The sequence below is a fragment of the Canis lupus genome, chromosome 3, assembly GCF_048164855.1.
Source record: "Canis lupus baileyi chromosome 3, mCanLup2.hap1, whole genome shotgun sequence".
NCBI classification, from domain to species: domain Eukaryota; kingdom Metazoa; phylum Chordata; class Mammalia; order Carnivora; family Canidae; genus Canis; species Canis lupus.
Window position 1 is genome coordinate 29,639,786 of NC_132840.1, and position 72,089 is coordinate 29,711,874.

Consider the following 72,089-nt stretch of genomic DNA (forward strand, 5'->3'; position numbering starts at 1 on the left):
GCTACCTTACAACCCAGGAATTGCACTACTGAATATTTACCTCAAAGATACAGATGCAGTGAAACGACGGGACACCTGCACCCCAATGTTCATGGCAGCGATGTCCACAATAGCCCAAACTGTGGAAGAAGCCATGATGTCCTTCGACAGATGAATGGATAAAGAAGATGTGGTGTATATATACACATATATAGTGGAATATTACTCAGCCATTAGAACCATTCTGGTGAGTGTGAAGTTCTATCACACTGTGACTTTGGTTTCATTGATAGGATATGATTACTAATGATGTTGGGCCTTTTTTCCTATGCTTATTGACAATCCATACTTCATTTGTGAAATGTTTATTCAAAGGTTTGTTTCATTTGAATTGAATTATTTTATTTTTTTCCTTTTGCTTTTGAATAGGAGTTCTTACTATATTCTATAATGCAGTTTTTCCTTTCCATGGCTTGACATTTATTTTATTCATTGAATCTTTTTATTTTTTGTTTTTTTAAAAAATGTTTTATTTATTTATTCATGAGAGACACAGAGAGAAAGGCAGAGACATAGGCAGAGGGAGAGGCAGGCTCCCTGCAGGAAGCCCAATGTGGGACTCTATCCCGGGACTCTGGGATCACGACCTGAGTCAAAGGCAGACGCTCAACCACTGATCCACCGAGCCTTCTCTATTGAGTCCTTTTATAATAAAGAATTTTAAGTATTGATGAAGTGTAATTGGTCTGTTTTTCTTTTATGGTTATTGCTATCTATATATCTCTAAGAAAATGTTACCCCCAAGTAACATAATTTTCTCCTACAAGTTTTTCTTCTGGCAACTTTATAGTTTTAAGTTTTATGTTTTGGTCTATTATGAAGCTCAGATGAAATTTTGCATAGGGTATAAGATAAATATCAAGATTCACATTTTACAGAGTTGATATCTCATTGTTTCAGAACCATTTGTCAAAAGCGGTATAGTTTCCCCATTGAATTACCTTGATGTTTTGCATAGATACCAGTTGACCAAAAACATATAAGTATAGACTAGACTTTATATTCTGCTTCATTGATCTAATGTCTATTCTTATGCCAATATCACATGACCTTGAAATTAGGTATTCTAACTCCTCTAACTTTGTTGTGTGTTTTTTTTTTTTCCCTGAGATTCTTTTGGCTTTTCTATGTCCTTTGCATTTTCATATAAATTTCAGATTCAGCTCAAGAAATCTTACATAAATGCCCGCTGGAATTTAGATTGTGATTAAATTGAGTCTTACAGATCGATTCTGAGAGAATTAAGATCTTAACAATATTAGGTCATCCAGTCTGTGGCCATCTCTATTTACTTAGATCTTCCTTCATTACTTTTAGTAATGTTTTGTAGTTTTCTGTGTGGAGTTCTTGCACATCTTTTATTAAATTTATGCTGTACTATTTTATAATTTCTCAATCTATTAAAAATTGAATTGATTTTAAATTAAGTTTTCAATTGTTCATTTCATTTTCAATTGTTCATTTCTAGTTTATAAAAGTATAATTGGTTGGTGTGTGTTGAGCTTTCCTCCTGTGACATTGATATATTTACTTATTGATTATGGAAGTTGCTTGAAATTTCTTAGTATCTTCTATTTAAAAAGTCATGCCACCTATGAGCAGAGATAGTTGTTCTCCTTCCTTCCTAACATTTGTGCCTTTGTTTTCTTGACTCATTGCCATATGTAGGATCCTACAAATATGGAATACAGAAGACAAGAGTGAACACCCTGCCCTGTTCTCATCTTGGGAGGGAAGCAGTGAATAATATAGCATTGAGTATGGAATTGACTTTAGGTTTTTTCATTTTGTTTGGTTTGTATATTATCCTTTTCAGATTTAGAAATCTTCAAATTCTAATTTGGTGAGTTTTAGCATTAATTGGTGTTAAATTTTGTCAGGCATTTTTGTGAATTTATTTAAATGGACATCTGATTTAATTGTATTAATAGGGAATATTAAATCAACTTCAAGTCTTATTATAACCTAATGCATTTTTATATATATTTATATATATATGTTGCTGACTTACATTTACTAAAAAGTGCTTTTTCTTTCTTTTTTTTCTTTCTTTTTTTTTAAATAGTTTTTTAGTATTTCAGTATCTTAGCTATGATGCCATCATAAAACAAATTGGGGTATATTTCTTACTTCCATATGTTCTGGATGGGTTAATGGAGGATTGGCATGGTTTTTACCTTGAATGCTTGATGTAATTCACCAATGTCACCATCTGGCCTTAAGTTTTACCTGTCAGAAGATTATTGAAAATGAAATACACTTATTAATAGATAACTGCAGTATTTGGGCTTTCTGTTTCATCTTATATCAGTTTTGATAAGTTGTATGCTTCAAGAAATGTGTTCATTTAACCTAAGTTGTTAAATTTATCAGCAAAAGTTCTTAGTACTCTTTTGCCATTTCTCTAATGTCTGTAAGGTTTGTAATATTCTGCCCTCTTGTGATCCTAATATTAATTTGTATTATATATCTTTTTTCTTGATTAGCTAGCTTCAGATTTTCTTGATTTTTTCAAAACCTTCATTGTTTTTTCTGTTTTATTGTTTTCTATTTTAATGGTTTCTGCTCATATTTTTTCTTTTCATTTACTTTCTTCTTCTTTTACTGGTATTTTTAGGTTGAACTTTATACCATTGATTTTGGGCCTTTTCCCTTTCTAACATAAGTATTTAAAGCTATGCATTTCCTTATGCTTCCTTTAGCAGCATCCCACAAATCCTGTCACATTACATTTTCATTATCACTCAATTTCTTTTTCCTTGTGGTGAACTATAGGTTAAATCTCTGCTCAATCTTAGCTGAACTTAGCTGGCTGCTTGGAGATGCACACCACACAGCTCAGAGTCATCCAAAGATTTTGGCAGTATTTATATGCAGAATATTTTGCTAATTTTTGTTGCTTTCTTCATTCAGGTGTCCCCTCTTCCACCTAAGTGATGATATTGCTTTGAACTCTTCCTCTGGCTTTTCAAGGCTACTGGGTGTTGGTTCCTTTCTGGGTTTTACCCACCTGGTATCTCTGATGAGGTCCTGATGTCAGGGAAAAGAAAACCTCCCCAGTACAATTCCCTTCTTTCTAGTAATGACTCCCTTCCAGGCTCTTCCAGTTTGTGGCCACTCTCTAGTGTCTTCCAAAATCTATGGCTGTTGTTGATGGAAGGGTCTGTCTGATAGAAGCTGCTCTGCAACTACTGGAAGAAGAATATTGCTGGATTTATTTTTAGTGGCTTTGAAAAGAGCAAGTTTAGGAAAACAGAGGGGGAGTCTGATTGTAGGAAGTCAGAGAGTAAAAGCTTGGTGAAGATATGGAGAGTGCCAGTGTAAGAGTGTTTTAAACAAAAGACAGATGATACTTCAAGGTTATGTATCCTATGCAGATGAGGAGAAGGCTTATCTTGTTCACCAGGGTATTTCTGTACACCCCATGGCTACCACCACATCTAACCCATGTTAGATAATATTTGTTGTATAACTTTTTGTTTATTTGTTCTTATTGTTGTATAGCTTTAAATGCTCTGTGCATCTTTTATATTCCAAATTCTATATTTTATGTATAAGAACTGCTATAATTAGAATTTAAGATTGGCTACATGTAACAGGGACACAAAATAACAACTTCAACAAAATAAAAGTCTGTTTTGCCCTCATGTAGATTTCCAAGGGGATATGATCCTTATCTTCTGAAAAGCTATGCAGGGCCTCAGGATTTTTATATATTGATAATCTTCCATGCCTTCAGTATTGTCCTATATTTTAAGGAAAGAACACAGATGTTGCACACTTATCACTTCTGTTCATATTATATTGGCAATGATTTAGTCAGATAGTCATATAAAACTGCAAAAGAGACTGTAGCCTTTTCTCTGGGCAGCTACTTGACAAATAGAGAACCTGTTATAGTGGAGGACAGATATTGAGGGACAAATTCAGTCTCAATAGCAAAAAAATCAGGATAATAATATATTAGGACTTTTATATTCAATTTCATTTCTTCTTTTGGAGTTTCATTTTTACTATTTGTAGAAGTTGTTCTAAGACTGCAATGTGCATCCTTAACTTACTATAGGCATACTTCATTTTATTGCTCTTTATTTCACTTTGCATATTTGATTTCTAACAAACTGAAGTTTTGTGGCAACCTTGCATCAAGCAAGTTTATTGGTGCTGTTTACCCAACATTTGTAAAGTGAGCATTTGTTGCTTCATGTCTCTGTGACACATTTTGGTAATTATCACAGTGTTTTAAACTTTTCCATTATTTTTATGTTATATTATAGTGATCCGTGGTCAGTGATTATGACTCCTTGGAAGTCCAGGTGATGGTTAGCATTTTTCATAATAAGGTATTTTTAATCAAGGTATGTAAATTATTGTTTTAGACATACTGCTAGTGTACACTTAGTAGATTACAGTATAGTGTACACAGAACTTTTATGTGCACTGGGAAACAAAAGATTCATTTGACTTGCTTTATTCTTATATTCACTTTATTGTGGTGATAAGAATCTGAACCCATAGCATCTCTGAGGTGCGCTTGTACTTTCTTTCCACTTAGATACTTCACCATTTCACTCTTGAAAAATATAAGAACTTTACAAAAATATAATTTATTTTCCCATCTTTTTCTTTGTCCTATTGTTATAATAAATTCTACTTCTCTGTCATAGTAACACCGTTTTCCTTTAAACAATAATTTGCCTTTTAAGGAAACTAATAGAAGAAAGAAGCTATATGTTTTAAATATGTAGTCACATGCTTACCTTCTTCTGTGTTCTGTATTCCTTTCTGTGGATACATGTTTCTATCTGGCACCATCTCCCTTGAGCTTAAAACAGTTTATTTAGTATTTCTTATAGTGCAGTTCAGATGGTGACATATTTTCTCACCTTTTTCAAAAAAAAAAAAATTCACCCTCATTTTTGAAAGATATTTTCTCTAGATATAGAATGCTGCATTGACAATTGTTTTCCTTTAGTCCTTCAAAATTGCAATGCCATTGTTTTCTGGCCCTCATTCTTTCTGATAAGTCAGCCATCATTCATATCGTTTAATATGCTGTGTGTAATATGCTGCTTAGTTGGCCACTTTTAAGATTTTTTTCCTCTAATTTTGGTTTTGAGCAGTTTGATCATGATGTATCTAGGCACGGTTGTCTTTGTATTTATCCTACTTGGGGGTTGCTGTGCTTATTGAATTTGTCAGTTAATTGTTGTTGCTGTTCTTGTTGCCAAATATGTGAACATTTTGATCCTTATGTTCTAAAATATTTTCTCTGTCCCATTTTCTCTTTCTCCTTTCCTTTTAGGACCTATGTGAGATCACCTGAAATTATCCCACAGGTTGTTGCGGCTTCCTTCAAAAATTTTAAACTCATTTTTATCTTCCTATCCTCAACTTGAATAAATTCCATTTCTTTTAAAATTCTCTGACACCTTCTTTTTCTGTCTTCAATCTCTGTTAGGCTCATTCAGTATTTTCTTAAAATTTTAGATATTATAGTTTTTAGTTCCAGAATTTCTATTTGGTTCTTTTTAATTATTTCATTTTCTTTGATATTTATCATAGCTACTTTCAATCTTTGCCAATTCCAACATCCTTGTCATCAAGGGAGTGTTTCCACTGAATATTTTCTTCTTGATTATGAATAAAATTTTCCTGGTTTTGCAAATGACTAGTAATGTTTACGGTGCTGTAGATTTTGTGTGATATATTATAAAGAGTTTGTATTACATTGTCTTCCTTTAAAGAGTGCTGAGCCTTGTTTAGTCTGATGGTAAATTTATAGGCTGCTCTCCTTAGTTCTGTTTCATTGTAGGGTTTATTTTTTCTATGTGGGGGTGGGGAGGGATATCTAGGGTAGCTCCTACTCTGGGTCATGGTTCTGACTCTTAATGTGTACCTTTTCAGGGGTCCAAACTGATACTCCAGTGGATTAATGAGGACTCTTCCATGAACTGTGAGATTTCTAGTATTGCTATGTTCTCAACCTTATAGAAGCTATTATAGGGTATCATCCCATGTGGTTATACCCAGCCATTGGCCAATGAACCATGGGAATCCCTTCTTTACCTCCATTATAGCTCCCTCCTCTCCACTATTCTGCCTTATAAATTCCAGGTGCTTCAGTGGCACCAAACTCTAATCTCTTCCTCTTCACCTTAGTGGGGCCATTGTGCTCTGCCTTGCTCCCAAAAAGAGAGCTAGGATGAATGTCAGGTACACCTCATGTTTTCCTTTCTCAGAGATTTCATTCCTTTACTATTTTCCAGTCCTGGAAACATTTGCCTTATATATTTTATCCAGGATTGTCAATGTTTATAGAAGAGAACACTGAAGACTACTTCTTCATCCCAGAAGTAGAAGTTTTACACTTTCTACTTCATCTCATGAAGAACATCCTTAAAGCAAGCACAGCCAGGCTTTCTTCCTTTTCATGGTCCAGTATTCAGTATGGTCCAAGTAGGCACTAGTCATGGAGTTAGGATTCATTGTGTAGGATCGTGGGTTATAGCCCTGGAAATCACTGTCATTCCCCCACTTTCCCTCTCCCATTTTCCTCACAATACTATTTGCCATTTAGAGGGGGGATTTCTTAGAACAAAATGTCCTTCTGACTGAGAAGTCCATCATACTCTATCTTCCATCTTATTTTCCAGCCTTATTTTCACTATCTCCTCTTGAGGAACAGATACTAAACTTATCCACTCACTATCCTTGTCTTGTCTCCACATTCCTAACTGTAGGATGATACAACCTCCCTTGATTACCCTAGACTGAAGCAATCATTCTCCACTCTGGCCTCTTGTCTTTACTGTCTGAACAATTCACTTAGCAATTAATCATGTCTTGTCTTAAGTTATCTCTCCTCTCATTGTCTGGAACTGACATTTGATTCTCTTATTATATAATTTTTCACAAAAGCATCTTGCCTCCCCACTACAATGTAAGCTTCTTGATGATGGGACCCATGACTATGGCCTTTACCCCACCTAGTATGGCATGTTGCATATTTGATCATGGTCGTATGCTTGATAAAGAGAATGTTGGCTCATTCTGGGACATAGGAAATTATACTTGCAGAAGAGTCAAATTGGATGCTAATGCATTGATTTCCTTAGGCTTAGTTCATGCTTAGTCCCAAATTACCTGTTCTTTTGGATCAAGAAAGGAGGCTGTCTATTGCCCCTACTCTTGAGCCTTATGTTCAGACAGAGGAATTCTTATGAATTCTGGACTTTATCCTAGCACAATAGACAGTACCAACAACCAGCTGTAGTGGTCCTGGTTTCCTTCTCTACTTTCCTCATTAGATAGTTGGGTTTGGCTCATGCTTAAGGCACAAAAAGCAGTAAAGAGCTGATTCTCTGCCTCCTCTTTGTCTCTTAGCCTTTCAGATGCCTCATAATGGAGGCCCCAGTTAATGGCACCAGTGCAAGAGACAATGTAGGGAGGGACGAGTGGAGGAGGGAGCATGTTTTCCTAGGCACAGAAGTTAGATAGTGGTTAGCTGGAAGTTTTGTCAGCTGATAGGAAAATTCTTTGACTCAAATCATATTCCTTTATTTTTAGACATTGATTCTAATATAACCATATCAGGGAAGTTAGTGGCAAGTGTATGTAAGTCCCAGAAATGTTCTCCAGATTCCTGAAGGCTTTGCTCAGCTGATTAAGAAATATTTTCTTTGAAACCTTAAAGACATTATGAAAATGTAAGAGAGGTTTCCAGAATATAAGAACTAACCTAAGGTGGCCCTGTCTTATTTTGTCCAGCTCCAAAACCCGTACCTGTTGAGCTGTAGGCATATTGGTCTTTGTGATGGAAGGATAAATGTATTTCCTCACATCCTAGCAAGTATTTGGATTTCCTATAGCATTTTTACAATGAATTCTTATATATCTCTCCTTCTCTCTCTCTCTCACCCCTCTCTTTCTCTTTATCTCTCTTTTCCTTCTTCCCTTCCCTCTCATATTTTATCACTTGAAACTTCCTGCGGCTGTGTCAACTGTGCTTAGGCCATGTGCACACTGGTCCCAGCTAACAAGAAGTCTGGCAGAAGTCAATGTCAGGGTCATATCAGTGCTTGGTGAGGTCAGGGCTCTGGGCCAATGGTTTTTTCTTTTAATTTTTGAACTTTGCTATAATTTTAAGATGGCAGCCCAGTTACAAGCATTGAAACCTCATGCAATTGTGTTCATCAAGGAGCAGGGAGTAGGAAGAAAAAGAACAAAGGAAATTTTCCCTCTCTCCTTTGTCAGGAGGGACACCTTTCCAAATAGCCCCAAATAGACCTTCTCTTAAGTCGCCAGACCCAGTGGGCAAGGAGGAGCTGGAGTCCCATGGTTGGCTTAGAGCAAGCATGATACATCCTTAGGCCTGGGGAGAGGGCTTACCGTTCATAAGTATAAATATCTGCCCTAAGCTGAACAAATTTGGAGTTATCACAGCAAAAGTAGGTGAAAAGTAGCGGTGGGGGAAGAGTTCAATGCTATATGTCTTTCTGTCTTCACCTGAGGAGGGCAGAAAATGAGGCTAACACACAGACAATTATCCTGTCTGGTTTTCAGTGGGCCCCTTAGGCAGGTTATTGCATGAGAGAAAACATGCAATTTGGAATGAGAAGGCTTAGGTTCAAATCCTGGCTTTGCTACCTGTTAGCTCTAAGATTTGAGCAGTTTACTTAACACATCAAACCTCAGTTTCCTAATATGTATATAGCAGAGTTAATGGTGTTGTTGAAGACATGGGCAAGCATAGTGACCTTAGTGACCATAGTCTGAGGTTTTGTGTGTGTGCCTGGCACTCTTCTTAGATACCCTCTGTGAGAATGACACCCTGTATGGTCCCTACCTGGAACTATGGGTTGGACCTGTGAATATGATGGATGTCATTTCTAGGTGTTGTTGTATGGCAAAGGAGAGAAGATTTGATTAAGGCCCTAATCAGTTGACTTTGAGTTAAACAAAAGGGATATGATTCTGGGTGGACCTGACCCAAGTGGATGAGCCCTTTAAAATATAGCCTAGGCATTCCTTGAAGTCAGAGGTTCCAAAAAACAGAGACTCTTTTTTTCTCTTGTTGGCTTCAAAAAGCAAGCTGCCATGGGCTCTGCAACCTCCAGGAAATGCATTCTGCCAACAAGCCAAGGGAGCTTGAAAGTCCACCCTTTCTCAGTGAAGCCTCTGGATGAGAAAACAGTCTGCCAACACCTTGATTACAGCCTGGTTAGAAACCCTGAGAAGAGAACCCAGCCACACTGTGTCAAATTTCCTGCCTGCAGAAACCATAACACAATAAATGAGTGTGGTTTTTAAGGCCCTATGTTGGTGGCAAATTGTTATAGAGAAATAGAAATTTAATACAGGTGATATGCTAGACCCTTTATAGACTTCACCAGTCCAATGCTTACCATATCTCAATAGAATTGAGACAATCATCTCTTGGCTCTGTTGAGGGACAAAATATGAGGTATGTGATGTCATTTGTGCAGTGTATAGTTTATTCAGGCACATATACTCTCTTTTCCTCTTGTTATCTACTTTCAGGTATGTCTCTACTTCCTAGTTTCCTTAACTTAGAGAAGGCAGTTGGAGGGAAGTAGATGAAACCTCAAGCTCATTGCATTTCTTGCTGACTGCATTGGCGAATAGTGTGGCAGGTTACAAATACACTGGTCTGTCCCTTTACATTGCAAACTTCTTCAAGACTGAGCCTGAAAATTCATCCTGGCACACAGTAGGTGTTTAGTCTTTATGGACTAAATTGCATTGAAGAAAGTGGACTGCAAAAGCTGTTGAAATAAAACTTTTAAATTGTTTGAAGTTTTCTCCTTGTTCATGTTATGTTGAGCTTCAATTGCAGCATGTAATTGGGTTTAGATGGTGCCCTACTCAGCATGAGTGTTTAGATTTGTAGTTCCCTCTCTGGGATGGTAAGGACAGAATTTTCATGTGCAGTGAGTTTCTCATCGACCTGAGCAGTGTGGAATCTCATCTTATGCCATTGTAGTTCAGGGTCACTGGGGTTATTAGCACATAAACAAGGCGATGCTTGTGGTTGGCAAGTTCTGGAATACTGGATGCTTGCTCCTTGTTTTGCACATTCACAGTTGGGGGAATCTGAAGTGGACTCAGGGGCACATGCATCTGGCTCTGACATCTTGTAATGGAAGAGCATGTTGCCCGATGACCTTATCATTGAAGACTGAGAGTATCTGATTTGGAATTGAGTAAACAGCAAAGTTCTTTTGAGGGAGAAACAAATAAAATTAAGACAAGCCAGGGAGGCTGGATCCAGATGAACTGTGCCCATGGAGCTCAGGAAATTAACTCAGCATGGAGGTGACATCTTCCCAAGTGGTGTGTGCACAGAGCTTAGAGCCATGTGACCCAGGGGAAGTCTGTCTCTTGCTGACTTTGAAATAGAGAGAATTCACTCTTGTGTGGATATTTGTTTGCACTGTAAACTGCGACCTCTTCTCTGTGATCCAAACCAGCAGATTTAAAGGGTATTCATCAGATCACCTCATTTCATTGTCCTAGCAGTTTCTCTGCCTTTCAGCTCAGTGGGTCTGGTTAACTGGTCTCAGCTAAATAGGTGGGGCCAATGCTTTTGCAGAGATGTCATTTGTAGTTTTGTCTATTCTGTCGGTAAGTACCTAGGGGAGCTCTGGACCTCCTTTGAGATATGGCTTTAATTTCTCTCATCAAAATCCTTTCTGGTGTGACATCCTTGCATTGGTGTCACCCTTGTTAATGAGGAGCACCTTCCACTAATCAGCATACTTTCTTCTCCAGGAGAACTGTTCAGTTTCATGCAGAATTTCCCCCCCACACTTATTTTTAGTTTAGATCCATTTTTAAAGAAATATTTCCCCTAATTCTTTGATTTTCATTACACATTTAAAAAATACTTAAATATGAACTTGCTAGGAATATTCTTTCTTGAGAATCAAATTGTTATTTACGACATTTCTGGAAACAAGAGTGGCGTTAGATTGGGTTGTGAGTTAAGTAATGACATTTGAAGGTGATGTGTTTGATTCCCAACCAAAGGCTCCCCATGGGCGCTGGCCTGCAGCAGCCAGGAACACAGCAATATTACCCAATTTCCATATAACCAGCCTATTAACATGCCAGCGGCCTCCGAGAGCCATGACTTGCAATGCTGGGAGAAAATAATGCTGAAATCAGTGGATAGAAAATGAGAGCTCTTCTGAGAATTGAACAGAGCCCGTGAGTGTGATCAGGAAGGACATCTGCCACCTGGGCTTGGGGGGATCAGCGCTTTTCTGCGGATGAAGGTGGTGCAGCATCAGTGTGTGGCTCTTCCTTGCTCTCTCAGGTCCAGGCCCCTGAGCTTCCAAGTGTGACTTACATGGTGGAGTGTGGGCTCTGGTTGGGTCACAGTGGAATCTGCCCCCATCAGGAAGGCAGCGGCGGGCCCATCAGGGGCTCCCTTGCTCTGCCATGGGTCGTGGGGTGGAGATGATGATAGGAACTAAGATCAAGTAACACAAAAGGAAGCAGTGCTTCTCACAGCAGGTGAGAAGCTCCATGAAACTTTTCATTCCAAAGGCTGCAAGGTTGACTAGCTCTTTGAACAGTTAGCAAAGGCAGAAGCACAGATAAAACAGCTTCAGTAAGATTGTAAAGGGACATGCGATGTTAGTTGGTGAGTTTTTATGAAGCTTTGAGATCTTCTGGTTCCCCCATAAACTCAGCACCCTAGACTGGCTTGGAGCATGCGTCTAACTTGGAATAGTTCTTCTTGTGTGGATTCATCCGTTTTTCTCATTTAAAGCTGCTCTTCAAAAAGATATCTTACAGACATTGTGGTTCTAGGACTCTGGACTTACTTAGCAATGACGCCCTCCCTGCCCTGCCAGAGGAAAAACCGCTTCAGCCCATAAATATGCATCAGGTGCCGGCGGTTGGCACTCCAGCGTATGGCACATGAACAGGGATGAGGGAGCTGATGTATGTGCAGGAGGTAGGAGGGGGTGAGACCCAGCCCTTCTGGGAGATGGTGATGGTACGAATTCTCCCTAAGGAAACTAGAAATAAGAAGTCAAGTGACTGAATCTGAGGCATGAGCACTGACCTGATGATGCTGTGATGGATTTCCAAACACATTCCCCAGACAGGTGAATGGCATTAGAGGCAGTGAAGCTACGGCAGAGTGGACTCTGCAGGGTGGGGGAGTTCCAGACCAGGTTTATGGACGAGATGGGGCTTCAGGCTTTGAAGAAAGGGTGGAATCCAGTGGAAGAAGGACAACATGGGCAAAGGCATAGAGTAAACCAGCCTTGACTCAGTGGAAAATAACTCAAGATTTACCTTCCGTGATGCAGGCATGGCATTTCATTCTTGTGGGGGATTCAGTCTAGGCTCAAAATCCCCAGATGCAGTGAGGACTCTCTCAAACTTGCTATTTTTCTGAACAAGGGTGCACTACTCTGGTTTCCTTCCCTCTGGGTTTGGCCAGTGGGAGGTACTTGCAGGAAGACAAAGATGAAAGATCAGATATATTTCCCACCTCTCGCTCCTGCTTCATCATCACTGTAGTTCTGGAAATGGGTGTGAATTCCACCAGGTAACCCCTTTCCCAGAGCAACTCTTCCCATGGGGGTCTGGTCAACACAAACCTGTGGTTGGTACACTCTTGTTGGCCTCCCTTTACTAGTCCTTGGGCAGTTTGCAGTTTCTCATTGGTTCCTTTACCTTAATCTATCCCTTGACATTTGTTTCCTGCTAGGACCTGACTGGTACATCCTCCTTTCCCATCTTCTTGAACACTTGTTTTAGGCAAGATTTTTCCATGACAGTGACATAAACCCATTTTGAAATGTCTTAATTGAGGTGAATTTATTGACACACAAACCTGAAAAGGTAGGGTATCTAGATTCAGGCACAGCTCGATCCAGGTGGTCTGCATCTCTTTGCTCCTCTTTTCACTGTGCTGGCATCTTTCTTAGCCAAGCTTTTCACTTGTGGTAGAAAGATAAGGAACAATAGTTTCAGGCTGACCATTTTGTCAGCTGAGCCACCATAATGAAAAGATGACTGCTTTTTCTTTCTTTCTTTCTTTCTTTCTTTCTTTCTTTCTTTCTTTCTTTCCTTCCTTCCTTCCTTCCTTCCTTCCTTCCTTCCTTCCTTCCTCCTCCTCCTCCTCCTCCTCCTTTTCTTTCTTTCTTTCTTTCTTTCTTTCCTTTCTTTCTTTCTTTCTTTCTTTCTTTCTTTCTTTCTTTCTTTCTTCTTTTTCTTTCTTTCTTTCTTCTTTCTCTCTTTCCTTTTTTTCCAGTTCAGTTCCAGGAGAAGTTTTGACATTCACTCTAACCAGGAAGCCTAGGTCACATGTCTACTCCTATAGTGAGGCTAAGAGATGTGGAGGTGGGAGGAAGGTGCACCATGGACGACCCCTACCCCACTGCATAGACTAAGAATGGGGGAAGCATATTTCTCCAGTGGAAAACCAGGGGGCAGAGAATGCTAGGCAGGCAAGAACAAAAGATGCTTGCCATGAACCTGAACTTGGTTTATTGAGCTGTCTCAACTTTACAGGGATTTTTTCCCCCCGATTTCCTTCATTAACCATGCTATGTCAAACCCTCCTTCCCTGTTACTTAATGATGTCTTGGCAGATTTAATTGCTCTTTAGTTACTGTCAGTTATTAAAATCAATCCAGTCCCATTTAAAATTATTATTTTTTTGTAAATGTTTCAAAACTCTTCCTGACTGCATGGGGGCCAGATGCTCACCTGAGGAATTCAACAGATGGCTATGCCTGTGAGGATGGGGGTTGGGTGGGTACGGAGGTTGCTCCTACCTCTTGCACTTCTCTAAGCTCTAATACATATGGAGTCAGGGATCTAAATGAGGAGGGCACTTGATGGGATGAGCACTGGGTGTTATACTATATGACAAATTGAATTTAAACTAAAAAATGTAAAAAAATAAATAAATAAAGTAAAATAGAAAAACTGTGACCACCTAACGCAAAGAGCCACGGGTGAGCTGGGTGATCTGTCTCTGGTCCTGAAATGCTTCTGTCAGAGTTCGTGGCAGCTGATTGTCTCCAGGCAGAGGCTGAGTGTGGTTTTCTTGGAGTGTAGTGTTCATTCTTACTGTAAAGACCGCCATTACTGAGGATGACTCAAAAGGGAGGGTCCACTTTCCATATCTCTCCCTTCTGCACATGCAGCATCTCCATAACTCCGGCCCCCTCCTTGAACCTTCATAATCCTTCACATAAAAACACAAGAAGTCCAGAAGTTTTTTTTTCTGTGCATTCTGAGGGCTGTGGGAGATCAGGATAAAGTGGGGGCTGTTCCTGCTACCTTCACAGGCCCATTGCACACCACTTCCATTTTGTCTGGCTGGAGTTATTTATTTATTTATTTATTTATTTATTTATTTATTATTTATTTGCAAGCTTTCCACCTTCAGGTACAATATGGGCATGAATCTATGTCCACATGAGCTTCCTCTCCAAAATGCCAAGGACTTTTGCCATATTCCCACAAGGGTCTTCTTATGATGATGTGCCCTAGTACTACAGTGGGACTGCAGGTCTTACAGCTCAGGAGGATTCAATCAGGGAAGAAGCAAGTGTTTGGTAAATAAGTGACTACAAAATCAATTGTGCAAACCTGCATACTTAGGAGATTCAGTGGGATGCTACTAGTAATAACTCTGGGGCAGCAAGGGGATCTGCTCCAAGCCAACCAAGGCACATGGACCTCCTATTGTCTGTAAGTGATTCTTCTAAAACCACCTCCCCATGTGGTTTTAGGGAGAAGAGGTTAAAGCTCCCATCCCCATGGAAAGGGGAGGATATGACCTCTTAGCTTAGTCTCATGTTCCCACTCCCTGATCCTCACCTGATAATCTGATGGTGTGGCATCTGATCTGAGAAGCACTGCTGCTTATGCCTGAGTAATCTCAGGCAATGCTTCTTTATGGCTTCTCGGCTCTCTTTAGGTGTGTTGGAGTGTCCTTTATTCACCTTTGAGGTCTTAGCAGCAATTCTAGGAAAACAGGAGCTGTCCCACATGGCATGTACCAGCCATGTTTCGCAATCTCAAGCAACAGAAAAAAAGCCTTTGGCCAATTTAGTAGAAAATGAGTTTATCCAAAGACATTGCCTACCCCAAAGGCCTTTGGGACAGCCAGAGAACCAGTTTGTTAGCTACACAGTGAAATCACATCCCATAACTGTTCTTGTACGATTGACACACCAATCCTGCTCCATGGCTGTTCTGTTAGAACCCCTGCCAAAGGCCACTTAAAATGCACTGTAGCTGCTGCCCAATTCCCTTGTGCAGTAATCAATTCCCCCATGTCCCTGCTTCTTTGTATGATCAGCTGTCAGACTTAAACCTGAGTGTGCATTTGTCTGCTTAAGCCTGAGTTCTATGCTAAAGTCCTAGAACCAAAGGACAGGAAAGCAAGGACTGTGACACCGAAATTTTTATTCTCTAGGGTGGAAGGCTGGCTCTGTGTCTCTAGGTGAGTGTTTCCACAAACCTAGTGAGAAGTTTCAGATGCTGTGTGATTGAAAGGTATGCAGTGTCTACCTGCTTAGGGTGATTGGCTAAAAGATGGCCCCCAGAGGTATCAGGTCCCAATCTCTAAAACGTATAAGTATGTTACCTGACATGACAGAGAAACTTTGCAGATGGGATTAAACTTAGATGGGGACTTATCATGATGAGGACTGAGTAATGTATGGAATTGCACTCCCGAAACTAATGGAACACGGTATGTTAATTATACTTCAATAAAAAATTGAGATTATCCTGGCTTAGGTGGGTGGGTCCTCATGTAATCCCAAGGATTCTTGTGAGAAGTGGGCAGAGGGATATGTGAAAAGCAATGTAAGAGGTGGGAAATTTATGAGGATGGGGCTATAAGCCAAGGAAAGCAGGTGACCTGCAGAAGCAAGAAGCAGCAAGGAAAAGGATTCTTTCCTAGAGCCTCCAGAAAGACTCTGATTTTAGTCCTACAAGTGGACTGAAATTATTATTGTGGACTTCTGGCCTCCAGAACTATGAGGGAATAAATGTGTGTTGTTTTAAGCCACCATGTCTGTGCTAATTTGTCACAGCAGCCACTGGAAACTAATATACCCAGTGAATATTTGCATGTTGAAAAAAAAGGAAGAGAGTATTTTCCACTCATTTACAGGCACACTGTGGCTTAAAACAGTGGGGTCTGGGGAGAAGGAAGAGTTGCACCTGCTATGCAGCCGTCAAGGGACTTCCAGCTGCTCTTCCTGGGGAGAGAATAATCTGAAAAGTACTCTTCTTTTGGCCTATGTGGCCTTGGAGTTTAAACAATAAAAGAGAAAGATCTTTCCAAACCTCTCTTACAGCAGCCAAAAACAGAAGTGTTCAGAGGCAAGAAGCTACTTGCAGGCCCATGATTGAAAAACAACTCATGCTTAGGGGCTTAAGGTATCTGGAGGAAACAACAATGTTTAGAGAAGAATTATTGAGGAAATAGCTCTTACATCAGCTGGAAAATTCATCACACACTGTTCCTGTTCCATTGGCAGTGATTTGTTCTCTCTACGAAACTCTTCTGGGGAGAAAAGTCCCCTGCAGCTGGAGGAGGTATCTCACTGGGAGCTCTGTGGTGTGCAAGTTCCCTGAGCCACATATATGCTCAGCTATGCTCTCCATCCCATCCCCTCTCAAGGTGCTGTGGGAAGAATAGTGGGATTAATGGCTTGCTGTAAATTATAGGGTGTGTGAGTGAGGTGGGGGCCTGGTGGGAGCAGCAGAAATAGCTCTATGTTCAGCTTCACGTGGATGGGCTTAGAAAATCAAAAAGGTATTAACATCTTTCTCCTGATGTTTATAGAATTTCCTCTTTAAAAAGCATCTTTTAAAATGGTGGTTCCATTTTTGGTGAACTGTGTATTTGAAGAAAGTGATCAAGTCCTAGGTATAGAAGAGAGGGGTCCTCTAGAGCTCCCCAGTCCTGGAGACTGTCTCTGACTTCAGTCCACTGTCCCTCATCCTATTAAAGTCTTGATTAAAACCATGCATTTTTACATTATACTACTTATCTTAGTTATAATGATGCAGTAAGCTATAAAATCATTTGCTTAGTGTCTATCTGCTCCATTGGAATGAAGGCTGGGCAGGCAGTCCCATAGCTGCCTTGTCCACATTGATACTCCCTCCCCATGCCCACCCTACTCCTACAGTATATCACATTGCCCTGTTCTACCTCCTTATTGCAATCATTCCTTTCTGAAACATCCAAGTTCATTTATTTGCTTGTTTGTTGGCACCCCTCGGCTGTTAGAATTCCCTGCACACTGTCAATGCCCCTGGGTTGTTTTGTTCACTGTATATAGATAAGGGGTGAGGAAATCTCCTTGCTCTGTCTTTATTTTTCAATGTGAAAGGAAATCCAACAGGATGGCATTCTGGCCTCTCACTTACTTGGTGGGTGACTTCTCTAGTTAGTGAGTTTGGGGAGGGGACTAGTCTTGCAAATTTTCTCATTTGGGGGTCTGCCTTCTTGTATAGGCTCAACTGCAAGGTTTCTGCCCTGCAGGGGGCTGTGTGCTTGCATTTCATACATACCTGATGCTGGATGCTTGATTCTGCCTCATTCTGGGTTCAGTATTGTAAAGCTCATTAAAGAAGCACTTCTCCAAACCAACCTCAATCGACAAGGATGATGACATTTTTATCTTCATCTGCCTAATCCTGTGTCTATATCTTTGCACTTCCAAACTTGGTCAGAGGACAAAGGGGTCATTTGTTGGGCCCCTTTATTCACTTACACAGAGCCCTAGAGACCCCATCCTCAGGGCTGAGAAAGTACTCAGTACATAGTAGGTAATCTAGTTATTTTCAGTTTTTAGTTTTAGTTTTTTTAAAGATTTATTTATTTATGAGAGAGAAAGAGAGAGGCAGAGACACAGGTAGAGGGAGAAGCAGGCTCCATGCAGGGAGCCCAACTTGGAACTCAATCCTGGGACTCCAGGACCATGCCCCAGGCTGAAGGTAGGCGCCAAACTGCTGAGGTACCCAGGGATCCCCTATTTTCAGTTTTTAAATGATGTATAGATGAATGAATTTGATGCATATTATAATATTTTGCAAAAAGCAGCCCTCCTTGATATCTATTGAAATAGTTCATTAAGTTGACTGGGCATCTATGGAATCCCTACCAAGTGTGCAGCACTTTTCTGGTCTGGGTTGTCTAGCCATGTAGCTAACATAGACCTTGGGACAAAGTGCCAGGTCTGAAGGGACTGAATTCGTTTGGAGTCACTTGTGTTTGTGACTTCAGCAAATGTCATTACCAACTGGATGTTTGATCCTACAAGCTGATGAGCCAATGGGATCCCTAAATCTACTCAGAACTCATATCAGTCAGAACCTTCAGCTAACATTAACTTATGAAAGGAAAAGGAAATGAATCTTGGTTTTTCCTTTTCCTGCAACTTTTCATCCTCCATCTGGGTTTGCCACTGCCAGAAACAAGAAGTTTGACTCTGAAAAGGATTTTTCTGTACTGATTTTGAATGGCATCACCATGCTTGACTTTAATTGTCTTGATGACCCAAGATCAACAGGGATTTAGAATCAATTATGTTGGTAGATAAATCAGTCTGAATTAGATTATTTAAATAGCAACAAGCGTGTATGCACGTATATGTGTGTGTGTGTGTGTGTGTGTGTGTCTCCAAAGTTCTCTTGATTTAGAGGTTTGGATTTCTGAATGAGCCCAGGACAGAATAACACTGAGGATGACTCCCTCTATGTGACCCCTGTCTCAGTAAGTACATTTGTTAATTGATGGATGGGTCTTAGTAGTGCTATTTGCAAGGACAGGTTGTTTTATTGGAAAGGATACAGATGTGCACTAATAGGAAATTATGGATCATTTCCTTGAAGAACTCTCTTTAGAATTTCAGGAAATGAGTATTTGGGGAAATGGAATTTAGGATGTTAAAGCAGGTTTTCTGTGTAATTGGCGACTTCCCAAACTACGTGTGAGGCTTGTCCAACATGCCTGTGCCCTCTAAATGAAACATAGATGCAATTCCCATTTTCATCAAGAAAATGTAAACAAAAAAATTTTTACTTGTCTGTTTGCCTTTTAGAGTTTGTTAGGGGCTGAATATTTATGTACTCCCTCCAAGTCCCCCAAATTGAGATTCTAACCCCCAGTGTGATGGTTTTACAAGGTAGGGCCTTTGGGGTGCAATTAGGTTGTAAAGACGGAGACCTCATGAATGGAGGTAGTGCTCTTATCAGAGACCCCTGAGACCTCCCTCACCCCTTCACGTGAGGGCATAATGAGAAGATGCCGTCTATGAAACAGAATGAGGGCCCGGAATCCGCCTTTCACCTTGACTTGGACTCCCAGCCTCCAGACTGTGAGAAATAAGTGTTTGTTAAGACACCGGGTTTATGGTATTTTTGTTACAGCAGCCCAAACTGACTAACACAGTGTGTGGTGTATGTACCAAGAAAGTACATTGGTTAAACTAATTTCCTGATATTTGGGCATATAGAGACCCAAATCCAGCTTCATGTTTAAAGCATTGTGCTAAGTCTGTCAATATTTCAGTTAATAAATAGCATCTAGAAAATGGTCCTTTTAGATTGACCACACCTGAGAAAGCATCAGTGGTAGACCATCCAGAGGTCCCTCCACTTAGAGTTGGGGCCTGAGATTATATACTGTGTCTCCCTTCTTTACCCAACAGGTCAATATTTGGAAGGAATTTCAACTGCCAAGCTTGGTTTTATGTCTTGCTCCACTGACAAAAGTAGAGGAAAGGCAGGCATGTAGGAGGTGGTGCTTTGAGGGGACTGATGATATTTGGGGATGGTGTCTGTGTCACTGAGCAAGTATTCCTGGAAACCCCCTCATAGAAGACTTAGGGATCTAATTGACTTAATTACAGGATGGAAGGAAGGGAATTACCATGCACATGCCGAGAGGGGCCCAGATGTCACTTTGAATCATTTTGCCTCCTGGTAACTGTTTTCAAACAGGAGAAAGGAAGGCTTGAAGCTTAAACAAAAGCAGCTCAGCTGGAAACAGATGTGCTCACTGACACTATGGCAACGTGAATGCACCAGCCACAAATGACCACAGCCAGCTTTTTGTGTCTCTGGCTGGTTTGCATTCAAGGTCAAGTTAACAATGCACAGCAACTTCTATTGGTGTATTGACACCAAGTAACAGCTAGCTAGACTAGTAGGGCACTCAAAGATGTGGATCCTATGAGCAATCAAAAGGGATTAATGAGTTTCTGCAGTTCTGGATTTCTCTTCTGTTGAAAATAAATATTTGTAAACACCTGGGTGTATATTCCAGAATAAAGGATATAGATACTTACATCCATACAGACATACATATGTACATACAGATTATTTTACAAAATAGATTAAATCTTACTTTTTTTCTAAGCAGAACAATGGCTTTGCAGAGCATTGAAATAACAGGAAATGGGCCAACATTTATTTGGAAAAATACAAGTGGAAATATCTAATCTTTCTGGTGATTTGAGGGCTCAACTCCTCTCACCTTGACCTATTTTGATAGGACATTGTGCCCTTATTTTACTTTGGGAGTGTCAAAACTAGGTCACAATAGGGAGAAAATGTTTCCCACAGGACTACCCTAGAGGTGATGAGATTATAACCCAGAATACTTGAGGGTTAGTCTTTAATTCAGTCTTCATGACCTCACCATTCTCCAGAGATTGCCTTTTGAACAGGAATTGCCTGATTTGTTGGTTAAAAAAATACATATTCCTACCATTTAATCTAACACAGCTACTAAAGAACAGAAAGTGAAATATCCCTGGTACTGCTGTCACTCTGTCTGCCCACAGCATCTCTGGAGGTATAGGAATTGATGTACCTGAGAGTAGATGGGTCTTCCTCAAACTGGAGAACACCTGCCTGAAGTTCTGGATTCTTACTTTGCTACTTTGCCAGATTAAGCCCTTCAGGATTAGGGGTTGTGTCTTGCACATCTTTTTCCAGTCCAGTGGGCTGGCTTATTGACAGGATAAATGAGTCAGGGAAAGGGTCTATGTAACAATCAATAAGTGACTTCTAAGACTGTAACTTTTGTGCCCATTTTGTCTGCCCTTGGGACCTTTGTAAATGCTGAAGAACATGAACAATACAAGATAAGATACAGACCAGGTTTCTGACCCACCAAAACCCAATATTAATTTATGTTGAAGTAGATAAGATGAAGTATTTATCTGGGAGACCATGGAGGTTATCTTATTTGAAATATTTTCTGTTCTGTCGTGTTCTACTAAAAAGAAAGAGAGACAGGAATAGGAATTTCTCTCAACAGACCTTTGAGTAATTAATAGAGCCAAGGAACTCTGAAGTGCAGAAGAATACGTGACCTGGTCTCTGTCTGCAGGAGCCTTGGTCCCTCAGAGGAGGCGGCCGCCCACTTGCCTTGGCTCACAATGTGCTGTAGGTGACCCAGCACAAGGGAAGTCCAATTAGAGAGCTTAGTTAGGAGAGTACAGAGAAACTGGGTAATGTGGCTGTGGGAATCTAAGAACACCTCTTGGAAGAGATGGCCTTTTGACTGAGCCTTAAATAGGTGTCTTTTGGGCATCTGGGGAAATTCAGGAAAGGCATTCTTGGAGGGAGTGGTGGGATCCAAGCTGTGGAGTCAGGGAATTACCAAACAAAGCATAGAAATAGTTAGATGAGAGCATAACCTGGGTGGATGGAAGATACAGGAGATTGACTTATTCGTCCAACATTCCTGAACCATGCCCTCGGTGCTGGCCCTGTGCTGAGGGCTGGAGAAGCAAAGACCAATAAGCAGACATGATCTCTTCCCTTAGGATGCTTACTGTAGAGTCGGAGAGTCAGAAAATAAACAAAAGCACATAATCTAAGTACAATTACATTTTCTGTAGGACTCTGGAGGAACATGAAAACAAGTTGAAATGATAAAAAACATACCAGAAGAGGGACCCTTAGTCAGGAGCCCTGAGAAGGTGATTAACAAAGGCCAAGCAGAGAAGTGGTGCAAGAAACCAGCCATCTGCTGAGTGTAGGAAGATGCCAGGTGGAGGGGCTCCTAGAGGTGAGAGCCAGGTGACATTTATGGAGTTCACAAATCTGGTGTCATAGAATCACAGTGAGCATGAGGAAGTGTGGCCTAGGATGGAGCTGAACAGGGGACATGAGCCAACAATGACCTTGTAGGTCAGGGAGAAGTTTGGATTTTGTTTGAAATGTAATGAGTGTCACTGCAGGATTAAAGCAGAGGAATAAAGGTTTTTTTTTTGTGTGTTTGTGCATGTTAAAATGTTCACTTGGGATTTTAGGCAGAATGTAGGTTGGAAAGGCAAATGTGGAGGCAGATGTTTCTATAAAAGTTTCTATAAAAACTTTTATAGAAGCCTGGTGAGTCATGGAGGTGATTTGGACCAAGGTGATGGTCATGGGGGAAGAACATATCAGAGACGTGGAACTCATAAGTCTTATTAGAGAGTTGAATTAGGGGTGCACCAGGAGGGCAAGGGTAGCTCTGGGTTTCTAGCTCCAGAATTTGACTTATGATTACATCACTTACTAAGATGGAGAAGATGGGGTGTGGGTAGAACAGGTGAAAAGATTGCTGGGGTTCAGGACCTCAGCCTTGAGTGTGATATGCCCACAAGACAGTAAGGCTGAAGTATGCCTCTGGAGATTTCCAGAACAGAGAGCTTTTCCGGGGGTGGGCTGGAAGGGGGAGGAATGGGAGTTGTATTGTAGGTATATTACTTAGGCTATGGGGTGAGATCACTGATGTAGGATGTATGGATAAAGAAGAAGAGAGTAGACCTCGAGAAAGGCCCACGCTTAGAAATCATAGTTAGAAGGAGCCTGCGGAGATGACTGATAAAGAAAAATCAGAATAATGAGGAAAACTGAGGCAGCAGTATTTGCACGTTGAGACACAGTGCATAGAGGAGGAAGAAATAAGCAACAGGTTTGCTCTCTGCTGAGAGACAGGCAAGGAGAAAGGAAAATTTTTCCTTTGCTTTTGGTAACTTTAATACAAGTTTTTGGAGAGAGAGCCTGTGGCAGAAGCCAGGTGAGAAGCTCTTGGGAGGCACCATATGGTGAGAGGTAGGGGAGAGCACGTAGATGCCACACTGGTCTTTGGGTATGAAGGGTGCCCAGAGGGATGTGGACAAATGTTCTTTATTATTTAAGAAGGATTTTAACTAGAACACGTTTTATGCTAATGGGGCAATGATCAAATAGAGAGATTATTGATGCAGCATACAGAGAATACCCTAAGGAGTGAAGTCTTTAAAAGGTGGAGGACATATTTCACTTTGGAAGAAGAGGGAAGGGGGCTCAAGGGGATTTAAATTCTGCCTAGACAGATGCAGGAGTACCTGTCTGGAGTCTTCTGGGAGGCAAGGACATCAGAGCTGCAAGATTATGGTTGAAGAACAGAAGTGAAGAGAGGAGATTGTTGTGTCAGAGGTTAGGAGAGCAAGTGAACTTACCTGAGAACCAATACAAGACTCTATCTAGCTGGAGTTTCCAATTATGGGTTTAAAGTAAGCCAGTCAGCCAGTCTTTTATTTATTTATTTTTTACCCCCAGCAAGTTTCTGCCTCTTGGGCACAGTCAATAAGAAGATTGATGGTTGAATTAATCATCCAGAGTAGGATTTTGTTTTGAGTATCAAGGAAGGAAGTTAAGGGAAGTTGAAGTTATTTGCCAGGGAGTGCTTATTTTTTTAATAATAAATTTATTTTTTATTGGTGTTCAACTTGCCAACATACAGAATAACACCCAGTGCTCATCCCGTCAAGTGCCCCCCTCAGTGCCCGTCACCCATTCACCCCCCCCTCCTCCCCTTCCACCACCCCTAGTTCGTTTCCTAGAGTTAGGAGTCTTTATGTTCTGTCTCCCTTTCTGATATTTCCTACCCATTTCTTCTCTCTTCCCTTCTATTCCCTTTCACTATTATTTATATTCCCCAAATGAATGAGAACATACAATGTTTGTCCTTCTCCGATTGACTTAGTTCACTCAGCATAATACCCTCCAGTTCCATCCACGTCGAAGCAAATGGTGGGTATTTGTCATTTCTACTGCCTGAGTAATATTCCATTGTATACATAAACCACATCTTCTTTATCCATTCATCTTTCGATGGACACTGAGGCTCCTTCCACAGTTTGGCTATTGTGGACATTGCTGCTATAAACATCGGGGTTCAGGTGTCCCCGCGTTTCATTGCATCAGGGAGTGCTTATAATGATGGACCATGGAATCCCAGCTGAAATAGAATGAGAGAAGGAGGGGACCAATTAATTCAGTGATGGCCTCTCAGGACTAAAGGAATATTTTGGTGGGAAACCTTTAACAAAAGAGTAGAGATCTAGGTTGGAGAATGGCCTTGATGGTATGGTAGTTGGTCAGCCCCTCTGCAATCCTCACCAGCACCTTAAGGACATCCCAAATAAACATGCACTCAGTCAAAAGAGTGTGCTTACCATGCAAGTGCAGCTGCAGGGTGAGTCCTCAATCTCATTATACCTCTAAGGGAATAGCTGCTTCTAAGCCCCTCCTCTGCATTTCCATTGAGTGGGGACCTCCGAGACATAGAACACTTCTATTGTTGACCTTCATCACAACCATCACAGTTTTCCAGTTGGATGACACTACAGGCTCCAATATTATACAATTCCTCCCAACACCTGGGAAATCGACAGCACCTGAGTTGCATTCTCTTTCTTAGCCAACTCCTGTGGTCTCCATCCAATGTTATTTAACCAGCACAGCAGTTAAAATCTCAAATCATCTTTACTGCTGTTGCAGATTGTACCAGCTGCTTGAGAATGATCTTACCTCCACATGATTAGTAAATGATGAATGGTTCTCTCTGCTTCCAACATTTTCTCTGGAGGCTATTGAAGCCTCAGAGAGGAGAAAATTCTAGAAAATATGGTATCCTTAGCCACATTGGAGTAGCCCTGTAAGGATCAATCTATAATAGTAAAAACATGATCTATGGAGGCAATAGGCAATGGGAGAGAGAATGGTAAAAGTCACTGGAGAAAGATAAAATTGACATTACCATGGGAACAGGAGGTACCATAAATGCTCTTATAACTGTCTAGAATCCTGCAAGTATTGCTGGCCACTTCTTTGCCAAGTCAATGTGTTGGCTGTTTATCTTTATCCCATATCAGAATGATCTAGACCAGGTTATTTTGGTTGAAGTGTTTTTCCTTGCCAGTGGTGGGCAGTTGGCACTGTGGCCACACTGTGTAGTCAGAGAAGAATGTACTATTTGTCGAATTGAATTTTGGCTGAATAAGTGCCAATAGTTTCCTTCTGAATTAAAGAGAAAGTAGATTTGTTAGCGACAGATCTTCTACCATAGGGTTTAATAGCTATTTAAGCCAAATTCCCCCAAAGTCAGATATGATAAGTAGTTGTTTATATCTAGTGAGCATTAGGTGAGATTATGGTTATGCAGTATTGGTCCATTTGTTCGACTATCAAGTTCTGTTCTTAACCTTTAATTCTAGAGAGAAAATCTGTTTTGTAAAATTAGTTGATTTCTCTAAATGAACTGTGATGGCTAATTTTATGTGCCAACTTGACTGGATCAAAGGGTGTCTAGATATGTGGCTAAACATTATTTCTGGTTGTGTCTGTGAGGATGTTTCCAGATAAAATTAGCATTTGAATCAATGGACTCAGTAGAGCAGTTTGCCCTCCCCAGTGCAGGTGGCTGTTATCAAACCTGCTGAGGGCAGGAAAAGAACAAAAAGGCAGAGGAAAAAAGAATTTGTCTTTTCCTGCCTGATTGCTTGAGTTAGGACACTGATCTTCTATCCTTGACACTTGTGGTTTTCAGCCCTTTTGATTTGGTCTGGAAACACACCATGAGTGTTCTTGAGTCTCTAGCTTGCAGATGGCAGATCCTGAGACTTCTCAGCGTGCATAATTGCATAAACCAATTCCTTATAATAAATCTCTTCCTATAGATATATCCTATTGACTCTGTTTCTATAGGAAACCTTGACTAATACATGAACTAATTGCTCTGCTATCAATAGGCATGTTCAGGAGGAGCAAACACTCATGACTGGATCACCTTGGCTGGGTCACATTCATCAAGACGTGGTGGTTTTTCTTTGCTTAAGGAGACCATGGACTACTTTGAGATGTCCCCGCCTTTTAATCTGGATTTCTTTCCACCTCTTCCTGCACATACCCAGGCTCCAAGTACTGCACATCTTCCTTTTCCTCAAATCCAATCTTGGCTATTCCAACCCCATGCCTTTCCTCTTGAAAACACCTCTACTCATAACAAATGCCTTCTCTAAATGAAAGTCTCTTCTGATCCCAGATGTATTCACTCATTCATTCATATAGCAAATATTTATTGTGCACCTTCCACATGACAGGCCCTTTGCTTGGACAGACTCTTCAGAATTCCCATAGCACTTCACAGAATGCTTAAAATATTTAACAAATATTTTATGAGTGAATGAATAATTGTGTAATGTGGTTTCAGTTTGTTAACCCTTTTCACTTGGTTTATAAGCTTACAGGTTCAATGCATGTTATCATTCCTACTTCCTGCGAACATAGTAGGCAACTGCTTCATTGTTAAAAATTAGGCAGAGAGAACCCCAAGGTCCATTAAGTCAGTAAAAATCCATCTGCTGAATTAGCCGTCACCATGTCCAGAAGTAAGAACAATCAGGCCACATTCACAATTGGTGGTTAGTGCATAGTTCCCATTCTAGCTTGGTAATTCACTGTTTGTAACAAGCAGCCAACTATTCTAATATTTTCAATTCTCTTCATTCATTACCTGACTTGATTAGGAGAAACCATTCCAATGTCTATAGACATTTAATATTCTGGTCCAGCCTCTTCTGTGAGAGACTGTAAATGGGGTAAATTGGAATATTTCACACAAAGCTGAATAGGACTCTGTTCTGCCATTTTCATTTTGTGGCTGCTGTCTTCATGTGGTGCTAGCTGTCAGTGCTGTGTCTGTGCACCCATTTCAGTAAGAAATATTTGTCATATTAGCTCAATGAGATGCATTGTGAGGATAGCAAACCCAAGAACTGAAAAGGATTGCCGACTTTTGAGAGGGACAGAACACACTGGAATCACAGGAATGAAGGTGAAGGAATGACTGGAAGCCATCTCCATGGGCAGAACCAGCACTTGTCATGAAACATACATTCAGTAGATTTGTGTGGAATTAATAGATGACCCTACATATATCCTTTCAGCCTGCATCCAAGGTTTTCCTTAAGTCCTTCCTAATATAAGGATGTCCCTTAGAGAAAAAAGGGATTATCTGAAAAGCAAATACTGTGTTTTTATTTTAACTCTAGACCAGAAAATTATCTACAACACTAAGGGTGCTTGATAAATTTTTGTTGAATAAAGAAAGCAATGAATATATCCTCCAAGAAGGTGACCAGAAAATTGTCCACCAATAAGATTCCAAGAAATAAATGTTCTGATGCTAAAGTACCAACGTCCTCTATATTTCCATTAGCCAAATGAAATCACCTCGAGAATCTTGAGAGAATAGGGCAGTATGTATTTAAAGTTTATTCTAATATAAAGGTGCTTCTGATTCCATAAAGCGTCTGGGGTGGCAGGGGGTGGGTAGCGTGTATCAGGTATCCTGAGGCATTGCTCAGATATCATGTAATTCACTATTACATTTCATTCCCCTTTAAGTCAGGTATCAACTCTGCTTTGCATATTGGGGACGATTTGTCTATGGAACTCTCAAGCTGCTGCCCTATAGGAACACAGAAAAGTCCTGGTTTTCTCCAGGATGGATAACATAAGCATACTTTTCTCTAAGAATGTCCATTCTATTCAGAGAGCTTGTTTTCTGCATCATGAAAGTGAGACAATTGGAAAAACAATCATTTCACACAACAGATAGTCTGCCTCTTTGCTTTCATTTGACTCAAATAGTTGCTCAAACTTAAAACAAGACCTAAGAGTGTTCAGTCAAGCTACAAAAGATTATAGCTCATGGTGTAGAGGCTGAGAACCTTTGGGAAAGGCAACCTCCCTACACACTGGAAGTGAATACCCAATGGAAAATCTCATTTACTATCAATTAGGCCACCCTAGCTATGCTTGAGAAACACTTAGGGAAATTTTAAAGAAAGAAAAGAGTGCTCAAACTGGGCCAGGAGTACCTCCTGCCACCAGCAAGACTGGAAAACGTCACTATTCAAAAGAAAATGGGTAAACCACTCAGAAGGGCCTTTATGAAGTAGTGGTAGTTAATTAGTCCTAGATCAAATGCTGTTCTGATCTAACCTAACAAATCTTACAAGCAAGACTATAAAGGGTTGAACTGTTTCTGTGTAAATATCCATCACCCAAAAGGGTAAAATTTACAAGGTTTAAAATCCAATCATAAATTACCAGCCAAGAAAAAAGTGGAAAAATATGACACATGAGGAAGAAAAAACAAACAAACAAACAAACAAAACAATTGAAATTGACCCAGAACTAATATAGATTATAGACTTAGCAGACAAAGAAAATTAAAACAACGATTAGAATTCCATTCTTTGGGGACACCTAGGTGGCTCAGAGGTTAAGCGTCTGCCTTCTGATCCTGGAGTTCCCAGATTAAGTCCCCCATCAGTCTCCCTGCATGGAGCCTGCTTCTCCCTCTGCCTGTGTCTCTGCCTCTCTCTCTCTCTCTCTCTCATGAATAAATAAATAAAATCTTAAAAAAAAAAAGAACTCCATTCTATGCTCCTGAAGCAAAGTAAAGACATAGAGGGTATAAAAAACGTATTCAAATCAAATTTCTAGAGAATAAAAGAACAATGACTGAGATGAAAAATCCGTTGGATGGGATAAATAGCCAACTAGACATTGCAAAAGAAAAAAAATAGTGAATGTGAAGACATTAATAGAAACTTTCTAAAAAGAAATAGAAACATTCTAAAATGAAACACATACAGTGAAAAAATAATTAAAGAAAGAGCATCATGGAACTGATGCCGAAAGGCAACTTTAACTGGCCCAACTACATGTATAACTAAGGTCCCCAAGGAAGAGGAGAGAGAGGGACTGCTAGGAAAGAAATATTTCAGAAAAACAGTGGCCAAAATTGTCCAAATGTGATAAAAATTCTAAACCTGCAAATTCAAAAAGCCCAACAAATTCAAGGAAATGTGAAACACAAGAAGCGTGTTAACTAGAGAAATTAAATTAAGGCTTATCATAATCATGTTATTCAAAACCAGGGATAAAGAGAAAAGATACAGAAGTTAAAAGCTGAAGGATAGAAACAGATAAACCATGCTAATACTACCCAAAAGAAAGCTGGAGTAGCTTCCATGCAATGCAGTTCTGCTCAGCAATAAAGAAGAATGAACTGAGGATACACAATCCATGGGAGGAGTTCAAAATAATGATGCTGGGTGAGAGACGCTGGACCAGAAAAATGCATGCTGTAACACTCCAATTATATAAAACTCTATAAAACACAACAGAGAAACAAAGAGCAGATATGTGGTTGCCTAGGGGTGGGGGACGCAGGATGGGGGTGGTGGTGTCATGAGGGCATAATGAAACTTTCGGAGGTGATGGACATGCTCACTCTCTTGATGGAGATAGTAGTTCCGCGGGCATGTGCATATGTCAAAGCGTGTCAAATTATATGCTTTAAATATGTGAAGTTTATTGTATGTCAACTGTACCATAATTAAAAAGTGAAAGTCATTAAAACATTAATGATTCCCCATTTGTACTCTGACTTAATTTGTCTGGGGGTGTGAAGGACTGAATTGTGTTCCTCCCAAATTTGTATGTTGAGGCTTTAACCCCCAGGGTGACTGTATCTGGAGAAGGTGCTTTTAATGAGGTAATTATGTTAAATGAAGCCATTAGGATGGGTTCCTGATTCAATCTGATCAGAGTCTTTACAAGAAGAGGAAGAGGCAGCAGAGATGTGTGTGCACAGAAAAGGCTGCGTGAGGACACCGCGAGACGGTGACCATCCGTTACTGAGGAGAGAGACCTCGGGAGAAACCAGACCTGCTGGTGCCTTGAACTTCAACTCCTAGTCTCTGGAACTGTGAGAGAATGAATTTCAGTTGTTTGAGCACCCCCGCTGGGTGGTATTCCGTGCCCGCAGCTGGAGCAGACCCATCGGGGATTCTTGGTAGCATTGTTTTTATAAGGCTCCCCAGGAGATTCTCATTAGTCCCCAGAACTGTGACACATGACATTAGGCCAGGCCACCTTCCCTCATTCAAGTGCATGAAGGCTTGTGCACACACCATGGCAGGCAGAGAAATGAGCACTCCAGAAAGTGAAAGGGATAAGACTTGACCAGATGAGAAGTGTAAGTTCCTGTCATTGAAACTCAGTGCCCTCTCATGGTATAGGGCATCTATTCTAAGCCAGCTGAGTCTCTTCATGTGACTGTATTACAACCGTTTCCTGGATACCCTATTTATTTTTATTTTTGCATTAAAAAAATCAATGAGCAACTTATATACAAACCATTGAATTAGTTTGAAAACATCCAGGCTTCCAAAATAATTGCAAAGGATTTGAGTTTCAGAATTAAAAGTAGGTTCAGTCGAAGCCTTCAAGCCAAGAGTAATAATTAGTGCATGCACCATAAAACTGGGTTTTAATTAAATATGTCTTTGAATAAGAAAGAAGCTTTATGAAGTGTAGTGCACATAGAAAGCTTTCAAAATGGCATTGATAACATCCAGAGAAATGTCAAATATATTTGAGAAGTTTAAAAATGTAACTCATTTTAAAGTGAATTCAACACAGAAGCGTGCTAATTTACTGAGACATACCCTGACTTTATTCCATTTATTCTTAAATGCCCAAAATATCTTCCAGGGAGCTTCTCGAGTGGTCACATTGCATCTTGCACATAGTTTGTTCCCTTTTGCCTCTGGCACCATGTTCAACTCCAGGTGAACACATGGAAAATATGTGCCTTAGTGAGCTTTGAGGAAACAGAACTTTTTTACTCAAACAAGTGCTTACTAGAAGAGTCAGATGGATAGAAGTTAGTGGCTGTCACTTTAGTGTTTCATGCACAGAAAGCACCATTTGTCACCCAGGTACATTGCTCTGTTATATTGTCTCCGATTAAGATGGTCCTAAATGAATGTTTAATGACAGAACATGGTGTCTCTGCAGATTTAGAAACTGCAAATTAGGCTGGCCATCTCCATCAGAAACATCTGTCTGCTTCCATATGTGTCTCTCATAGATGGAGAGAGGTGATCTTTCCCTGGGTCCCTGCAGATGCGTGGTTCCATTTGGTGGCTCCTGAAAGTACTGTTCCGAATCCTAATGGCAGCCAAGCATTTAAGCTTTGCAGAATGTGCCAGCTTGATTTCCTTATGGCTCCAAATTGACATGCAAGATAGCTGACATCTTTGTTGATGAAAAGTAGAGAAATGGAGGTAGTGTGGTTCTTGCAGACGGCAAGATACCCACCCTCGGGCATAAAGACAGTAGACAGCATCACCCTCTGGTGGCCTGGGGACATTGTAAACAAGCCCCTCTACAAAGGTTTAGCCCACTAGCCAGCTCATCCTTCCTAACGGCAAAAACTCAAAGATAAAAGCGAAGTTGGAAGGCAAAGCACTCCCCACCCAAGCAAACAGCAAGTAGATTTCTTTTAAAATTCAAAATTCTTTTTAAATGCACTTCCTATTTAGCAAATCACTTCTGGCTCATTCATACTGCACACAATGTAATACAAAAAACATCTATTTGATATGACAATGTCTGTGATGTACTGTTTCATTCTATGAATAAACAGTAGCTTGCGGCAAAGATAAGGCATTGCTTACACACTAATAGGGATTGGAATTGCCGTGAAATTCTAAATGGACAGTACTTATGGTAATTAGTTAAAAACCACCGACAGAAACAAAGTCCCCAGTTAGAATAACATCATTCAGACTTCAGCCTTCATTATAACGGAAGCTACTGATTCTTTGGGAAAATGGTCTTTATAATTTCTTACTTATCTTCCAAATGAGAGGAGTGCCTGCAGCTGGTGCAGCGTCTGGATCTTGCCTGCTCCCCTCATGGGGCTCTCCACCCCCAGTGATACCTGCTGGTCAGAGGGTATGAACCCATCTTGGGTTCAGGATGTGGCCCATACCCGTATGCATCCCACCTGTACACCAGTATGTCAGCTTTCTGGTTACTCTTGCCCGCTCCAACCCACCTATACATTCTTCACACAGGTGGGTGGAGGCATTACCATTTTCTGCTGATCTCACTGCACTTAAGTAAAATCCAAATACCTTTCCATGGCCAAGGGCTCTTCCCTATGTGTCTCCCACCATTGTCTTCCCCATCCTTCCCTATCTCCCTGACACTAACCTTCTTCCTTATCCTAAAGCACAGCAGGCTTTCCATATCCTTTCCCTGGCAATCTCCACCTCCTAGTCCTCTCATGGCCAGCTCCTTGTGGGTATTCAGGACGCCCTTTGCATCCTCGCTGTCCTATCTCAAGAGTCAGGTATGTCCAGTACTGTCTGTCTTCACAAAGATAGCTCAGTTCTCAATGCCTCACATGGTGTCCAGTACAGAGAATGCCCTTGGTTAATAATGTTGACAAATGGGATCCCTGGGTGGCACAGCGGTTTGGCGCCTGCCTTTGGCCCAGGGCGCGATCCTGGAGACCCGGGATCGAATCCCACGTCGGGCTCCTGGTGCATGGAGCCTGCTTCTCCCTCTGCCTGTGTTTCTGCCTCTCTCTCTCTCTCTCTCTCTCTGTGACTATCATAAATAAATAAAAATTAAAAAAAATAATGTTGACAAACATTAGACAGATGCTTGATACTGAAAGCCTGTTGGTACACAAGGTTCCCCAAGGGGCAGGCACTCTACAGACTCTCCCACATGCCCTAATATAGGCCATTTCAACTCCACTGCTACTGTCAATGACAGCTTACCAGGCAGTAAGAGTGGGGAGGAGAGTAAATAAAATCCAACTTCCTACTGGAATCCTGTCTCCAGCTATGCTTCTGGTAGAAGTTATTATAGAATTGTGAGTTATGAAGAGAGACTGGTCTTTGTAGAGTTGTCCCGGAGGCCAGCCATTTCCAAACTAGATGAAATATTCATAAGTGGGTCTGGTCTTCCATGAATGCACTCCCCAAAGACCTCAGTGAAGGAGCAGCTTGGCAGTTGTCTTGAAACAGTCAAGAGACAAAGCTCTTTATGCAAGGAATATGTTTTCCTCCATTGGAACAATCTAAAGGGTTTCAGTCATTTGATTCAAATCAGAGTTTCCTATGAGAGACAGGAAATGCAATGCCTCATGATGAACATCTGTCTGATGCCTGGGCCATGCTCAAGTTCTTGGCTCATTCTTTCTTCACAGAATTTACATTTTTGTGACTTGGGTGCCAAATGTGAGGCTCTTCCCTGATGCCCTGTGTGTGTGTATGTGTGTGTGTGTGTGTGTGTTGGGTGTTGGGGGCAAACTCAAGCTCAACTTCACATTACCTCAGTTCAGGGTGGGATGGACAGTCTGACTGTGACCTCATATGGCATCTCACAGCATCTCATATGACCTCATATGGCATCTCATATGACCTCATATGCAAATGTGAGGCTCTTCCCTGATGCCCTGTGTGTGTGTATGTGTGTGTGTGTGTGTGTGTTGGGTGTTGGGGGCAAACTCAAGCTCAACTTCACATTACCTCAGTTCAGGGTGGGATGGACAGTCTGACTGTGACCTCATATGGCATCTCACAGCATCTCATATGACCTCATATGGCATCTCATATGACCTCATATGCACCTCACGGTACAATTTAGTGTTAGAAACCTATATATTAACAAATCAAAATGTGACTAGAGAGGGTGGATTAATACCTTGTAAATAAATCATCATTTTTAACAGAGGATTCCTAGAAATCAGTATAAATAAACAGGTAAAGAAAGTAGCAGGGATCCCTGGGTGGCTCAGCAGTTTAGTGCCTGCCTTCGGCCCAGGGCGTGATCCTGGAGGCCCAGGATCGAGTCCCACGTCAGGCTCCCTGCATGGAGCCTGCTTCTCCCTCTGCCTCTCTCTCTCTCTCTCTCTCTCTATCTCTCTCTCTCTATCATGAATAAATAAGTAAAATCTTTAAAAAAAAAAAGAAAGTAGCAATTTGTCAGAGCAAACCTCCACAGCCAAAACACATGAAAAGACATTCAACCTCTGTTTTAATCTGAGAACTGCATATTCAAGGAGTACTGAGATACCATTCTACACTAATCATATTGGCCCCAAACAAAACAAAACAAAACAAAACAAAACAAAACAAAACAAAAAGCTGTTTTGTTATACCAAGTGCTAATAAGGAATCATATATTTTGGAGATGTGTTTGTGAATCACACTGTAAGATACTCATCCTCTGAGGCACAGTGATCCCACTTCTTAGGATCTGCTCTAAGGAAACACTTGGACCTGTTGGCTGCAAAGCTATGGCAAAATTGTTGCACTAGGTGGTAGGAAACTAAATGTCCACCAGTATGGAAATAGACAAATAATTATGATGTGCTCATAGAGAGAAATGCTACACATGGAATGATCAAGATATGGTAAACCTAGAAGCAACATTCAGTGAAGGAACAAGTAGAAGGAGCTTCAATGAGAAGGTTATGCTCATTGGGAAGAAAAATAAGGAGCAAATTTAGAAGTGTAAAAGGAAAATTGAAATCACTACTGATTCCATATTCCATAATTGCATTAACCTTGAGTACACTATCTACACGTTTGTATATATACACATGCTTCATGAGGTTCACATTGCATTGTGTGTAGATTTACATCTTTTCTTCAAAAGCGAATTCATGTCACTTGCTTTCCCCTGTGCTGTTATTATTCTGCAAAGGCCAGTTTTCCCAGAGCTACTTGATAGACTCCTCTCTCACAAGTTTTCATGTCTCAATTGAACTGTGTCTGCACCGAGAGTGATTTTCCACCATGGGGCAGTGGTCACCATGAGTTCATAGATAAGGAACAGTTGAATTAATTCCCTAAATCCCCACTCGCTTCTAGCAAGATTAGAGGTGAATTAAGACCAAAAGGACTATAACTAAGTGATGAAATCTTTGTGAATGATTGGGGGCAGGGGAAAAGAAGGAAAAAAGTTAATTGTATCTGAAAAAGTTCTTAAGAGAGAATGAGCTTTGACAGTGGAGCATGAAGCTTTGCTCCAAATTTCCCTGGCAGACAAGAAAAACAGGTGCTTGAAGAGACATGCAGGTTTAGCAGTTCAGGCAAAGCCCAGTGCAGCTCTTAAGAGAGATTTGTCATGTGGGTGTCATAGATGACACCACAGTGACCCACATCTCCCATTCCATGTGTATGATTGTTTCTTTTCTTTTCCTTTTTTTTTTTTTGTATGATTGTTTCTTATATGGACCCAAATTCCTGTCAAAAGGACATTGTAGCTTGTCATTTATTTGGGGTTATCTGGAGCTGAAGCAGAAGTACCTTCCCTTGAGACTGTGATCATAGGGAGGGGAAGCTCTAAATTATCAGCCAGAATGCCCTATTGGTTCTCAGTTATGCCCACAGGGGACTTGGATGGGAGTGGGTAGGATGCATCTTCAGAATGGAGTCTCTGCTGAGTACCCAAAGTGACGTGTGGTTATTCATCCTACCCAGGGCCTATTGTTAGATCTTACAAATCCACCCACAAGGTTCCTTCCTTAGGGGAAACTTACCTGGTCCCAGGACTGTTTCTGCCCTTGCAAAGTAAAACCATCGCACACCTGTGTCCCATACTACATGTTCCTGGAACTTACTATCACCTTTATCATGTGCTTGTTTTTCATGAATCCATTGTCTTCTTGAAACTGGAGAGCTCATCTCTGAAACCTGATACCAGTTAAGTAATGCGTAAATATCTATGGGATGGAAAAACCTGCTTAGCATGTTAGGGGATATGAAATAAACACATGTATTTGGGATTAGAGCCAGACCTGGTTTTTTGTTTTCAAGATTTTATTTATTTATTCATAAGAGACACAGAGAAAGAGGAAGAGATATAGGCAGAGATATAGGCTTCCCATTGGAAGCCTGATGTGGGACTCGATCCTAGGACCAGGATCATGTCCTGAGCCAAAGGCAGACGCTCAACCGCTGAGCCACCCAGGTGCCCCCTGGTATTTTTGTGATAAATCGCTAGCTCACTTCTGGCACAGAAGTATGGGATGTTCAAGACCTTCCCCAAGGTGCAACTTTGAATCAGTTGGATGAGACACATTAAAAGAGTGAGAGTTGCCCAGTATCTGTCCCATCATGAAAGAATCTCTATAGGATCCCAGTGCATCATGCAATATTCATGGCATATTAGGTCTGACTCCATCATAAAAGTTTTGCGAACACATCTGCAAGCAACACTATGGGCTCAGTCATGTAAGGAGCTCTTGGAAGGGATACTCAGGCCCTTGTAGAGCCTCCCATCTCCCACCATCGGAAGCCAAATTTTCCTCCCTTCCCCCTCTTTCTTCCCCACTGTGAATCTTGTGATCTACATGAAGGGCCAGAAGCCATAGTGAAATTTTACAGCTTGGCTTTTCACTGGTTCCTGTCTATAAAATTAAACACTGACAATAGATTAATAAGTGTTGTAAAATGTCTTAAATTCTTAACCACTCGCTCAATTAGGTGGAAAAAACATAACAATGTCTAATAGTGGATTGCCTAGAATTCGTGCAGAGCATTACATTTAAAGACTGTGGTTTATGGAGAGGAAAAAGCTGGAAGAGAGCTTGAAGGAGAAATAGGGAAAAATTCTTTCTGGTAAAGAACAGCAGTGATGGCATTCTTATCTCCTGGCCTAGTCCCCATCCACTCTCCCAGATTATAGCAGTGGCCTGTGAAATCGGTTTGCTGGCTTCCACCTGGGCCATTCCTTCAGTCAGCTTTCAGTCCTGTATCCAGAGAAACCCTCCATGTGATCACAGACAGATGTCTTCTCTGCTCAGAATCTGCCAGCAGTGCCCTACCTTAGAGTCAGCCCCAAAGTCCTTAACATGAGCCACTAGCCCCTGTACAATATACCTCCATTGCCTATCCAACCCTAGAGGATTTGCTCCACTCTCCTTAACTATCAGACCCTACAGGATTTGCCTCCTTTCTTACTTCTTAGGTCCTAAAAGATTTAGTCCTCTATCTATCAGACTAGGGAATTGTACCCCCATAACTACCAAATCCTCCTAGAGTTAGCTCCCCCCACCTACAAACCTCCATTACCTATCAGATTCCATAGAATTTTGTTCCCATCGGATCTCTGGCTTCATCTATTCCTCCTCATGCCTCATGTCCTCTGCTCAACTACACCAGTCTTTTTGCAGGTTTACACATGCCTCAGGCTACTTGTACTTCAGGACCTTTGCACTTGCCGTTCCTTCTGCCTAGAATGCTTTTTCTTCGGATGTCCACAGGCTCGCTTCCTTCAAGTATTGACTGATATATCCTTATTTGTGAAGTCCTCCCAGTTATTTCATTTTAAATTTCAACAGCTCCCATCTGCCTGTCTTCTCCTTTGCTTTATTTGTCTTCTCTGAGACTTAACCTCTGACACCCTGCATGTTCTTACTCATTTGTCTTGTCATTGTTCCTTGGTCTGCAATAGAAGGTCTAGAGGGCAGGGACCTTGGCTGTTCTTTTTATGACCATATCCGTCACACCTGTGACTGGCACAGAGCTGGCACACAGTAAATACCTGTGAACAAATGGGTCTGTGGGTGCATCCACGTTTCCCACGTGTTCTGAATCATACCAACTCTGTGAAGTATTAATGATTGTCACTAATTAGCAACAAAAGCCCCAGGCACAAGTATGTTGGAGAAATTCTGAGTGGAGTAACATTATGTACTCTCAGGATTCCTCTGAGCCTCCTCTGGGTGCCACTCAGAAGCTGCCATGTGCAGTGCTCCCCAATATGCCAGCACACAAGCCTCTTGTGGAACTAATGCTCTAAGGAGCTCACTTTGGGGCACTTGTGGTGATGCCAGAATCTTTCCTGGCAACCGCTCCCTATAGAGAAGGATAAAAACCTCTGCCGAGATTAGGGCTGCTGTTCCCTAGTCCAGAGTCCCAGGGGCATCTTCCCAAGTGTTCTTGGAGTTGGCCTGATGGAGGACATATTCTTCACAGGGACACACATCAGACCCCAGTGGAGATATCAGAGCCTACAGTGGTACTAGAACTCCAGGGGAAAAGGCTGATGATGTTCAGCAAAGCCTCACAAGCTCATGCCAGGTGAAGGTCAAGCCAGGTAAAGGTCAAGCCAGGTAAAGGTCAAGCCAAGTGTAGCTTCTCCCCACATCTCTTCATGGATAGACTCTGGACCTCCTGCTCAGATCTGTGCCAGTCTCTTCTTTAAAAAATATTTTCAATACCTAGCATTTGATAACTGCTGTCTCACCTTTCTCTGAGTTTTGTGTGAGATGCTCCCTGGCAATTTCCCCCTGGCTTCTCATCCTTTCTGTATGAGGCCACCATGACCTAGGTGGACGGCAGATGGTCAGGTGTCCAACTTTTTGTGCCAGAGGGTCACAGCATTCCAGAGAGGGCCAACTCTGAGAGAAATGGATTAGCTGAGGGTCCTACAGTTAATGGCCAGGATCGAGGCCAAGGCATCCTAATGGAGTGGAGATAGACCCTGCTGGCTTCTCCCCACAAAATAGGCCTCAAGGGCATTTTTCATGTCAGAGGGTTGGACAATCCATTTTCAGAAGAGATATACCCCTCTTTAAAACACAAAGTGTTATCTCTTTTTTCAGAGACTCTGATTTATCCTTCACCTGTACCCTTCATTTTAATCCTCAGACTCCCCTCCCAGATGGAACAGGCACATTTGGTATCCTCCCGTAGGCTCCCAACCCAGTCAAGAGAATTGCTCACAGATAAAATGATGTTTCACTCAAGCAGTGCTGACTGTGCTGGACGGGATTGAATGTGGCCCCCACAGCCCCACATCCCCTCATTGTTCACACTCTTTCACTCTCTTCTGAGTGTAAAAGGAATCTGGGGTGTACTCCTAAGCAATAGGATGCAGCAATTGCAGCAGGATGTATGAAAAAACTTGCACAACTGTAAGGTCTGTCTTGCCAGGTGATTCACTCCAGCCTCCAGCCTCCAATCAGCAAGAGACCAAGGTCCTCAGCCAGGCAGCCTGCCATGAACAGACTTCTGCCAACAACCACAAGCGGTCGAAGGCAGACCCTTCTTTCCCCAGTCTGGCTGCGGATGAGCTCGCAGGCCCCACTGATAACTTGATTGCAGCCTTGCATGGTACCTAGCTATACCATGCTGGAATCCTTGAGCCACAGAAACCACAAGATAATAAATGTGTGTTGTCCGAGTACTGAGTTTGTGTCAATAGTGTCACACAGAAATAGATAATGGATCTGTCTTCCCCTCCCAGTGTCTCCCCTGCCGAGTGCTTTTACTTACACACTTCTGTTGACACTTGTCAGCCATTTCTATGCCCACTGACTTCATAGTCCTTTGGCCCTGGCATTCCAAGGTGGTTTGAGGGGATGCCTTTCCCACCCTCCACACACATGCTTGGGGCCCAAGATGCTTTGAGTTCAAGGTAGGTTCTTGGGTGAAGTTCTCTGTTCAGGTGAATGTGAGGGATCTTTAGTACCCAATAAGGTGTTGGAAACCAGAGAAATCCAAAAACATGGCACCTAACTTCCTTTTACCTGCTGCGAGGCTCTAGCTAACAAATCCTGAACTGTATGCTGTCATCACAGAGGAAACATTCATGATACTCCAGGGTCTGAGTGCTAGAATCCCAGAACATATTTAGCTGATGAAGAAAGCACGTACTTTTGCAATGTGGTTGAAAAATATGTCTCACTCATGGGTGATGTGATCATAGGACTAAGCAGATATGTAGCCAGTTTTGAAATACAGAGTGAGGAATTAAATGTGGCCGAACTACAGTGTTCTGGGTGCTGAACGAGGTGTTTTGTGCACATTTTCATTTAATTTAACCTGAGATGAACGCACTGTGGGGATTTTTATGCCATCACATAACTAGCATGGTTAAGTGCTCATTGGTGCTGCTATTAGTTTTAGATGCTGATCACTGCATGGGATGTTTTACTTGCATTACTTCATTTAAACATTAAGAAGAAGCATTTGAGATGGAATCAATGACTTCTTCCCTTTCCTTTTTGATAGACATTGAAAAGGGTTTAGAAGTTCAGCCTTTTTACCTGAGGGCATTGGAGTTGGCACTCAAACACTGGCCTCTGAGGACACATTCCTTGACCATCTCCTTGTGTTAGCTCTCTGGGAAGGTCTGCTGGACTCCTCATTCCATTTGTGTTGCCCTATACTGTGCTGCCTTCCCTCGCAGGAACTACAAAGAAAGCAGTGACGCTGATGCTCAAGGCTCTTGAAGCTGCTATTCCTCAAGCCAGCCAGAAATCCCTCTTGGGCGTATTTGTACCTACACAATTTGGGGAGCTCGTTTTCTCCCCCACTTTTTTGTTTATTCCTAAAAACAAGGGGGTGGCATGGAATCACTGATACAAAAGCCATCAGCTCTCCTGGTTCAATTGATACAGTTCTTGAATGTAGGTGAGGTCCCAAGCTGATGGCCAAGAAAGAATTCTTGAGATGCGTTCAGTGCAAAAAGGTGATTTTATTAAAGCACAGGTACAGAAAGAGCTGCTGCCCCGGGATTGTGAGGAATGTCTGTTTATATACTACGGAGTTAGAGGAGGAAGGAAAAGGGACGCTTTCAAAAGAACCTTCATAGGCTAAAAAGGACCTACAAGGTACTGGAGGCCTTGCTTTGTCAAGTTAAGGTTGTTTTACCCTCTAGCAAAGCATTAAGACAGTTGGGAACTTCCCTCTGGAAGTTAGGTTATTGATAGGAATGCTTTTTTTCTTGTAAATCACTATAAACTGAGAGAGGCTCAGGTCCTGCAAGACTGTGATCTCTATAAGTTAACCATTTTTCTTCCTTCCCTTAGCTTTAGGGCAGCCAGGAGTGCCTGAGGAACATAACACACATCCCACCTGGGAGTGAGGGGGGGTGTGCGGGGTGTCAGCTTGCGCTTTGCCCTCAGGTTGCTTTCTGCTCCCTCATCAGTGTCACCAGTTCTTTCAAGCTGGTGTCAACAGTCCACCTCTTTGAGCAGCTGAAACTCACGTTGTTGGTTGTAGTATATTGGACAGGACAGCGCGAGAGTAGTCATCATTCTGAACGCTGCGAAGTGCTGTCAGCTACGCGGAAATTAACTACCGGATCAAATGATGGAAAGTCACGTCTTTTGCCTTAAGATTTCTCTTGAGGGAGGGCAATTTGTCATTTATGGGTCTGGTTGAGTTATATTGTTTCCTATTAAGATAAGTCTAAATGAATCTTTAATGACAGAACACTGTATCTGCACAGATTTAGAAGCTGCAAATTAAACTGGCCATCTCCATCTGGAACATCGGTTTCCTTCCAGAGCTATCTGTCACCCGCAGAGTGGCTGAGCCACTGGAGGTCTCCGCAGATGTGCTAATACAGCTCGAGAGATGGCGCCCCTGAATGTAAATCATGTGGGCACCATTTGTTTGATGGGGGCTCTTGGGGTTCCTGGAAGACATGACCTCAAAGTCACAGGCTGTCATCTCAAGGCTTTTGGGTTGTCTAGAACCATCTCTGGCCTGGACACTGGCCTCAGCTTTTCCTCTATTGTCTGTTTTCATCTTTACCTTCTCTGCCCATTACCACTGAGCAGGAAGCAGGTGAACAGATCATCCCATTTTCTTGAAATCTTCCCAGACATTTCAAGACTCTTAGAACAAAAATCAAATTCCTGGACTTGGATTCCAAAGCCTGGCTTGATGGCCCTGCCTGCCCTTCCAGCCCTGTGTTCCTCCACTGCTCCCTTGTTCACTCTCATCATCCTTCTGGGCTTCCAGGGCCATGTGCTCTTTCCTGCCATGGGGGCTTACTACCCCTGTCCTTCCTGTTTGCAGCATTCTTTCCTTTTGCCTACCATTCCCGACTCCCTCTTGCCTTACTACTCCCCATCCTTCTGGCCTTTTTGGACACATCCATTCTCCAGGGGGTGCCCCCCTTGACACTGGGGTCCCTGTCACTGGAGGACCACACAGCACCCTGTCCCATTCTGCCCAGCATTTATCCCAGCTCTGAGTGTGTATGTTGGTCACTCTGTGCTCGTGGCCCATCTTCCCCATGAAACCATGAGATCTGTGAGACTGGGTCACTGTCTGTTCTCTGTGTATTTGTAGCCTGATGCCAGCACCATGCCTGGCACTAGGCAAGTGGGGAAGGTCCCTACAATAGAACCTCAGTGGAGACAAAGCTGTGGCCTCTCCCGGAAATACATGCCATGACTGCGTGTAGTTTTCAGCTGTCCTTATCACCCTTCCTTCACGGATGTGTGTATTTAAATATGGATAAAACAAACAGGAAGTTCAGGATAAAGATAAGTGGCATCATGCCGCAGAGGGAGCTGCAGATACGGCTCCTGGCATGATTGGTGACCAGCTGTGTGTCCTTGGGCAAGCCAGCTCACTCTCTGGTCCCTATTTCCTCGTAAGTCAGATGGAAATAGTAGCGGCTGCTCTGTCTACCCAGAGGGGTTCATAGGACCACATGAGAAGCTGCGAAATTGCCCTGAAAAGTACCCAGAGCTCTGCAGATGTGCAGTGGAATAAATATATTCATTAATAATACAATACTGCTCTTGTTTGTGGCTCACTGATGCTAAACCGACATGAGATGGGCATGGAACGGTGTGCCATGCAGCCCCAGCACTGTGCATAAGCATGGGTCAGAGGCAGATAGAGCTGGACAACTGGATTTTGGATGACAGTAAGCACACTGTGTGGGATGTGGCACTGAGTTAAGGTTTGCAAGGTGGTCAGAGCTAGTGTTCATAGCATCACATTGGAGTAGAACTGCAGAAAACGTTAACTGGCCCTTCTTCAATTTGTACTTTTGGAATTTTAATTTATGGGAGTGATCTGGTGATGACATGGAGAGGCCAGTGCCTTTGAAAGATTCATTGCTTACATTTCCTGAGAGAAGATGTGCCCCACATAGGACCATGTGGGTGTTCCAGGTTCTGGTCAGGGCACAGGGGCAGGAGTGAGTGGACAACCTATGCCATGGCCTTTATGGGGGTTTCCACAGGAAAGGCAAGGCCATGCAGAATAAACATTCAGGATTGGCTTATTTGAATAATTCCGGTGGCCTGTGGGATACTGACATGGTTCCTAGTTGCAGATGCCTGACCCTGGAATGATTTAGGGTGGAGGAAATGTTGGCTTATCACATGAGAAGCAGATGCAGAAGATGGCTGGAGGTAGAGGTTCAAACAACCCTGGGATGGTTTGGGTATGAAAGGCATGCTCCCTTTAAAGTGCTCACTGTCTCTCTGAACTAGCTGGCCATAGAAGGGGCATTGGCTCCCCAGCCAGCAAGATTTTTTAGATGTCAAAGCATCATAATATACAGAAAGTAAAAACATGATTAATATGGCCCTCTATTGACAAAATTCAGACAAAGAAGGAGGAGGTAGGCATTATTCTCTTTCTCAAAACTCCTCATCTCTTTGTGGTACTCCCAGAGAACACCATGTGTTTTGGACCTTTGATTCCATGGTGGTTGGAGGGAGCCCACAGGAGAGAAATATTCCTAGATGCCAGGGACCCAGGGTAATATTCTTGAGGTGCTGATGACTCTCCTCCTGCGTGCTATTATACCTCTAGCTCAGCAACCGCTGGCACCCTCAGATCCTCCAACCCCACTTCTATGGGCGACCAGATTGTTTAAGTCCCATCTCCATCAGAGCTGGGCCTGGGGGATATGTTTGGAGCTGTATCTGGAAGCTTTCAGCCCCATCCCTGTGACATGAGGTAAATGGTCTCTGCATGTATGATACATGCCTCCAAGCTTATGTGGGTTTGAGCACACTTTCCAAAGTGTTGTGAGGGGACCAAATATTCAGATGATTCACAGACTCCATACATTTTAAAGGCATGCACAACTTGGGGGTGCGTTTTAGATAAAGTAGGCTGTGGCTTCTGGACAGTCCTGGGAGCTGAGGATATGTCTCTAACTTCTGCTATGCCTCTGTCCAGGCAGCTGCAGAGGGGACAGAGGGACATGCTTACCACATCTCTTCTCCTGACATGCAGAAGCCTATAGCCCCAGACATCTAGGCAGGGCCACTTGACTCATTCTGGCTGCTAGGGCATGGGTAGAAGCGAAGTCAGACACTTCACTGATTACAGCCTGATTTCTCAAATGTTTGTGTTACTCTCTGTGCTCTCACCATTTGGTTGGTAGATGTGGATGATCTTGAGATCTGAGCTCCCAGCAGAGAGCAGGGCCTCAGGATGCAATGAGGTGAGACTGGCTCCCTGACTCATCACTTGGAAGTCTGTCTCAGAGCACCCAGTGGGATGTGAGCAAAATACAATGTTCAGATGATGCAAGCCTGCTGAGATGAGGGCCTCTTTGTCATGGTAGCTGGCAGTGATCACTCTAACTAATCCAAGGATGTCAGATTGCAAAGGAGTGAGTGCAACCTCAGAACACAGCTAACCTTGAAACTATCTTGATTAACTTTCTAAAGAACCAACATTATAATTTATACAAGGTATAATTTACATGCAGTGATGTGCACCCTTTTTGAGGGCACAGCTGGGTGACTTTGGCAGGTGTATTTATCCAGGCAGCCACCACCCCCATCAAGCTGTATAACACATCCATCACCCTCAAATTTCCCTCATGTTCATCAAACTATGTAAAGGGAATCATTCACAGCATTTTATTCTTTAATTTCCATTCATGACAAGTCACTTTTTCTAGACGCACTGAACTTATAATACACCGTGAAAACTGTTCAGTGTTTGGCAGAAGTGTGACGTCTGGGTCATGACTACGAACAGGGCTGTTCTCAATAAGAGCTTGAGTAGACCCACAAGTTAGAGGGTTATCTCTGGTGGTCAGTGGTCATGCTCGGGGAAGATGGGACACAAGACGACAGAAGAGGAGCAGAATTGAAGAGGAGAAGTCACCCGTGTAGGTATAATGGAGCAAACAAAGGGCAAGGATACTTCTCTAGGTGTGGGTTATGGGAAAGTGAGGGACAGGGTGAGTTTGAGCGTCTCGTGTGGCAGAGAATTGTAGGTGATAGGGTTTCAGACATGCCGCAGTGGTGGCATGGGGACACACAAGTAGCATGTTCTGGTTAGCAATTAGAAGTATGGCTGACTCAGGACAGTGGTTAACATTGGGGGTACTGACTTTAGAGACTCATGGTGATTGAAACCACAGGACACACAGAATATGCAGAGTGGTAATAAGGCTGAGGTTGGCGTCCCGAGAACCAAAGCGCTTCAGGAGTTAAAAAAAGCAAATCCACGGAGGAAATGGGGAAGAAATGACCCCTAGAGAAGGAGGAAAGCCTGCTAATCACATTCAGCCTGCTGGCCACCACTCATGGCACATTCTTTTCCCTGCTGCCCCCGGCTCTGTGCCAGGGAGGCTGTGTATTTACGGACTCCTCCAGGCTGGTGGCTGTCCAGTGAGAATGACCAATTGGGAACCCTTATAAGAGACAGGGTGGGAGAGGGGTTGGGTATCTATCTATCCATGTATGTATCTATGTATCTATCTATCATCTATCTATCTATCTATCTATCTATCTATCTATCTATCCATCCTACTGGCTCTGTCTCAGGGCCCCTGTGGGGTGGGACCCTTGGATGGAGACATCAGCTCTTGTGAGACGCTTCTCCTCCCTGCCCCTACCCCTGTGTCTCTGGTTCCAGAAGCTGCTTGGTGCCCGTCTCGGAGGCCTAGAGACCAGCTGTTACTATTGCAGGACCCTGCTATTTCCCTACACATTGCTCACACCTTTGTGAATGATTTCTTCCCTAAGTTTTCCTTCAATACCATTTTGAGCATGCCATCTGTTTCTCATTAGAAACTGATAACAGACATCTGTCACCAGTTTCAAAAATAAAGCTACATTCTATATTTTCTGTTTCCTCAAGAATCCCATCCCGATTTCTGCCCAAGCTGCAGAGGGCAGCAACAGAGAGCTTGGTTGTCTGAGAGTGCCCCCTTTCACACCTGAATGGTCACCATCATAGGTGGCCTGCCTCCCTGGACAGTGTTCCTCAGATGGGAGTGCCCCAGGATAGGATGCAGGGTGCAGGTACTCTGTAGGTGTGGCTGCAGATAGCATAGGTCCCTGTGGCATGGCAGCAGAGAATTTGCTTCCTGAAAGATGATGTTTGATGCCCAATTATATTGCAGGAAATATTGAAAAAATTTAAAATGTAGCTTTTTTTTTTTTTTTTTTTTGCTCTCACCTTTCCTTTGGATAAAGGGTCAAAGTTCCAGATACCTCCTCTGAACTTTAGATGCCTTATAAAGTCCCTTTCAGGGTGCTGCTCATTTTCTATCTTCGGGGGCTGCAGGTCTGGGCCTCTACTCCCCTCTCTGCAAAGGCAAGCAGGGGGGCAGATCACCCTCCTCCTGGCCTATGGCAGCTCCAGTGCCCAGCAGGTAACAGGTCACAAACGTTCCATCAGGTGGCCTTAGGGAAGAGCTCCTCCTCTGCAGAGGTGTGGGTTCTATTGCTGCACGTTCTTTAAATATCAGCTTTGTCTTCATAATCTGAGATCATTTCTCTGTGGTTGAACCAAGTAGATGTGTTCCTAAACTCATTATGGGAACAGAAACACAAAACTGGCGAAGAAACTTCTAGAAACATTGTAGTATGTCACTCTCATCCATTGTGTTTCCAGTGGGGTCAATAGAGGAAGAAAAAGCTAATAGATAAAACACAGCAACCAAAGAAAATCAGGAATCATATTCTGGCTAACTTTTTAAATACTGCCTCAAAAAAATGGAATTATCCCAAGAAGAGAACCAACCAAGAGGCCGATAAATGCCAAAGGAGAAGAAAGTCACCCATTCAGTGACTTTGCCAGAGGGGCTTGAAGTTGGAAAAGTAGCAGAAAATGATACAATGGTGGCAGCTTTGTATTCAATCCCTCACAATGTATGTTCAGGCTGTATGAGAGAAGACTCATTTTTAAGTTAAGTTCAAAGGCTCATTTAAAGCATTCTCGTTGATGCTATAAACTCAGAACTGCAGTTTGCAAATGCAAAAGGAATTCTTGCATCCTTCCACATGTGTTTCTATCCCCCAGATTATATTCAATTGTAAGCTTGCATATAATTTTATCACTTTATGTGACATAAGAGCAGTGGGCAATTTCCACATCAAAAAAAATCACAGGGCAGAAAAATGCTCAATTTCTTCAAAGGAAGTTCAGAAAGTGCATTAAAATGATGGGGGCATCACAAAGAGGTTCGATGTGGGGCATTACTTCCCACTCCAGGACACTTCCCATAATCCTATCTGGCACCTCGTTCATCTCTCCCTCTGTCTTGGCAGTTAGGAGAATTATATTGACAACTGCTGTTTACCTGACATTGTGTGATTTTGAGCAGCCTGAGCCCATGCGCAAGACCCAGAAGGATTTCAGCACCTCGCAATGTCTTGTGGCAGAGAGCACCACGTGAGCACATCAGCTTCATGCGCAACCCAGAACCCACCTGAGACGGAGAGCCTCTGTAATGTCGATATGGTTTCCGCCGGAAAGAACTTTTATCAGGACACCTAACCCTGTGCGCCCAACGACGTTCATCTGCCATTACTAGTGATGTTCACAAGTATGTTTGTGATGTGTGCACATTGTGAGTGTGTGTTTGGAATTTGATGTGTGTGGGTGTGGGGGTGGGTGGGTGGGGGCACAGGTGTCTCACTGCTTACCTAAGGGCCCTTGATTTTAACAGCAAGCAGATTCTCCGGAAGGGTCATCGGACCACACACCTCACTGTACGAGAATCACTTCTCTCTCCTCTCGGGTGTCAGGCTGTGATGTCAGATTGGGATGTCAGAGAAGCATCAGAGAGAAGCTTGCATTTGTACGCTGGTGCAGAGCTGCATTCAGGTAAATGTGTGGGACTGGAACAGCCTGGATGCCTGGGCACTGCCTCCCACCGTGGCCCTCTGACTGCACTTAGATTGAGTCTTCATGTCATGGTGACTCTTTACTGAACGCTATCATGGGGGCAGTTGTGCCGCCTCTAATTCCCCTGTTGGATGCTTAACCCCCAGGACCTCATAATGTGACTATATTTGGAGACAGTTAAGGTAAAATGAGGTCACTAGGGTGGGTCCTGATCCAATCTGATTTCCTTGTAAGAAGAGGAGGTTGGGACACAGACATGCAGAGGGGCGACCCTGTGGGGACAGAGGGAGAGGATGGTGTTTGCACACCAAGGAGAGAGGCCTCAGAAGGAACCAGCTCTGCCCACACCTTGATCTCAGACATCCAGCCTCTAGGACTGGGAGAAATAGATGCCTGCTGGTTAGGCTAGGTCTGCGGTGCTTTGTGATGGTGGCCTGGGCACACTGATACAAATGCCTACCCAGGGGTAGTGAGCCTCAAGGTGGACAAGATGGCCCTCCCACCCCCCAGCAGCAGCATGAATCCCAGAGGGGCCAGGTCGGGTGAAGGGGAAGGGGAGTCAGGTGGCATCGTGACCTTATGTCCTGCACTACTGTCTAGAATGGTCCCGGGGGTGGAGGTGGATTTGGAAAAGGCATGGCCATGCTGAAGAGCGGGCTTATCCAGGAGAGACATGTGGGTGAAGGAGTTAGGAAGAGCAGAAGGGGCTGAGGGACCTGTAGAAGGTCCAGAGAAACACTCTCCTGCTGCTGTCTGACCCTGGAGTGAGTGTCAGGCCTTCCTCTGCCCTCGGGGTCCCCAGAGGCCATCAACTGCCACCCCGTCTTTTTTTTAGGTTTCTCTACAGTGAACATCCCTCGGACATCTCCCGGGTACCATTGCTCCACGATAAGCCCACAGCCCTGGTGTGACCCAGCCGCGAGGAGACTGGCCCCGCTGAGCCACGCATACCCCCTCCCTCGGCAGTTTGGAATCGGCGCCGAACACTTCAATTTTCAGAGCTGCAGATCTGCCCTGAGCCGACAGAGTCAGACATTTTCAGGGACAAAGGAAGCAGCAGATGTGCCTGGAGGAGCAGAAGTGGGGCTGTGGGGACACCATGTCCCTGTCCCCAGACTCCCTCTTGAAGTCCCATGCATGCCCACTCCTGGGTTCTGGGAGACACCCTGCACTTCTTACTGAACATCAGCCTCTGCGCCTCTGTGTTTGTGGCTCTTGCTCTTCGTGCTAGCTTTCACAGGCTTCCATGACTTGCGGTCCTGGAGTCCCACCTAATTCTGGCTACACACCAGCGTTCTTTTATTTTCTGTGCATAGAAGGAGGTGACAGAGATGCCCGATTGCAGGACAGATTTCTGGTTTGTGTACTGGTGGAGATGCGCCCTGGCCCATTATCTTAGCCATCCCAACGGCCCGATGGCCCAGTACCTCAACCACCCCTTGTGGCCCTCACAGCCCCACCTGGGGCGTCAGCTGGGCCCTGTCCTAATTTGTTACGGGGCTGGCCAGAGTACAGTTCGTCACAAGAATCCAGCTGCTGGGCCAGCACAGAAGCCACTCGGATGCCATCTGACACCACATGCATTCTGTATGCCGAGTGAACTTGTCTTCCAACATAAATATGGCTCCGCATGAGGGCCCTAATTGCTCTGGAGAGGGTCCGCCAGCCAATCAACCACATCCACCCCACTCCACTGAATAAACGGCCCGGGTTTCTCCAGCTCAGCCCCTCCGAAGTATTTATTCTGCTCAGAGCTGCTGTCCCCTGGGGCCTTCTGGGCTCTTTCTCACGTCCTCTATGCAAATACCCTAAAACTGAAGCCTTCAGCCCCCCGAAGTCCCCTCTCAGACCCTCTCCCACCCATACTCTTTGTTTCTCTCCCACATGTCTGACATAACAGAAAACAGAACCCAATATTCAAAAGGCACTTTTCCATTTTAGTCAGGTTTGGGGGAAACATGTCTAACATGACTCTTCGCCTTCACACAGAAATGTGTGACATTTACCAGGGCCGCAGCGAATCTTGTCCAACAGCCCCATTTAAAATGCCACTCCAGATTCCCCCATCTCTGAGTCTTAAAAGGCACTTGTCCTACAAAGTGTTATCATTACCAAAAATATTAAGCAGAGTCTTCATCCACTCAGAGTTGCCATGTAATTTTGCTGGAATACAAATCACCACTTCTCAAGGAAAGCAGTCAGATCTCTCCTTATGCGGTCTGCTAGCCAGAGAAGCAAGTGGACCAGGAGCCAGCCCCCCTCACCCTCCTGGGGGGGCCCACACTTCCACTCACCGGTGTCCCTTGTGGGTCTCCCACACAGTGCCTGGGATACCGTGGCACCTCATGTCTGTGCCCAGGGCCCGTGCAGTGGTAAGAGCTTGGCTCCCGAGGACAGGGGTTTGGTGTCACTTTCTGGCCATGCCACAGCCACCGGCAGCGGGTCAATGCATCAGACCTCTCGCTGCTTTTGCAGTGGTGGTCGACTTCCAGGGATGGAAGTAAATAGGCTTGCATCTTTCACCAGGTGGTTGGCTTCCAGGGACAGAGGTGAACAAAGTTTGAATCTTTCGCCAACTGTTCAAAGTGAGCCTGGGTGTGAGTCAGCTAGAGGCAAAGCACACTCCACGCAGATAGTTTGAACATAGAGAGCAGCCTGGTGGGATGGCTATTATTTATGTGTCCTCTGGCCTTTCCAGGGCCTGGGTACCACTCCCTGCTGCCCTCTGCACACTCAGGCACTCAGGGGTAAGAGTGAGTCTTCCCCAATCCCCGCCACCATCTGCTTTAAAGCAGCATTGTTTATTTGTTTGGGCGGGCTGCATGCTGGGAACTGCCACGTTACCCAGGTGGTGTTGGAGAAAGAGTCAGCTGAGCGAGCCTTAAATTCAAATGCAGGTTTTTTTTTTTTCTGTTGTACTTTTGCTTTTATTTATTTATTTTTGTATATATATATATATATTTTGGAGTTCGATTTACCAACACATAGCATAACACCCAGTGCCCATCCTATCAAGTGCCCCCCTCAGTGCCCATCACCCAGTCACCCCAACACCCCGCCCACCTCCCCTTCCACCACCCCTTGTTCGTTTCCCAGAGTTAGGAGTCTCTCATGTGCTGTCACCCTCACTGATATTTCCCACTCTTTTTCTCTCCTTTCCCCTTTATTCCCTTTCACTATTTTTTATATTCTCCAAATGAATGAGACCATATAATGTTTGTCCTTCTCCAATTGACTTACTTTACTAAGCATAATACCCACCAGTTCCATCCATGTCGAAGCAAATGGTGGGTATTTGTCATTTCTAATGGCTGAGGAATATTCCATTGTATACATAGACCACATCTTCTTCTTCTTTTTTTTTTTTTATTTATGATAGTCACACAGAGAGAGAGAGAGAGAGAGAGAGGCAGAGACATAGGCAGAGGGAGAAGCAGGCTCCATGCACCGGGAGCCTGACGTGGGATTCGATCCCGGGTCTCCAGGATCGCGCCCTGGGCCAAAGGCAGGTGCTAAACCGCTGCGCCACCCAGGGATCCCGACCACATCTTCTTTATCCATTCATCTTTCTTGCACGGTTGGTGGGAATGCGAACTGGTGCAGCCACTCTGGAAAACTGTGTGGAGGTTCCTCAAAGAGTTAAAAATAGAGCTACCCTATGACCCAGTAATTGCCCTGCTGGGGATTTACCCCAAAGATACAGAAGCACTGAAACGGCAGGACACCTGCACCCCAATGGTTATAGCAGCAATCTCCACGATAGCCAAACTGTGGAAGGAGGCTCAATGTCCGTCAAACCCAGATTTTAAGAGCTCCAGAGCCAAGGTAACTCTGCCATAATGCTCTTCTTCTATGTAAGGGAGTTTGCATCACTGCAAGGAGCTGGATGCCTTGCCACTGGGAAGGACGAAGAAAGAGTTCTTGCAGTCCAGGTCCTGGACTGGATGATTCTGTCTGGAACGTGACAGGGGGTTATTGAATGTTCCGAGCAAGAAGTGGTTGCAAGGTGGTATTCACAGAAAATGGGTTTGTCTAGTTGTGCTGGATGTGGGGTACAGAATGGCTTTGCAAGGGACGGTGCGTGTCCATGAGGTCTTGAACACTAGGATGAGGGTGGGAACACAGACAGTAGAGAAAGTGTGGAGATGTGAATCGTGAATGATGAGGCTTGAGGTTTAGCTATGGCCGGGGGGCTGGGGGCTGGAGGCAGGAGGCAGAGACTTCTGAGGGTACCAGGCATTCCACGGGGTTGTGGGGGCTCACAGAAATGAAGATGGCCAGTGTGAGGGAGAAGAGCAGCTGTCTGATGAGCTGAGCCTGATTAAGCCATTTTGCCCTTGAGTTGACTGGATGTGTCCTTGAAGTTTTGCCTTCAAGCTGGAAGGATAGAGCAGCTCCTCCTCTTCCACTCTTTTGAAAGCGTTGTCAGGCACTATTAAATGAGAGCAAGTACCTCTTCTTTGCCCCATGCACGTAATGACCTCTGAGCATTAGATGAAGATGTAGGGATGCAGCAGAGATGGGGAGGGTATGTGTATGTGCGTGCACACCTGCACACTCACGCTACCCAGGACCTCAGGGTTTCTTTGGACCAAATTTAGATTCTCAGCTCAGATTACATTCAGATGAACTTGGCCATATGGAAATGTTGATTACATGTACAAATTTTGCTTTGGGAGAAGACTGTGTTTGTGTGTGTGAGCGTGTGTGTGTGTGTGTGAGTGTGTATGTGTGTGAGAGAGAGAGCGACAGAAAGGAGGTATATATAGAATGATGTCGGGAAACATGTCTTTGTGGGAAAACAGATGGCCTTGAGCAAGGGAACTGAAGGCAGGAGACCGTCCCGGCTGCAGCTGCTTCCCCCAGCGTGCGCCTCCGAAGACACTTAAGCAAATTCCGTCTGATTGCGCTCCCTCTAGCACTTCTTACCCAGATGAAATAAGTGTGGAACAGACTCTTCTGCCTAATGAGAATTTAAATTTTCAACTTTGTCAGAGATACGAGCCTGCAGACTCACCGTGATGCACATTTCCAAGCACACAGCCACGAGAAGTAGAGACCCAATGCCCGCCTTCCCTTCACTCCTGAGTCCATACACAAGACCCAAGCAATCCACAACTCACCAGGACGTCCATAATGGCACTGGAACAACGAAAGCCCTCTGGCTCAGAGTCCAAATGGGCACACTGAGGCCAAGAGCATCTGCGGAGTTTACTGAGTGTCTTCTGTGTGCAACAAGACAGATGCCAAGGGAGACACATCCATGGAAGGGCAAGACTCCCTGTTGCCTTGACTCACGGGACAGCACAGAGCCTGCAGGCTCAAGCTGGGTGACCTTGAGCAAACCGTGTCACTCCTGCTAAACCTCCACATTCACATCTGTGCACCTGTTGCTGGGGAATCTGTAGGGATTCAACGAGTGACATGCGGAAGACACCCTGCCCCATGCCAGATGCACAGCCAACACTCAGCTACCGCCAGCTATGATTCCAAGGAGCATGCTCTCATGCCTGAGATAAAGACAGGGCTTGCAGAGCACAGGCATTTAGTCTTTGCTAAAATGACTTTTCAGAAGCATTCATAAGCAATTTCAAAGTACTTTTCCACATCTTTGTTCCAAGTTGTCTTATTTTTATGTTTTATTAGTTTAAGCTTCCCGAAATCAGTGTGAGAAGGAGGTTTAGGAGTCTCAGACAATGCTGTTACCCTCCACGTTTATAGGATAAATGCTGTGAGTGCTGAGAGAGGGGTTGAGTGTGTGGGTGAGCACACAGAAGGATGGAGGAGTGAGCTGCTGGGCCTGGAGAGGCATCCTCCTGAGTGGAGCCGCACTTGCATCTCTGGCTTATGGATTGAAACAGTTTCTGTCTTCCTTCAGGGCTTTCCCTTTCCCAGCCCTGCCTCTCTGTTTTCTCTTGATGTCTTTGCTCTGCAGAGTTCCCTCCAACCCTGTACACTCTCTGGGTGCAGAAGCACACGATTGTGGGGTAGTCTCAGCTTTGGTTTTCCTCCTATTCCAGGTCCCTGCCCAGACCTTGTGTCCTGCTGGTTGTGCCAGGATCACAAGCAGTAACGACCGCTGACATTTACAGAGCTCTTCTAACTTGGCCCGGGTGTGCAGTGGGGCTTCAGAACATCATTGCATCTAACCATCACATGATCAAGTGCAGTAGAGTCATTCCTACTCACATTGGCGATGAGGGGACACACAGAGTGGGGGGTCACTGGTCCAGCTGCACAGGCAGAGTGCGGCAGAGCCTCCATGCCCATGCTAACCCCTCACTGGGTCCCCTCCTGAGCCAGTGGGGCTGAGTGAAGAGCTCCTGGATTGCAGAGTTCAGATAACACTTGGGCCTCTTTGATTTTACATAGAATGAAAGAGCAAGAAACAAACTCACCCCTTGAGGGATAGAAGAAGTTGACAGTCATCCCAGGGCAACTTGCAACCCGCTGATTGTACTGCTCCATTTCCAAACCACCGGGACACACCAGGGTTTTGTGAAATGTGCCCTCCAAAAATAATGGCCCTTATCTCAAATGTTTGCCGCTAACCTTCCCTCCCCTCCAGACTCCCGGACCTAGAGTCTGAATATGCTACCTCTGCTCAGATCATCTTCGTGGTCATGCAAAACTACCCTTCTTTACATCAGTGTTTCAGAACCAACCCAAGCACACTCCTTAGGTTGGAGATTTGTCTTTATGAAGCAGGCTTCTGGAAATACTGTGGCTAGTGTATTCATTAACCACAACTTGCCGCATGAGACTCAACCTCATGAGAACTTATTGGGCATCGACTCTGGGCCAACTACTGTGCAATCAGCACCACAGTGTTTTGGTGTGACCCTCTGCACCTGCTAATAGGCAGCTGCAAACATTTCCCAGGGGGGTCAGGAGACACGCAGGAGCCATAGCCTGGTTATGTAAAAACCATGGCACTCAGGTGACAATGCTTTGCAGGTGCAACTCTGGCATTCTTCCCACTGGCTTGACAACACCCTACCAAAGACTTTTGGAATGAGGCACTCACTGGCTCTCATATCCCATATGATTACAATGATGGTTTGTTCTCTGGCTTTCCAACCTTTCTGAATATCTACAGTACACATTCCTTTTGAATGCTTGTTATGAAATAGTTTTTGGCTTACAGAGAAGTTACAAAAGTAACTTTGAGCATTGACTCAGACCCATCACCCCACTGCCCTGTATGTTAATGTCTAATGGAACCGTGGTGCCATTACCCAAACCAGAGATTATCATTGATATCTTACTAGTAGTCCCACTCTAAACCTTGGTTGATTTGCCTCAGTTTATCCACTAATGTCCTTTCTTGGTTCTAGGACCCCTTGTTGCATTTGGCTGTGAAGGAGTAAGTTTAATAGGTCCCATCTAATGGTAGTTGCATGATTATCATCCATTGATCTGAGATTTCTGCACATGGGTCTGTGGACACTTGCTTGCTTGATCTCTCATTAAGTGTCCTGATCCCAGAATTTTAAGTGGAGACAGTTTAACACTTGAAAAAGATTAACCTTTAGATTCTTGAACTCCCTGAAATTTTTGGGACGACATGTTTCCTTTGGAAGCATTTTTCTGTTTTTGACACATCTGCTATTTTCCAAAACAAATAACCTTGAGGCTTCTGGCCTGCTTTCCCAATGGTGAAACATGACAGCGGGTCCTTTATGGCATATCAGTAAATGGTAGTTCCCCCACATAAATACAGCCTTCCCTCCGTGGTGACCAAATCTTACTTCATCAGATGAGCACTTATATTCTGTTGCAAGAAAGACACTGCGGGCGTAATAGCAGAGGAGCTGACAGCAATGTCCCTTGACTTATTTTAAAGAATAAAAATAAAATATATAGAGAGATATGCATTTTTTTTCCTAAAGAAAATGAATTATTCTTTGAAAGTTAGTCAATCTCTTGGGGGCACAGTGTGGAAAATTAGATTTTAATGGCTTTGAAATTGAGGTTCCATGGGTCAATAGTACTGGACACTTGAAGTAAAATGACAAATCTATTAGAAGAAAATCAAACATTTTGTTGCTCATCAGAAAGGCAGTCGGAGGACAGCAAGCAATATCTTGGAACTCTTCTTGCGTACAGAAGGCATCAGAAAAGTACCTTTACTGCTTGGTGTTTTGAAATCCTTTGGAAAGGATCACTCATGGATGTCTCAACTCTCCTTGAGTCAGAAAGGTTCCTGGTTTCTGGACTGTTTGCAAAATTTGATTGCAGGCAGTTTGGCAAAATGGGCATTTCATATGCATTTAATCCTAAGGTGGCATAGAATGGATTCTGCTATTTCTCAGCTGACTTTCTACAATCAATCCTGGTTTGCATTTGTTTGGCTGACTTATCCCAATCGGATGCACTTAGCTTGTACACTTGGGTTACGAGGCTGGCAAAGCTGCCATGTGTAAAAGCCAAGTCTGATTTTGCCTTGCTTTACTGACACTGAGTCTTATTTTCTAACATTTTACAGAAATGAATGCACGAACCATAGAGGAGTGCATCAAATCAGTAATTAAGTCATGCATTTCCCTGTCTCTTCAATGATACTTACTCTGTTTATACCAAATGCTGGACTCTGTTCTGGGTGATTGGGACACAAATACGGGCCTTGTGTTCCTAGGACTGATGGTCTAGAACAAGAGAGACAGGCAGAAAGTAAAAATGCACACAACTACCTATTTAATGCCAGATGGGATACAGGCTGTAAGGCAAGAAAGGTATGTAATCGAAGTGTCGGGTCAGCTGAGGATGACTGGATGTTAACCAGGAGGAGGACCTCCCAGCAAACAGCTCACACACAGGCCTTTCATTCACCTTGACCACACCTCTGAACGCAGAAGGCATCCTCTTATGTATTAGAGGAGCACAGTGAGGAGTGGAGAAGCAAACTGGCTGTTCCTTGGTCATACAGCTAACTAGGGACAGGGTGGGCATCTGGTGCTGGGAAGGAAGAGGATGAGATAAATGCCCAGGACACTCTAATGCAAAGCAGAACACGTCAGGCAATATGAGAGCAGGTGATTTTGGAAGAGAGCCCAGGTGTGGGGTGCAGGGAGCTCTCAACCTGCAGGATGGTTTTCTGGCTTTGTTTGAGGATTTTGTTACTGTTCAGGTCCCGACCTGTGCAACCTTTAATGTAGGACTTTGAAGCTCTTTGGACTACATTTCCAGATAACAGGAGCTATGGTGGGAAAGGGGGCAGGCTGGTGGATCCAGAGAGAGCCAATATCTCAAATCCTCTCACTGGCTTGTATGCCCCATAAGCAGAGGGTACCCACACATGTCCCCTACTCCATTAGTGCCTGGAAAAATGCCCTGCAACCTGATATCTGTGAAACGAGGGAGGGAAGGAACAGAGGAAGGAGAGAAGAGATGAGGGAAGGGAGGAGGGAAGGGAGAAGGAAAGGAGGGAATCTTTGCTAAATGGAACTAATAGAAAAATATGAAACTTTTGACTATTGTTAGTAAAATCTTGCCAGAGCTCCAAAATATTAACACACATGGTGACAGTCTGGAAGATCATGTTTATTGGTATTCAAAGTAAAGATGCACAGTCTCCCAAATGAAGCTGAAGTATTTGCCACTGCTGCCCAGCTCAGGACGGGCCCCAGTCCAGGAGCCACATTTTAAGGAACATTGAAAAGCAAGAGCATTGTCAAAAGGGAAATTAAGACAGCTTTAGGAATAGGCTATCTTGGGGAGAAGATGGGGTGAGGATGGGGGGCAAATCCACACCCCCAGGGCACCCCACCACAGAGTGAGTTAGAGAGGCGACGGAGGGCTCCTTTAGAGACAGTGATGGAAGAGATGGAGTGAGTGACAGAAGCTTGGCTTCCCCTCCAAATCTCTCCTCCGTGTCTTTCGGGTCAGCTGCAGCATTGGGCGAACAGGCCCTCACTGTGACCAGGCGTGTAGTCCAAACTCCTCAGCCCCCTAGTTGGGCTGCTCTCTTGACAGTTGCCATTTACTCCTGAGGGAGGAAGCCTCATCGTCCCTGCCCTCACTCAGGACCTCCCTCCTGCCTCTGCAGGTTACGCCTGCTGTTTCATCTGGAATACCCTTCCTGGTTCTACTTTTAGATGCTTTGCCTGTCTTTAAACCCAGCTGGATGCCCCATTCCTGTGCAACCCTCAGCTCCAGTCATCCCAGACCCAACGGATGTCTGCCCTTCCTTGAGGAGCGGTCGCCCACACTGTCCGTCCTTTGGAATCGAATCACTGGGGAATGGGGGTTGTTTGGAAATAATACCTGGAGGCTGGTTCCAAGCCAGTGGAATCTGGGGTCCTGAGTTGTGTGAGGAGGGAGATAGGGACACCCAGGAAGCCAAGGTGAGGAGCTTGGGGATGGTTCTCGGTGCAGCACGAGGTCAGGGCACGGTTCTAGGCAGGGAGTGAGCCTATGTTTGGAGACACAGAAATAAAGCAGCAATTAAGTTGTGTGAAAGCCGACAGGAAAGAACGCAAGGTGAGAGCAGAGCTGGCAGGAGGTCAGTCCACACACCAGGCTGGAGGGACGGCATCTCAGATATGAGATCTCAGAAGGTATCTGGATGGAGAGAACAGCTAGGTCCCTGTCTGCTTTGTCAACCTCCTGCCCAGCTCGTCTGTGGATGGCAGTGCGGGGCATCGGGTTATCCCACGTAGGTGCTTAATAAATGCTAGGGTAAGTGGATGTAGCTTGAAAATTCTGCAAACGACCCAAATGTTATTGCAAGTTACATGCCCATCTGGTTTTTATTTTAATGGGTCTTCTCATGAATAAAATCACGAATGTAAGAGTAGGGAGCTTCCAGGGCTTTTTTTCTTAAACCATACCACTGATTGCTACATGTAAACATATCATGGCCTCTTTTGATGCCATTCAAAAATAAGTTTTCAGGAATCCTGGGTGGCTCAGTGGTTGAGCATCTGCCTTCGGCTCAGGTCGTGATCCTGGGGTCCTGAGATCAAATCCCACATCGGGCTCCCTGCAGGGGGCCTGCTTCTCCCTCTGCCTGTGTCTCTGCCTCCCTCTGTGTCTCTCATGAATAAATAAATAAAATCTTTAAGGTACATCTATGGAAACATTGGATTCACTCCCTGACCCACTAACAGTTTGCTTCTGTTGGAAAACCTCCAGTTTATGCTGCCCCTTTTATGGACTAAGTTTTTAAGATGGCAGAGATCTTCCCAATCCCCACACCCCAGATTCTAATCATGGGTCCACTCCCCTCTCTGTCTTTGTGAACCTCTGTGAATCTAGTCTGAGGGTCTCGGGTTGGAAGTTTGCAGTGAGGGGGCGGTTTGTCCTAGATCACACAACCATCTGGAGTGGGGTTTGGGATTCAAGCAGCAATTGTCTCCTCTCAGAAGCAGTGACTGTCCCTCCACAACCTCTGCGTGCCTCTCTAAGACAGACTTGCTTTTAAATCTGAGAATTACCTTTCCCTGGATTCTTGGATGGTACTAAGCAGCAGAACCTCTGCGTTTATTTAACCAACACATACTATTTTCCTAAACCTAAGATGTTAACCTAGTGCCCTGACTTAGCTTCCAGAGGAGACGTTGATTGTGAGTGAATTATCTGAATGGGCAGCTCGGTGAAAGCTGCCGCCCAGTCCCTGGGAGGCATGAGCTCCAGGAGAAGGTGGCAGAGGAGCCCCCTCTGACCTCCCTCCTGCTATTTCTTTTGCTAATTAAAACACAGCCAATGCCAATTAAAACACCACAAGAGCTATTATTGCTTTTTTGTTTATCCACAGACCAGGGATAATGCAGGGAAATGGAGTGGAAACTCCCCGCGTACAGCTTGGCCATTGGTTTGCTGGAACAAGCGCTCTGTGCTTCCCAGAGAGGGGCCGGCATTGTCCTGCAGGGTGCAGCTGCCCGGGCCAAGTGGCTTTGCCTCACGGGCCAAGTGGTGCTCTGCCCGGCAGGTGCCAGCAGCCATGGCCTGAGCTGTTGGATCTACAGGCTCTGAAATCTGTGCCTTCCCAGCACCTGGGCTGAAAGGATGCAAAACCAGTGCCTTTTCCCCACCTATAGGGCAGGCCAAGCTCAGGGAAGCCATCAGAGGGCTCAGTGACTATGTGGGTCACTCAGCACACCACCAAGCCCCTCGATTCAATGCTGGGAGAAAATGACCAGAAGTTTCCCAATTACCTCCCAGCTTCCCAAACTTCCCATGTCCTCTGGAGCCCTTCTTCCTCCTTTAGAGCAAGGGGGAACGTTGGGGATTTTGCATCTGCTCAGTACAGCTCTGGGAGAAGCAGAATGACGAATGGCGAGAGACAGCAGCTCACCAGTGAAGTGAGCCTGGGTGTAGATCATTGGTCAGCCATGTGCCCCCAGCCTTCTCACCTCATCTTGAAAAGGGAGAAGAATTGACCTCTCCCTTGTAGAGTTGCTGCAAGGACTAACACCATTAATGTGTGAAAATGCTTTGCCCAGCATCTGGCATAGGGGAGTGCTCAAAAATGTCAGCCAACATCATTATTCTCCTACGGCCAGACAGACACCAGCCCCCTGGGAGGACTCGGGGTTATGGATGCAGTTGCACGATCAGTGCAGCGATCCTGTGGCTAGTAACCTTTCTGCACCAGACGCACCTGCAGTGGTTTTAACACTCTTAACTCCTGGGCCATGCTCAGGCAGGACCCGATTAAATCTGAATTTCCAACGTGCTGCCCAAGTTTGGGAGGACTGATTTAGTGAACGTATGGCCCTTCACCTTTGCTCGATGAAGGCTGCAGTCTCTGGAGGGCACTGATAGAGCACCGTTATGGACTGAATGCTGTGTCCTCCTCAGTTCCTATGTTGAAGCTCTAACCTCGAACATAATAGTGTTTGGAGGCAGGGCTTTGCAGGTGGTAAATGTTAGATGAGGTCATGAGGGTGGGGCCCTAAGATGGGATTAGTGACCTTGTGAGAATAGGAAGAGACACCAGAGCTGGCTGTCTCCACCACGTGAGGACCCAGTGAGAAGGGGACCATCTATAAGCCGTGGAGAAGTTTCTCACCAGACACTGAATGGTGGCATGTTGATCTGGGACTTCCAGCCTCCAGAACTCTGAGAAATCTATTTCTGTTGTTTAAACCGCCCAGTCTGGGGTACTTTGTCATGGCAGCCTATGCTAAGACAAGCACAGGATGAAGTTCACGGCACCCCTAGCATTTCACGTAGGAATCCTCTGAGAGCTGTTAGGTGGGGTATGCCTTGGGACCTTCTGCTGCATCCAGATCATCCTCTCCCTACAGATGGACTGCGGCCATGTAAGTGGTCCCTTCAGAGCCCAGCAGTGTGTTCAGGGCCCAGCTGTAGACCACAGAGAGCATCTCTGATGCCCCACAAGGCTTCTGCCAATGCCAGAATCAGAGAGTGGAAGTTGACAGGACGGGCAGAGAGCATGCCACATCACACGATCTTCATAGTTTGTGCTTCAGCAAAGAAGGGCCAACACTATTTGTGTAAATCCTACTTTGGGGAAGTGACATTAAAAGACAAACTCAATAGGAGTAGGAGATAATAAAGTCATGACTCAGGGTAAGTCTGCCAGGTACAAGCCACTGCAGTGGGTATAAGGGTTCAAGGAAATATAAGGGGCAGGTGACCCCCAGATATTCATAAATTCCTCCTGCCAAATGTCTTCTGTAAGCTGGACAGAGTCCCTTCAGATCAGTGAGAAATGGTGTGCTTGGGTAAGTGTTAAAAGCCTTGGTTGGAAAAGCGGCAGGTACGGATATAGAAGCTCTTCTATCAATCTCTGTGACCTTGAGCAGGTAACCACCTTTATTTGGAAGCTGTCATGGGCAAGCAGACTCAGTGAGATGTTGGTCCAAATACAAGCCAGACTCACTAGGGAGATTTCAAAAGGCAGCAAAGCTTTTGATGAGTTAATGTAAATATAGATTGCAAATTTATGAGAATCCCCCAATTGGATAGAGAATGATTTCTTTTTTATAGGAAAAAAAAGAGAGGTAATTAAATTTAAGAGACATAGTTAAGGTCTAGGACTGCAAGCAGATTTCATTATGTATGCCATTACCTGGCAGTGACTACCTGGAATGTGGTGTTGGGGAAAACCATGGGGCCTAATCCTTGACCCATGGCAAACAGCGATAGTATCAGTTAGTGACATCTGTCATGGAGAGATGCTAGCCTAGAAGAGGGTGCTTTGCCACACCTAACCCAAGGGTCTGGGCTAGATTTTTGTAAAGAAAAACTATTCCCTGTATTTTTGCTTAGCCAGCAACATACTCTGACCACCTGGCAGTAGGTCACTATCATTTCTAAGAAGTTTGCCTTCTTCCAGAATGCTCAATCTACAAATTCAACATGTAAAGTTGTGGTCAGTATGTCAACATGAGTAAGCAGTTGCAGCCAAGGAGACACACACAGAATTGATTCCAAGTTTGGCCAGAAGTACCAGCATGATGAAGATACAGGGCAATCTGTGTGAGAGCCACAAGTGTCCCAGTGATTTATTTGGCATGAGACAAAACAGAAGAAAAAACTCCTATGTACTTTCCAATCCGCTCACTCACATTTCATGTCCTGGAAGCAAGAAGCACTTCAGCACTACGGATTAAGCTGACTCTAATAACCATGGTGAATCAACGTCCTCTTACTCTTCCTAATTTTATACCAAGGTGATTACCAGGTATCAGTGGTTTAAATATTTATAGAAATGTAGAGAAGCAGCTAATGGCTGAATCAGCTTCAAACGGCAGGTGATAACAACAGATTTAATGAACACAGATTCCTCTAAACACACACAATGAACAACATGCAGCAACAGGGACTTGCAGCTGAATATGCAAAGTAAAACTCAAATAAGCCACTGCAGTGGTGTGGCTTCCATTGGAGAGACACAGGTTGGTTAGGAGGTAGATGTCTTTCCTGACTGTTGGAAATCATGGCCAGTGATGGATGCCCTTGAAACTCTCCCATCAAGAAAGAGGAGAGTCTGGGATCCCTGGGTGGCGCAGCGGTTTGGCGCCTGCCTTTGGCCCAGGGCGCGATCCTGGAGACCCGGGATCAAATCCCACATCGGGCTACCGGTGCATGGAGCCTGCTTCTCCCTCTGCCTGTGTCTATGCCTCTCTCTCTTTCTCTCTGTGGCTATCATAAATAAATAAAAAAAATTAAAAAAAAAAGAAAGAGGAGAGTCAAGATCGATATCTTTGGCTATCTGACCATAGAAATAATCACTCTATCACTGAACCCAATAAGTGGTGCTGGTCTCCGTTGCATTAAAGGCTATTCTCTAATCTCATTGCACATTGGACAGCCTTCCTCCTGTCTTGCAGATGAGGAAAGTCATGCTGAAAGGGTTACTGTCCAAGTCCAAAGTCACCAGTGTGTGACCTTGGGTGTCAGAGAGAGGTGAGCCCAGCATGCTCTCACTTGTTGTTTCCTCCTGGGCTCTGTGCTGCTTGAAGAACAGAGTAAACCAGCTTCCAGGTGGCACTTGTCTCACATCCCCAGCATTATCCATACCAAACTATCTTCTTCCAGAGAAACTCCTCAGATGCAAGTTCCTACAATCTACATCCATCCTTGCACCCAGAGAGCAGCATCCTATGGAGACCCCAGCTTGCGCATCCTATCCCACATGCTAGGCACAAGTATGTAAGCTCAGTGCAGTACAGAAGCCCCTTCTTTGAGGAGATTTACACAGAAGCCTGATGTGCAGGAGGAGACAGGAAGTGGTCTTGGTCTGGAGCCCTGCTGACCACACTCACCCACTGCCCTTCCACAGCCACTCAGCAATTTGGGCCACTGAAGGCAATGCTGAGTCCAGGCCAAACCCCTGTCAGGCCTGTGACTCCCAGTCCACATGTGCTATTGGGTAGTTTCTGCTGTATTTAGATCAATTCTATCTAAATGAATGCCTTTGAAAAAGAGATTATATTTCAAGCTTAAATGTAACTAAGCAAATGAACTATAAAAGTAAAAATAGAAAAAAAGGAAAAGTCTATTGTGTTCTAGGTGCTTCCAACTGCCAACTCTCTGTTCAGATGGGATAAACAGGATATTAAACCAAACCAGCACCATGCTGAATGCCCTGCTTGGTGTCATCAGGATGGTTAAGAGGAAAGGAGGGAGTGTCCTCATGACATGGCACTGTGTTCTTCAACACTCTGGGTCTCCCCCATCTACTGTATCTAAAACATTGCACTGGATTGAGTCTCTGCTTTGGGAAATGCCACCCAGGAAAACTGCTGGCATGAGTATGAGGGGAAAACCTGAGCCTTCTGACATTCGTGGTATAACATGGCAACAGAAGTCAATTCTGTCCATAAAGTAAGTCAAAACTGTGAGGGGTCATTTGACCCATCCTATTCTGCTCAAACTGGCCTGGAAGAATTTCTCTCCCTACCACCCGTGTCTCCTGAGAATGGATTACAGGAGGTCTCCACATGGTAGAAGACACATTTTTGCAGGTCAGTCTCTTAGGATTTTAGAAGTCACCTGCTTCATCAACTGTGTAGTGCTTGAGTCCTTCTCCCATGTTCTTGGCAGCAGGAGAAGGTCTGGGGTCATTAAGAAGTCAGAATCCTTACCCTAGGCATATCCATTGCAATATGGAAGCCTCATCAGGATGGGGCTCTTACAACCCTTCTGAGTACAGAGGGACTAGGAGCCAGCAGACAACACCACTGTGGCTTTAGGGGAACTTCAAAGAGGCCAGGCTGGCTGGCATCCAGAGCAAGCTTGGCACTTGCTGCCCCTGCCAGCTCAGGCCCTTGACCTAATTCAACATCCAATTGTACCTACACCCAAGAAAAACAAATGTAGATACTTTGCTACCTGTCAGCATCATTAATTTTGTTGTGATTGCCCATTAAAATGGTTTGTTTGCAGTGGGCTGTGTTGGCTGTCTTACCCTAATTAAACAGTGGAGCAGAATCAGGAGATAATTTGCTTGTGGGCTAGTTGAAGACATCACTATGATCTGTTTTGCTCTGGCTGGGTTTGAAGGTACCATTTTGCTTTTAGTTATCATGTATACATCTCCCTGGAGAGTCTTCTGTTTACTTGTTGCTTTGGACTTCTTCCAGGTGAGTTGAGGATATAATCATGCTATTATTACCCTCACTAAAACTATATTCACTATAAAAAATGTTGCCTGTGAACTCCAGGCACAGGATGAAGTAAAGGCAAAACATTTTGAAATAATGTGGTAACTTGGCCTTAACTTTTTTTTTTTTTGTAAGAGCAGAAACAGTAATGGCTCGCCTTTCCTGGATGTTTGTTGTGAAAAGACACTGCACCAAGTGTTATAAAGATACTGTCTCATTTAATTCCTCTAAAGTGGATATCATTATTATCCCTATTTTTTAGGTAAAGAAATAGACCTAAGGAGGATGTTGGGTACTGCACACAAACCTACCGTCAGTGCATGAGGAACCTGGCACCATCACTCAGACTCCAGTGGGCCTCTCTGGGAACAGGGGTCAACATCCCTGATGGGTCATCCTGGAAAGTAAATGGTTAAACAGGTCACAACTTCACTCACCAATGGTTAGTAAACCTGACTATTTGAGGGATATCAAGACAGAGGACTTTATAGAGTAAGTCACCCTTGATCATTCATTCACATTCATTCATTCCTACAGTAGATATCTCCTGATTGCTTATTCTGCTTCAGGCTCTGTGGTAAGTGCTGAGAATCAGAGGATCCATTCAAACAAATAATGCCTGTCCTCAGGAGCTCAGAGCTCTAAAAGGAGAGAACCCTGAGAGAGAACCATAGTTAGCTCAGATCTAAGCTCTGAGCGTGTGCATGTGTGTGCTCATATACACCAATGAGTGAGTGTGAGCATGTGTGACTATGTGAATAAGCAAATGCATGCATGTGTGAGAGGTTCCTGATCAGGCAAGCTCATTGGTCCTTGATACTGATCTAATGTTATTGGTCCCGAGGTCCTGTTTCTTCCCAATACCTGGAATCCTCCTTCTGGACTTCAAAGAGAGAGATCAATGCTTCTACACATTGAATTATGCCAACCATACACATTTTATTAATTTATGGAAATGTCAGATTACTTTAACTATTATACTGAACTTCTGTCCTCCAATAAATGGCTTAATTTCCTTCCAAGGATAAAGCACTCCAGTATTTTCGGCTGACCAATTCAGCTCAGGGCGCTCTAATGTTTTCTGTCTACTCAGAGGACACATACTTCATCAGGATGACTCTGGGGTAATGACACCAAAGGCCCATTTCTAATGATTGTCACGGTCTTGGCAAAATGCATTCCATATATTAAGGCTGATGCCTCTCGCCGAGCTGGGTGCATCCTCTGGGGGAATAAATGACCTTTTCTCTCGAGCTTTCCTTTGCTTGTGACATGGGAAGAAATATCTCCCAGTGCAGTGCCAGGGTTGAGAACATCCCCTAACATGAGGGAAATAGTCCTGGTCCTAACACAGTAGACATATCAAAATAAGGAGGTCTATCTGGAAACATATCTCAGGGCTACTAGAAATATCAGCAAACCCACTTGGAGAGCAGCAGATATGCATTTACTATGGACTGAAGGAAGCTTGAGTTTCGGTACCACACTAGAGCCCTTCAATCTAAATTTCGATATACAGTCTGGATTCTCTTTCTGAAAAGAGGATCCTTCCCCAATTTCAAGAAGCACAAGACCCCATGACACCTGGATCTGGCCTGAGGCAGGTGAATGTCAGGTGGGAATGGAGAGTCTGCTGTAGATAGTTTTGGGATTTTGTGGGGAGAAGATTGAACAGTGAATGTGTTGGAGGGCAGCAGGACATCCTAGCTCCAAATATACCATTTAGCATAAGGATTACTTTGAGTTGAAGACAATTGAGAAGAAGCAGGTTTAAGCAAATCTCCTTACCCTCTCTCTGTCTGCCTAGAAGCAGAATATGAATTTATAAAGGCATCTCCCTTCCCTTTATACTAGGAAGGACAGAAGTTAATCACCAGAGAAAACCCCAGACCCTGATCAGCACCAGAGACAGCACCAGAGGTATCTTCACAGCAGACCTTACTAACAACTCCTTGTCTTCCACTCCCCCATGTCCTTGCTTGCCTACAATTTGCCACCCTAGAGACTCAAAGCCCTCTTCATTTGCCTTGTCACTTATCCACAAATGTGCTGTTCTAATGCTAAGGCTTTATATAAGCTTGAGTTCTAATCATCAGTTTTGGTTTCTCATCATTGGATGCTCCTGTGTGTGTGTGTGTGTGTGTGTGTGTGTGTGTTGCACATGTGTTATTCAACTTCTGTTTGTTTTTATCTTCTCACTCTGTCTTCTGTTTATCTAATTTCGAGGGCCTCTACCTGGAGGAATCTAGGAAGGCAGAAGGGAAAGGCCATTTGCATCCCTACAGCTTTCAGATCTTGCAGTTTCTAGGACTCCAACCTTCTTAGGAAGAGGGAAGCAAGCCTGCTCATAACATCATTATGCTCCCTTAACAACCAGCACAATGGATGAAGTCCAAGAGCCTCTCCACTAACCTCTGTAACAGAATCACTTGGGAAGATTTTAGGAGTCCCTATGCACAGGCTCCACCCCAAGTGAATCAGAATTCCTGGAGGTGGGATCCCTGGGTGGCGCAGCGGTTTGGCGCCTGCCTTTGGCCCAGGGCGCGATCCTGGAGTCCCGGGATCGAATCCCATGTCGGGCTCCCGGTGCATGGAGCCTGCTTCTCCGTCTGCCTGTGTCTCTGTCCCTCTCTCTCTCTCTGTGACTATCATAAATAAATAAAATCTTAAAAAAAAAAAAAAAAAGGTTTAAAAAAAAAAAAAAAAAGAATTCCTGGAGGTGGCGATCCTGTGTGCAGCACACACAGTTGTGTGTGTATGTGTGTGTGTGTGTGTGTGGGGGTCTTATCCATGCCAGATGTTGGAGTCTCCTGGAAAGTTTTAAAAATTCAGATCCCTGGGCCACATCCCTGCCCACACCAATCCAAATCCCTGAACTTGGATCCAGGTGCCTTCATACATAGACTTCCCAAGCCCTTACGTGATTCTGATGAATATCCAAATTGTGAATTGTTGGTCTAAGCGAGTTAAATGTGAAGTGGAGTTAGGGGTGCATAAAAGGATGTTTAAAGGTGAAGGTGGGCAGAATAAATCAGGGAGGGCTTCCTGAAAGCTGAGGTCAGGCCAATCTTAAATGGAATCATGGGCTGTTTTTTTTTTTTTTTTTTTTAAGAATGTGTTTTTTTTTTTTTGTTTTTTGTTTTGTTTTTTGTTTTTTGTTTTTTTTTTAATTTTTATTTATTTATGATAGTCACAGAGAGAGAGAGAGAGGGAGAGACACAGGCAGAGGGAGAAGCAGGCTCCATGCACCGGGAACCCGACGTGGGATTCGATCCCGGGTCTCCAGGATCGCGCCCTGGGCCAAAGTCAGGCGCCAAACCGCTGCGCCACCCAGGGATCCCGGGCTGTTTTGATATACGTGAAGGGAGGCTTTTTCTGGTAATAGTCAAGGACTATTGAAATTAATATAACAATCAGGATAAAGGTTAATTGGATGAAACTCACAGTTTCAGCACTGAACAGAACACACCATTTTTCTCTGAATGCTCTGGCAGCTCTGCAGACAAGAGAGGGACACCATGAACCCTACCTTGAAACAGTACCGGGCATGGAATGTAAATAATAAAGGTAAGGGTGGATTGTCAGGGGATAATGGGAGAAAGACTCTATCAAACCACTGTTTTGACAACTGGATGTAGATGTATCCTTTTCCATCCAAATAATGAACAGCTAGTCTAGATCTTTCTCCCTGTCTTTGAATTGGAACACCTAAGGGTTATGGGGTGCTCAGCTATGCAGGCAAGAACTTATCCAGGATGCAAATCATGATATGTTTACCCTCCAAGTGCAACATCTAATAGGAGATGTCACTTTGACAAGATTTTATTGCCTTGATCTTTAGAATTTTGGGAAATCTTATGTCCATGAACAGTGGACCCCTTCTCCAAGTCTACCGAAGGCAGGAGGTAAAGATCAAGAAAGGGTTTCCATCTTGGGCAGTTGAAGAGTTAATTTCCATTGGTATTATCTTGTCTCTCTTGTTACTATCATCATCATTCATCAGTCATCAGGTTTTTTTTTTTTTCAATAAGACAACTTGAGCTTAAAAATCAAGAGAGGTAGTCAAATATATATTTTGATCATGAACATTTGAAGGAGAGGCACAGCTCTTTGCCGTAGTGGGTGCTGATGCAGGTGGGGAGTCTGGGGTTACTATGGTTTAAGAGGGCGTCAGGTGAGGTGAAGAAAAGAGGTCCGGTAAGCTATCTTGATTAAACATTCCCGGGAGGAATGTTTCCCTGCCCTCACCCTCCTTTCTGCCAGAGAATGTACAAAAGCAGTGATGCCTTTAAGAGCAATACATAAATCAGTGGTGCTGCTAGAGATAATAATAAATAGGGTGAGAGGTCATTCACCATCTTGTGATGAGTCCCAGTTCAGGTTTGATAAAAAGCTGGTGGAAACTGCCATTGTTGTAGGAAATTAAGAATGAGCTCGTTAGCTGAGCCATTTAAGCCATTCATATGAAGATTATGACTTCCCAGATTTAGGAGGCAAAGGATCTTGTGTTCTATCCAGCTCATTTTTCCTGATCCTTATCTGGTCTTGATAAAGAAATTCTGCAAGTGACTTATGGTGTGGGGATGATGACAGCGAATGATTTTCTCAGCACTGGTAAATGACTATGACCTCTAAGAAAAATACTCCGGGTTATGTTTACTTGGGGAAATAAATCTCTCCTGTGCCCATCTTTCTTCTCTTTCTCATCAGGGGAGAATTCACTTTCTAGTCTCTTTTTTGTCACGTTTTCACCCACTCCTAACGTCCTCTGCTAGAAGAATGAGAAGTACAGTCTCAGCCTCCGGCTTCACCTGTTCTGACCTGAGTCTATCATTTTGGAGAGCAAGCTTGGATTTGCCTGGAGTGTGGACTATCCAGATGCCAAGTGGTGTCCCTCTGCCCCGGGGTAGGGGCAGGTGTGGTGTCTCTGGCTGAGAAGGTGCTTGCTGTGAGTCCCATTGGAACAGAGATCGTCTGATGGCTCCAGGGATCTGTCTGTGAGCCTTGCCCCACACCCCCTTCTCCCGTATTACATCAGCATCCTTACCAAGTAAACCCCATATCCAAACACCAGAAAGGCTCAAGAATGGCTCCTCACTTCCAATGGCCCAAATCTCTCACTAATAAATCAAATGGTGGTTTATTTCTCAAAATCTAGTTGGTTTTTCATCCTCTTCTTTGGAAATGGCCTCTGTAGGACCATGTTGCATGAGTGGGTTTGAGTGCCCCAGGCTTCCGTGGTTGGGACCTCTCTTCTTTTACACATTCAAAACATGTGCACTTTTGATCAGCTCTTCTGTGCAGGCACTAGGCTGGAAGCTTTCCATCTCTCCCTTATTTAGTCACCACTCCTGTTGTGGCCTTGTTACCTTACACATGTCTTTTCTGAAGACCCTGAAGGAAAGGATAGTGAGAAGTTGTCCAAAGCTGCATAGCTAATGAAGAGGGGTTAGAGTGCTGGGTCCCATTCAGATGCACCCTGATGTTTCCGCTTTCACGACTGCTCAAGACACCTCTGGTCTGGGGGAAGCACAGGCTCCCTTCACCAAGGGAGCCTTCAAGAAAATCATTCATTCAAGCCCACGAGATGTCTTTTTTCCTCAACGAAATGATATGAGTGCAGGTCGGATTGAGCCAGTGTGGCTTCCCTTAATGCTAGTGGGTGAGCTTCTGAGACACTCCCACAAATACCACAACATGGAGGAACATAGTGCCAGAGCGCAGGTCTTAGGACACCCACCTGGGATGCATGGACCCAAATCCTCGTGAGTGTGCCCATGGGCCCGCACATGAATGAAACCAGAGCCATGGGCTCTGCCTGGGAAATGCAGACTCTAGGGAACAAACAGACAAGGCTTGAGTGCTCTGATTACCCAGCTTTATTCACATGGAGTCTAAAAGAGGAAGCTTGCTTCCCATTTGGCCAATTTCCAGAACTTTCATCCTGCAATATATATATAGCATCTCCTCTAAAAATTACTCACCTGGGGCTTTCTATGTTTTTTGAGAGGTTGTCTGTGTTAACTGCTCAGTCTCCTACTTTCCCACAGCTCATCTATTGGGTAAAGTCAAACCTTTAGAAAACATTTTACTTGGAGCCTATAAACACACTTGTAATTTGTGTGAGATGCCCTGATGTAGGCACAATATCACACTATCTCCTCAACACTCATCGAAGGGAAGTATAGGCAATGTTTGAAAATATTTTTATTTCCTCCCCAAGGCAACAGTCAGACATTACCTGTTATGTTAACCCTGTCTCTTAGATCAGGATTTATGGGCATTCCTCCTGGAAGGTGGCTCCAAGTTTCTCTCTACCAGCATTTTTATGCATTCCTTGATCAGACAAATTCTATGTTACATAAAAATCGTCCTTTTGGGCTTAGCTACCAAAATACTTAGCCCTAAAATTAGTGCTCAATTTCAGAAGCGATCTCATTCTAGATGCCTGGTATGGATAAATCTTTCTCTGATTTCTAGCTTATAAAACAATAAGTTAAAAAATATATGCACTCCTTTGTATTTAAAAAAATGCATGCTTATGGTGGAATATTTGCAGGATGTAGAAAAGAAGAATGAGAGGAAAAGTAAGCTCCCACTTACTTGCATTGGTGTCTCCCCAATGCAGGCACCCACTCTTCTCCAGCCCTTCTCCCTCATCATCATACAAGTAGCTCGTATGGAGTAGATGTCTGATACATGCATGCAGGACATGTCCATTTTCCTCTGTCTCTGCTCCTAATCTAGTGGAAGATGCAGATTTTTCCTGGCTAACGTTAATCCCTTTGCACATCCCTCTATGTTCATGTTCTCCAGGACTTTAATCCCTAACTAGTCCTCCTCTTAACATGTTTTCAGC